Source organism: Lepus europaeus, chromosome 20, assembly GCF_033115175.1.
Source record: "Lepus europaeus isolate LE1 chromosome 20, mLepTim1.pri, whole genome shotgun sequence".
Lineage (NCBI taxonomy): Eukaryota > Metazoa > Chordata > Mammalia > Lagomorpha > Leporidae > Lepus > Lepus europaeus.
The window spans coordinates 30,203,134-30,275,222 of record NC_084846.1 but is presented as its reverse complement, the minus strand read 5'-3'; positions in this window follow the sequence as shown (position 1 = coordinate 30,275,222).

Genomic DNA, 72,089 nt, shown 5'->3' with positions numbered 1-72,089 from the left:
TTATAATGGGTACAGAGTTTCCATTTTGCAAAATGAAAAAGTCCTCAGGATTGGTGTGAACATATACCACTACTGAATGATGTTCTTAAAGTGGTTAAATGGCAGATTTTGGGATGATTTCTTTCTACAGTTAAAAAAAAATGAAAACCAAAAAAAAAAAAAAAAGCTCATTCTAGACACAGGCCGTGGCCATGGCTGCTGCCTGGTTGCCGGTCACCGGGAACAGCCTGACAAAGGACTCACCTTCCTTTCTGTGCCCAGTGAGGGGCACCACCATCCTTCCGGCCCTCTGAGCATGTGTGCTGGGCCTCCGAGACGTGTTGGTCTGCACTCTCCAGGACTCACCCGCTCTCCTCCGGTCAGGTCTCTGCCCACCCGAGTGGTCCAACTCCCAGCTCTTGTGATCTCCTACAGCTTCCATTTCAGATTTTTCTCCCTGTACTTTGGGGTGCTATAGCTCTGCACACAGAGGCGCTCAGCTCCCACACACCTGCAACACCAGGGCCGCCTCCTCCAGAGTGTCTTCCATGTGGCAGTGAAAGCCTGGCTGAGTGCACAGTGGGAGTCTTTTTAAAAACATGTCTTTAGCCCCAGATTTCACATGTGCCATGATGTTCCAAGGATATATGTGTTTGTTGCTATGGAAACTTATTTATGATAACTTAGTAGAAGCACATCACTACAATCCATTATTTTAATAATAGAAGACACAGAAAAAGTCTGGAATAGATACATTGTTGTTGAAAGAGCTGTTAGTTTTTTGTTGCTTTAAAATACCTGAGAGAGGCAACTTAGTGGGGCAGGTGTATTTCTGTTCACCGTTTGGAGGTTCTCAGTCCAAGACCGGGCAGCCTTGTGTGGTGTCTGCTGGAGGCTGATGATGGTGGAGCAAGTGTGGGGGGTGGATCACATGGCAAACCAGAAAGCAGAGGCTGGGGGTGCACTGGGCAGACATGGCCCTGTTGTGAGAGTTATCTGCTGAGGGCAACAGGCCATAATTAGATGAAGTCTCCACTGTAACTGTGACTCCACTGTAACCACTGTCACTGGTTACATCGGACTTTGGTCTTTAAATGTCTGCATGAGTCTGGGGCGCCAAATCCCGTCCAGTCTGTAACAGAGGACTTAGGGCCACATGGTGCACTTACGGTGCTGTAGCTTCTCCCGTCATTTCATCTGACAATATTTCCAAAAGATCAAAGTTTTCTTTTGTGTGTTTGTGATTTTGGCTTTGGAAACTCAACTAAGAAACACAGAAATGAAAGACTATGGCAAAGATATCTTTGATATTGCAAAGTGCATGACCAAGGATTAATATTCTGTGTAAAGGCCTCTTATAAAACGATAAGAAAAACAGCAGACATCCCAAGTGTGGTGCTAGCCAACGACGTGAACTGATAATTAGCACACACATAAAGTGCATGACCAGTGAAGATGGAAACAATCATTGTAGGCAGTGAAAGAAATACAAGTAAGCGGGTGTGATTTTAACCATCAGTTTGACAAAAACTAAAAAAGAGATAATGTGCAGTAGTAGACGGGTGCTTTTAATGCCATTGATGGAAGTATAAATCAATGCAATTTTCTAGAGTAGCATTACAAGAAATGCATGAAAATCGTAATCTAAATTAAGGCTTAATTTAGGTTAATTAATTAATTAATTAATGGCACAATTGCTGAACTGTCTGAGCAAATTAGCAAATCAAGTTAGCTAGGGCAAGGTTTTTCTCATCACTTCTGGTTTGGTTAGTTAAACTTTGCTTTAAAACATTTTTAAAATATTAAACTTAAACCATTTAATCCTGCAATGATACTTCTAACATTATTTGCAGAAATAATTGGACATCTATATAAAGAGCTATATAAAATAATGTTCACTGAAATGTCCTACTGTAAGAAGATAGATTAATAAAATCATGGAACTATCAGTAGAAATGATGAAGCAAATATTTACCTACTGATAATTTTATAGAAACGGTGTTATAAAGCCATGTATGCTTCATGCTATTGTAGAGTTGAACATATAGTTGCATAAGTAGACAAGTCTGAAGGATAGTGCACACAGTGTTTACAGTGAGTCTGGAGGGATGAGTGATAGTTTCTTATTTTTTCTTCTCATATATCTATGTACTTTCTTCCTATAATGGTATGTAGTGGATTTCTGTCCAGAAGTCAGTTTGTCGTATTCATAACACTTCATAAAGATAGACACAGTCAGCAGCAAAGCCAGAAGGCTGTCTGTCGTTCACCCAGTGAGGCAGGCACACCCACATATGCAGGATCCTTTCAGTTCCACAGATGGTTTCCTGGAAGGGACTGGTGGACTTAAGTCTTGGGATTTTCCTTACCTCTTACTCCATCAGTATCACCACTGTTCAGATTCTGCCCATCTGGCAAAGATAGTGCAAGTGGGATACAACCCCTCACGACATCATCTTCTACCTCTTCTCATTTATATGTTCCTACCTTGTATTATAGTCACGTAAGGACTGCTTTTCTCTTCCTTGTTAGATTATAAACCCGCTGAGGGGTGCTCTCCGCCTGGATTTGTACCTACCCCACAGCAAGTACGAGATGGATAACTGCCGAATGTATGGTGAACAAGTGAATGAGTGCATGAATTAACGGCATGATTGCTGAAATGTCTGAGCAAATCAAGTTAGCTAGGGCAAAATTTTTCTCATCGCAGGCCTGGTGTGTGGCATGGTGGGTTAAGCCACATGCTGGCATATTGGAATCCCATATATGCACTGGTTTGAGTTCTGGCTGCTCTACTTCCTATCCATGCTCCACTTTCTTTTTTTAAAAAATTTTTTTTTTTTATTTTTGACAGGCAGAGTGGACAGTAGAGAGAGACAGAGAGAAAGGTCTTCCTTTTTGCCGTTGGTTCACCCTCCAATGGCCGCCGCGGTAGGCGCGCTGTGGCAGGCGCACCGCGCTGTTCCGATGGCAGGAGCCAGGTGCTTCTCCTGGTCTCCCATGGGGTGCAGGGCCCAAGAACTTGGGCCATCCTCCACTGCACTCCCTGGCCACAGCAGAGAGCTGGCCTGGAAGAGGGGCAACCGGGACAGGATCGGTGCCCCCATGTTCCACTTTCTATCCAGCTCTCTGCTAATGCACCTCGGAAAGCAATAGAGAATGGCATGAGTGTTTAGGCCCCTTCTACCCACATGGGAGACTTGGATAGAGTTCCAGGCTGTTGGTTTCGACTTAATTAATTAAAATTTTTTCTCGTTAGTTCTGGGTTGGTTTGTATTTTATTGCAAATAGCAATCCTTAGCCTCGACCATTTTCTCAACACTTCAATTTATATTGCTGAAGCTTAGTGTGAACTACAGTAAATAGAATCACCATAAGGTTTGTGACTATGTCACTGACCTCAGTTCCGTATTTGAATAATATGAACCCAGTTTTATCTCAGTAAAGACAAATTTTTCATTACTTGGATTTGCTGCAACATGCTTATTCAAACTTTATATCCAAACAGGATAAGGACCTCATAAAATGGTTTTGTCCTCTTGTCTGCCTCCAACCTGCTGTCTATGGAGGTTTCAGGGGAGTCCTGAAAGCCTCTTTGTGCAAACACTTTTGACAAATCAAGTGACAGTTTGGATATCCCAGGAATATCACTGTTCCAGCGGAACTTTCCAGAAGGGTTTGCTTTAGAACCAACCTTACCAAGCAAGTTACTAGCCACCCCTTCTGTTGACTGCATTTTGCAGTATCAGATTTTCTCAAATAAAACATGGAGTTTTGTCTATCACTTCTGTCATTAGGTTAAAAAAAAAAAAAACCAGCCAAATACACACACAGTCTTTCCGTGTAGGGTAGGTGTAACTCAAACAACACAAAGCACTGGGATTGCAGCAGACAAAGCCCACACTGGCAGTGACCACGCTGCCTTCCTTGCTCCCATCGTCCTGCTGCTCCAGAGCAGACTCACCTGCAGAGTCCAGGCCCAGCACTGTGTCCTCCCAGGCCCCCACTGACCGCACTGCTGTGTTTCTCTTTCATTCAGGTTTTAGCTCCCCTGCACAGCGGGCCATGCATGCCTTTGTCAGCTAGGGCCCACTGCTGGCCTGGGCCCTGCCCTGCCTGCCCGCCTGCCTACCAGGAGGTCTGGCACTCAGTGTTCTGCACTGCAGAGGAGGTGCGATTTGCAGACAGGCGGGCACTGAAGGGCTTCCGATGGCAGATAGGCCCGTGCTGCAAACCTGGAGCTCCTCTGGGGTTGCTGTCAGGGACTCACACATGACATTCCTGTTATCTAGGCAGGAAGCGTGTTTGGGTTAAACTGCTGGCGCCACCGTGTCACTGAGTTCTCTGCCGAGCCCTAGACAGGCATTCACTATCAGTGTAAGCCACAGCACCTGCAGGGCCTCATGCTCAGCAGCCAGGGCCAGAATCAGCACTCTTCCTGGGTATGCAAGAAACACTGCTACTAAAGACACGCGTGGAGGGGCAGGCACGACAGGGTCCTGCGACTCCTGGGACGTCTCTTCCAGCAACATGCACTTGTGCTGTCATTAAAAGAGTGAAACTTGCGAACTAGACTTTGATGCAATATGTTGTTTCCATTCTTGGAAATACATTCACAAGGAGCTAATAAATAATCCATGAATGCTAATCTTTTTAAGTCATTTCAAAGGCATGAAGTCAGCCTGGAAAATTGTAAATGCAATGGCTCAACCTCAACTCCATTAAAATGTAAAGGTGCAAACTGATTAGAGACACTCAAGTGCTTTTGATAGAAGTCTTAAATTGAAATGCCACAGCATTTGTTCTTAGGAAAGGGAGTAATTACAATAATATTTTCTTCATTTTTAAGGTCAGATCTCTTAATTCCTACATGCTTGTGCCTGATTTAGATGCAGCCAGCATCGTTTTCTTTGCATTCATTAATTAAATGTGCATGTTGCTTAAAGGTAACATCTACTCTGATTTTCTCTGAAGGAGAAATAAATAAATATTCAGGTTGTCTAGCTGCGAGGTTGGGGGGGGGAGTGGTCCCATTATTTCATTTCAAATATTATTAATGAAACTGAAATTAACCTTATTTCCCACTCTAGTAACTCTATTCTTGCTGAGAAAAGGGAACTGTTGTGGGTAGCAAAGGTGTTTTCCTGTTCCCACAGTTTGCCGAGCCTATTGTGATCTTAATTCAAACAATTAAGAAAGGATTCATGCAATGATATACAAGCCAATAGTTCTTAACAGTCTTGTAGCTTTAGTGTGCAGAGCACAGTCTGCATATATTCATCTCTTTCGGATTTCATGCTATACTAACAAGTATGGGTTTTTCTAGGGTTTTGGTAAACACCTGCAAAGCTTCTTACAGGAGAAAACTGAGTAAGATTTTACTGTTTCCACTATATACGATTTTAGTATTAGACTTGGTGTGTTGAATGAGCCAGAAAATAAACTGATCTCTACTATAAATTAAAAGGTTTCCTTTTGACTCCTACCTGCCAGCTGCCAGGAGTTAAGCTCCAGCTGTCAGTCACTATGCGGAAGCTAAGTGATGGTGCAGGAAGTTGTCAATCCGTTTGTTTAGGCCGGGCAAGTCTGGTTATGGCTGGACCCCCAAACCTGCAGACACACCACTCCTCTGTGCCACTGAAGTATGTAAATTTTCTGCAAACACGCAGCTGTCAGCTCCTTTCCAAGCAAAAGGATTAGGGGCAGATCAACCACGCAGGATAATACTGCCCAGATCGTGCTGTTGACTCAACTGGCTTGGCCACTGCTCAGTGTGCCTGTCTGGCACACGTACAACGCTACTTCAAAAAGTTCTTGGAAAACTAGAAATAAAAGATAAGTGTACTTTGGTCAAAAAATTTTAGAAATCCATGCATATGAAGGAATCTTCAAAAAGCCCATGAAAATAGTATATACATATTTTAATTTTTTTCCACCAAAAAATCAGCTTATATTTTAAGAATTTTAAAAAAAATTATTTATCTAAAAAAGAGAGAATCTATGGATTCACTCCCCAAATGTCTTTCGGGCTAGGACTGAATCTGGGAGCCGAGAACTCAGGTCAGTTCTCTCGTTGAGTAGCAGGAGCCCAATCACTTGAGCCATCCCTGCTGCCTCCCAGGGTCTGCATTAGGAAAAAGGCTCTCCGATGTGGGATGCAGGCGTCCTAATTGGAGCTTGACCACTAGGCCAAACACCTGCTCCTAAACTTATCTTTTAATTCCATTCTTCAGGAGTTTTTGTAAATGCCCTTTTCTCTGTAAAGGTTCCAATTCCAGGGTCCACTGGGACCCAGTCTTTTGTCTTTATTTTTAAGATTTATTTATTTGAAAGAGTTACACAGAGAGAGAAGGAGAGGCAGAGAGAGAGAAAGAGAGAGAGAGAGAGAGAGGTCTTCCATTCGCTGGTTCACTCCCCAAATGGCCACAACAACGGCCAGAGCTGTGCCAATCCAAAGCCAGGAGCCAGGAGCTTCTTCTGGGTCTCCCACATGGGTGCAGGGGCCCAAGAACTTGAGCCATCTTCTACTGCTTTCCCAGGCCATAACAGGGAGCTGGATCGGAAGTGGAGCAGCTGGGACTCGAACCAGCACCCATATGGGATGCCGGCACTGGAGGGAGCCATGTAAAGCTGTGCCACAGTGCCAGCCCGACCCCACCAGTCATTTGTCCTTTGATGGTTCTTGGAGAACACCCCAGGGAGGAATTCTTTGTGTTTTCTATTTTACCGGCTTGTGTTTCAGACAGAAAGCAGAGGAGTGAGGGTGAGGACTGACTTGGAAATGTGCGACCCTGGTTAATAACGCTGGAATCTCCAAGGCAGGGCTCTAACAGATGCTGAAGCGGGACTGTGGCATGTCAGGACCTACAATTAAGTCCTGCCTGTCACAGATGGAAAGCCTGGACCCACAGTGTGTGTATGTTCTCCAAGACTTGGCTTTCTTGCCTGTAAAACGGGACAGTAAAACTCCCTCCTTCATAAATTAAATGAGGACCATTAAGTTCACACTCAGTGCATAGGTACTCAGTGACTGTTAGTCCTAGATCCATGGATATTCTGTAAGTGGTGCACGGGGCGGGAAACATCTCACGGGTCTTCTAATCCAGCATCTTGCACACATCGCATCAGACACGTGAGTTGGTTGGCTCATCCCAGTCATTAAGAAGAAATATTTAGAATACAGTTCAATGGGAGAGTTTGAGGGTGACCTTGACAAAGGATTTTGAATGTCACTGCAATCAGATTGGGAGTAAACTAAGGTAAAGCTTCCTTAGTGGCTGTTCTGCACCCCAAGTGTCAGTTTAGGTCCTGAAATAATGGCTGTGCATAGAACCCATGGAAGGGAGAGGTGATGGGAGTAGTCAAGTGATTTAGAGGCAGGGGTGTGAGGTTGGTGGCCTTGACTTGGGCTGGAGCGGGCAGAGGGGAGCAGCAGACTGCAAGATGAGACCAAGGGTGGGTCTGGTTTCAAGGCCTGGCTCTTCCTATCACACCCAGCACCCCGAGGCCTCATAAATCACACCTCCACCTGGCTCAGGGCCTGTGGACAGTGGTCTGGGCTGTGGCTCCTCTCCCAAGAGCAGTGCGGCAGGACCTGCTTTGAGCTTTGTGGTCCCTGCTTGCACCGTGTGTCAGGCAGGATGTGAGGTGTGGGCTGCTCACGTTACTAACCCAGCTTATCTGCCTGGGAGCAGAGGCTTCCGGCTCTGGGGCATGACTTGGCACATTTACAGTGACCACAATGGAGCCCCTGCCTTTGCCCAGAGCCACGCAGGCCAGGAGCCGGGGAGGAAACAGGATGGAGCGTGGTGCGGCAAAACCAGCTTCCCCCAGCTTCTCACCCACTTCTGTCTAGTGAAGCAGCTTGCTGTTTCTTTTGCTAGTTCTCCTACGAATTCAAGACTTCAAAAAGGAAAGCCAACGATTCTTTGCTCTCCCTTGCTTCCCCTCATTGTAAATGGCAGCTCTGGGCACAGCTGTCCATGGGCTTTTTGTCCACCAGGAGGGGCCGGATGACGGCGGGGGAAGGGAGCACGTGGCAGCCATCATCCCTTCTCCAGTCCCTAGCCTGGATTTCCCTCTGAGGAACCACGCCTCCACCCCGTCTTAGCCTGTGGACTTGGGGTGGGTGCACTGTCCAGGTTCAGGGGTGGCGCAGCTCCAGCCCACCAGAGTCTCACCTTGCGCTGACCACAGAGCAGGTTCAGGGCCAGTGGAAAGAACCTTTCCTAGGACTTCTCAGAAAAGTATCTCAAACTGCATGCAGTCAGGGAGCAAAGTGAAGGTTTCCACCTGTGTGTCCACATCTCCTGTGGACCACTGGCGCCCCCAAAGGTGCATGTCCACGCCCTTTTGAAAAGTGTGGCTGTACAGGTAAAAACCCAGACTCCTCTGCAGTCCCTGTGAGCTCTCCACTCTTCAAGTCCAGTTCTTGCCTTACTGAGTTTCTCACCATTCATGGGTTAAACCATGCTCTGTTTGTACTAGTTTTCCCCCTTGCCTGGAATGCCCTTTTTCTTGTAAATCTAGAAAATTCTACCCACATATCCTTCTAAAGCCACATCTAGAGTCATCTCAGGAAGCTTTTTCACTTCCCAGATTTTTATTTATTTATTTCCATTTTTATTTGAAAGGCTGAGAGAGAGAGAGAGAGAGAGAGAGAGAGAGAGATCTTCCATCTGCTGTTTAACTCCCCAAATATACACAACAGTCAGCCCTGGCCCAGGCCAGTGCCAGGAGCCGGGAACTCAGTCCAGGTCCCCATGTGGCAGTGACCAAACCACTGGAGCTGTCACTGGTTACCTCTCAGGGTAAGCATCAGCAGGAAGCTGGAATTGGAAACAGAGCTGGGACTGAAACCCAGTCACTCTGATGGGATGCAGGTGTCCCAAGTAGTGGCTTAAACCGCTGCACCAAATGCCCAACCCTACTTTCCCAGACCTGTTGGCTGCTCTCTCCTTGGTCAGAGCACATATATTGACCTTGATTTGTATTGTTTTTATTTTGTTGCTGTGCTATGAGAACCTCCTAAGTATATTGATATCCCTAAAAGATAACACAAGGATCAACTAATGATTTATTTGTCTGCCTGGACAGATGGATGGAGGGAGGAATCAATGGAGAGATGAATGTATGTATGTATGCGTGGATGGATGGATGGATGAGATGGATGGATGGGTGGATGAGTGGATGGCTGGATGGATGGCTGGCTGGGTGGACCACTGAATTTAGAAAAACCTGCTGTGTAACTGCTACAGCATCCTGCTGGCATCACTTTCACACCTCAGGAGTAGGAAATAATATTCAGGCCAGATGAGCATAATTCTGTGTATTAACTGTCAACCTGAGAACAATCAATATCACCGCCCATGCCCTTTAAGCTCTCAGATGCTTACTAAGGAATGGTGGGCCAGGTGCTCTGACTGCTTCCTGACATTAGCAGTGGAGGGAGGACTCAATCTTAGTGCCTCAGTGGAAACGGGCTCAATGCCTGCTGACCCCATCTCCCTTCCTTCTCGGACACATAGCCAGATGGCGTTTCCCAGCCTTCTTGCCCTAGGCGATGTGGCCATGTGACGGAATTCAGCCAATGCAACATAGACAAAGTCCAGCCTAACTCATCAAAACCACTCACAAGAGAACTTGGGTGCTCTTTCCACAACTTCTGGTCCTCTACAGGGTAATGGAGGTTCCAGATGGACTGAACCTGGGTCTACTGCCAAATACCCATTGGACTGGGTTATCAATGAGAAATCTCATTTCACACTCTTAAACCCAGTGGTGTGCTGGAGCTGGCTTATGTGACTAGTCTTCAAAAAGCTTGCGGAAAATGCATATTATGGAAAAACTGGAAAAACTGCAATGGTTTCAAGATTCTTTGCACTAAAATAAGCTTATCTTTTAATTCTGTTTCCATGAACTTTTGAAGTATCCCCATATTAATTTATGAGAGTAAATTGTCAAGTTTTGGGGAATTTTTAAAAAAAAGATTTATTTATTTTACTTATTTGAATGGCAGAGTGACACACACACACACACACACACACACACGGGGGTGGGGGAGAGATCTTCTATACACTGGTTCACTCCCTAAATGACTACCACAGCCTGGGTTGGGCCAGGCTGGTCAGGAACTAGGAACTCCATTCAGATCTCCCACATGGGGAACAGGGGCCCAAGTATTTGGACCATTTTTCTCTGTTTTCCCAGACACATTAGAAGGGAACTGGGTTGGAAGCAGAGCAGCCAGGACTCGAACCAACACTTCAATGTAGGATGCCAGCATCATAAGTGGTAGCTTAACCTGCTGCACCACAAGGCTGGCCCCTGAATTTTGAGGAGCTTTGCAAGTTATTTGTTAAATACAGTCATATGAAAAAATCAAACACCAACTTGGAATTAAATGCATTATACATTTAATAGACAATGAGTATTAAACACTCATCCCATCCTAATCATTTTACTATATTTAACTATTAAGTACTGCCCCTGAGGTTATTTTTATGGAAATACTACGTAATGGAGGTATTGGAAACATTTCTTGCTAAGTCTGCATTCGATAATGTCATGTTGGTAGTTCAAAATCAGTCTCAGTGGCAATACTTACACCATGGAAACTGGCAAACACTGCAAACTATGCTTTCTCCCGCTGGGAAAGGTCAAACATCCACCAGGGAAGCATTGTGGAGTTTACTTTTGTATAGAAGCCAATGCTCTCCTAACAACTTGAGTTTTCCACTCTAGGGAAAGAGAACACAGCAGATTAAATGCACCTCAGCTGAATGCAACTGGGCATGATGGGAAAGACTCCAGCAGCCCAGAGCCTGGCAGATGTAGGATCACATGGATGCTCCACATGCCCAAACTGGGTGTGACATCGCGTGCTAGAGATTCTTGCCCATTTCCAAAGCCTGAGCCCATTATGACAGAGGCACAGCAGTTGTCCTGGCCTGCTTTCACATGTCCTCGATAAGATAAAATGGAAATTTGGATGCTGGTTTATAGCCCAAGGCCCTTGCTAAAGAATACATAAGTGGAGACACCCTTGGTTCTGGCCTGGACTTAGGGAAATGAAATGTCTCCATGTTTTAACTCTTAGACTAAGCGTATGTTTTGGCATTGGTCTCTGCGGCAGACCTTTGCGGCGCTGAGAAGCAGAGAGGGTGGGAAGCCCATCGCCAAGGCCGGTCCTAGGCTGCAGGTGCATGGACCGCAGGGTTTGGGCCAGCGCCTGATCGACAGCGTTTGGAATTCACTGGCTTTGCACGTGGCAAAATGATCCAAATAATTATCCTTTGTGGAAGCCATCATATTTCACTTAGAGGAAGGCTGTGAGGTCCCCGGGCAGCTCGGCCTCCTCTGCGGGATACAAACTGCCGAAGCAGACCCCAGACTGCCGGGCCATTTGCGAGAGACATCACGCAATTCACAGGACATTCAGTGCAGACACTGAATGAACTAATTCTGCTAATAGAGTCTTTGATTTAATGGCACATTAAAGGGGAAAGGGGAGCGCCGAGCACATTCTTCAGCTCAGCAGCTGATGGGTTACTGCAGATACCGTAGGCAAAGGAGCCAAACCCCTCCTTCCTGCAGAACAAGGAGAGTCGCGGAACAGAGGAGGGGGTTTTGGTGTAGCAGCTTGGAGTAGAAATTGTCAAGTCCATGTAGTTGCTCTGTGCAGAGGTTGCAATGATTGGTGTACTGACTAACCCACGCCATGATGCGTCCCCTTACCTTTTTCCTAATAAGAAGTTGCTAGACCACGGCAGTGGAGAATAAGATAGAAACAGAGGCCACTTAGTGAAACATCACATTTCCTCTCTCAGTCGTGTTGCCCTTCGATTCGCTCTCCTTTTTGCTTCCAGTGTGCCAGGGTCTGTGCTAAGCTCTGTACATGCGTGTTCATGTGTGTTCATGGAGCTTGTTGAGTCATGCCGGGAGGATCTGCCATTGCCTTCCTGTTCTGCAGATCAAGAGTCTCGGGCACAGCCAGGCGAAGAAGCTTCCCCATGGCTGCAGAGGTACCTGGGGACAGAGCCATACTTCGCTGACCCAGGAGCTGTGCTCTTAATTCATCCTACAAAATATTGTCTTTTTCAACTGCAATCTGGGGGGCAGCAGGGCTCCTCAAAGACCATCACCCCCCAAAAGTCCAGGCCAAAAGTGATTTATCAGAGAATGAAGCACATATACAGGCGTGTGCATGTGTGCGTACGCGCATGTGTGTGTGAGTGTGTGCATATGTGTGTGTGTATTGCCAAGGACATATATATGCAGAGAAAGCCTTCTAATTTTGCGATTTCAAGTTCAGTTATTCAATTTCTTTTTAAAAAAGAAAGTGTTTGCCCCAAACAGCCCAATGGGAAATTAATGATAAGTTGGTTTTCAAGAATATTTCACCCTCTGTCTTCTTTTCTCTAAGGACCAAATCTGAATCCTACCTGGAAAAAGTGGCAAATTTTAACAGTTTGTTTATTCTGTAACTATTTATATTTATTGTGCTATCTGGCTGCCAGATGCCCTTTCTGCCATTGAATCTGATCTGAACAGTTCCTTCAAAGCGTTGTCCTATAAAACACGGCTGACGTCCCCAGCACGGCCTTTCCAAACCATCACTGGGCCAGCTCACGTCTCAGCCCATTTGTCCAGCTCTCCCTCAGACTTGCCGGGTAAGTGTTGGCCACAGGAGGCTCCTCGCACATGCTGCAGGACTTGGCACCATCTGCCTTCCCCGTTCATTGACTGGATGATTCAGAATCCCTGCTTCTTCAAAGTCAGCTGAGTGTCAGCGCCTCCGGCAAGTGCTGGCTCTGTCCAGCTGGGGGGCTGCTTCGCTTTGCTGCTGTCAGACACTTGTCTCACAGCATCATCCTGGGCCATGAGGATAGGGGTGAACTTCTGTGCACCATGGTATACTCAGTGCCCGGCCCAGTGATGCTACCTGGACTATAGGATGGAATCAACAAGAAGATCTGATTTCACTGGCCAGTGGTGGGGTAGCATTGAGAACCTCTGGCCTAACCAAGGGTCGCTGACCAACTGATGGGACGAAGGGATAAATGAATGAACATACCAAGCCTACAACCTGCTGCGCTGGCCAGCCTCCACCTGTCCTGGAGACTCACGACTCAGTCTTTCCGGAAGCACATGGAAGTTGTCTAACAAGGCTTCACAGTCACACCTGGGGTGGAAAGCTGTGACTTCAGACCCACAATGTTCAATGACTCCTTACTTGATGTGGACACCATGAATGAATGTGCACCTGGCCCAATACGCAAGATGGGAATGACAGTGCCTTCCACAAGGGCAGCCTGAACATGCTTCCTGGAGCCCGATGGCGGATGCTGTGAGAATCCCAGTTCTGACTCAAAATGTTCTCCCTTTCCTCCTTGACCAGCTCAGATGAGGAAGTTTGCTACCAACCCAGAATGCCTCGGGAGTAGGCAAGGGTGGTAACACTGCCCAGAGAGCACTGGTCACACTGTGTGCTGACACCAGCTGTCTCTGTTGCAGGTGTGTCCTCTTCCCTTCTTATAAGCCCTGTCCCTAAGACCATGGTGGAGCAAATCCCACCGTCACAGAAAAGTCTAGAGGCCAGCCTTGGAACCATCCAACCTCACTCTTCCAGTGCTGGCACAAAAATAGAGAGTCCCCTGGCTACCACCTCTTTGTCCTCGTTCCGAGGTGGGGAAAGTGCCAGAAGTCCTAGCAGGTTGAGCTCACCAAGGCCAGTCTCACACACTATAAAGTGGTTGGAGATCACTTGCATTTGAAAAATCACAGCTGCATGCTCTGCCTTCCAGCTCCGGGCAGGAGAAATGAGACAAACAAGCTCTGAAAATAAATCTGACTCTCTCGTGGCTCCAGATAGCCGACAAGTGTTCGTCCATCTGCCGCGAGCATTCACACTGTGAATTCATTGATTTGATAATACTCTCGCATAATTGATTGAGGACCAGACTGGCTCCTTGACTTGCCTCCATGTCTGCAATCTGATGTCTTCCCAGCATCTCCTCCCAACCCCCCACCAATTTATGCACGAGGAGCAAAAGGAGAAAGCAAAGATTCTTCAGGCATTTTCTGATGGGATGACACACACACTATTGGATTCCTGAGATGGTAGACTTTTTGAATTCTTTATAGCAGTAACTGCTAGTTGAGTGTTTCCTTCCGTTGAAATATTTCACTTGGTTTTCACAACAATGTGTCCATCCTCTCTGCCCTGGCTGTCCGATTATATTCACAGGTTGCTGGGGATAAGCCAGAGCAGGGCTGTTGATAACCTGATGTCTCTCCTTGGTGGAAGGGAACCTGGCAGCCACCATGGACTGAGACAGCACCACAAGGACCCAGGATTGTCATCTGAGATATTAGCCCAGGGGGTTACCCAACCCGACAGCAAGCCCCCCTTCCACAACTGCAACAACCCGCCCCGCCTCTCTGCAGTTGTGACCTTCAGATGTCACCACCATTTCATTAAATGGACTCAAAACAGCTGCGAGGATTGCTGTTTCATTTTATAGTGAAAAGTCATCATAACCTACTTTACAAAGCAGCTAGCAAGCATGGCTGAAAGGGAAAAGCTGATTGCCACAGGATGAACATGAAAGAGGCAGAAACCGCAGAACCATGTGGGGGCTGATAGAGTGGATTTACAGCCAGGAGCCCCTGGCTTGCTGACGGTGACTCAGGAGCACACGCTCCCATGGTCACGCACACTTGACTATGAATCACAGCCATGATGGTGTTTCCAAAAGTTCATGGAAAATGGATTTAAATGTAAGTTTATTTTTGACCTTCGGGGCCGGCGCCATGGCTCGCTTGGTTAATCCTCTGCCTGCGGCACTGGCATCCCATATGGGCGCTGGGTTCTAGTCCTGGCTGCTCCTCTTCCAGTCCAGCTCTCTTCTTTGGCCCGGGAAGGCAGCGGAGGATGGCCCAAGTGCTTGGGCCCCTGCACCCACGTGGAAGACCAAGAGGAAGCACCTGGCTCCAGGCTTCAGATTGGTGTAGCCCCGGCCGCCATTGCAGCCATTTTGGGGGGTGAACCAATGGAAGGAAGACCTTTCTCTCTGTCTCTCTCTCACTGTCTAACTCTATCTGTTAAATAAAAAAAAAAAAGAAGGGACCTTAGAGAAGTTTATGGGAAATACATATTATGAAAAATGTGTGCATTGATTTCATAAATGTTTGCACCAAAATATGTTTATCTTTTATTATTCCATGTTCCACCAACAAATTGAGTTTAGCATCCAGTAAACAAATAACATAAATAGTACTATTCAGTGCCACTTAAGACAGTTCCTTTTTTGGCCACTGGGAGAGGTAGAAGCTCAGTGTAACATTTCCCACTTCAGTCTCCTGCTGCCGGGCTCAGCTCCCAGCCTTGACTCAGTGGCCACCTCCCCAGAGCATAGTTTTGGCATCTTGGAAAGTATATCAGCTTCCTCAGCTGCTCAGCGCGGCCAGGGCTGTGTGGCTAAGTGGTTAAGCCATTGACTTTTTAAAAAAAGATTTATTTATTTATTTGAAAGAGTTAGACACAGGGAGAAGGAGAAACAGAGAGAGAGAGCGAGGTCCTCCATCCACTGGTTCACTCCCCAAATGACCGCAACGGCTGGAGCTGCACTGATCCGAAGCCAGGAGCCAGGAGCTTCCTCCAGGTCTTCCATGCGGGTGCAGGGGCCCAAGCACTTGGGCCATCCTCTACTGCTTTCCCAGGCCATAGCAGAGAGCTGGATGGGAAGAGGAGCAGTCAGGACTCAAACCGGCGCTCCTAAGGGATGCTGGCAGTGCAGGCAGCAGCTTTACCCACTACGCCACAGTGCCAGCCCCAAGCCATTGACTTTTAGGTGAAGCAGAGGCTGGGTTTGTCTTCTGCCTGTGCAAACTCATTAGCTGCCTATCGCTGGAAAATCTCCATTCACTCATCTGTAACATAAGGCAGCAGGCCTTATCAGTGCTCTGCCTTTAGCTTTGGCTTTATCACGTCCATTTGCATTTTTTGTCTTAAGTTTTCTTTCTGGTGTTCAGAGTCCATGTACTTTCTTCCCTGGCAGAATGGAAATACCAGAAAATTATGCCCCCCAGGAATATCTCTGCACTAGTGAAGATGGGAATTGGTTGTAAACATGTGGAGGAGCCCGCACTGTGGCACAGCATGTAAAGCCACCGCCTGCAGTGCCGTTATCCCATATGGGCATTGGTTTGTGTCCCAGCTGCTCTACTTCCAATCCAGCTCTCTGCTATGACCTGGGAAAGCAGTAGAGGATGGCCCAAGTGCTTGGGCCCCTGCACCCGCATAGGGAGACCCGGAGGAAGCTCCTGGCTCCTGGCTTCAGATCAGTGCAGCTCTGGCCGTTGCAGCCAACTGGGGAGTGAACCAGCAGATGGAAGACCTCTCTCTCTCTCTCTCTCTCTCTCTTTCTCTCTCTCTCTGCTTCTCCTTCTCTCTGTGTGTAACTCTTTTTTTTTTTTTTAAGATTTATTTTATTTTATTTGCTTGAAAGACAGAGTTACAGAGAGAGAGCAGAGATGTCTTCCATCTGCTAGTTCACATCCCAGATGGCCTCAATGGCTGGAGCTGCGTCGATCCGGAGCCGAAGCCAGGAGCATCCTCCAGGTCCCCCACATGGGTTCAGGGGCCCAAGGACCCGGGCCATCCTCCACTGCTATCCCAGACCACAGCAGAGAGCTGTATCGGAAGAGGAGCAGCCAGGACTAGAACCAGCGTCCATATGGGATGGCAGCGCTTCAGGTCAGGGCTTTAACCTACTGTGCCACAGCGCCGCCCGTAACTCTGACTTTCAAATAAATAAATAAATCTTTACAAACATGCCGAGGAGTATGCTCTCCTGCCCCTTGGATGGAATAACTCTAAGGCATGGGTTCTACATTGTCCTCAACAGTAGTAACTATGCATAACAAAGCCTGCATCAGCTGCCTGCCTTCTCTCTCACTTCCCCACTCACCTCCCTGGATTTTCTGCAGTCACCTCACCCTGTATCCTATGTGGACAACATGGTGGGGCTGTACTACACCTGTGAAGGTGAACACTTGCCCTTCCTCCAGGTCACAGTCCCGCCTCTCCAAGGACGGCACAGTGTTTACTTGGAAATGTTTCCACAGGGGCAAAAAATCCGTAAGTTTTCTTCCTTCAACCTGTGGAGTCTCAGAGAATTCAGGCATTCAAAATTGAGGAACTACACACCAAGGGTTTAGGGCTCCTTGGTAATGCTGCAGCTGGCGAATGAGCAGTTGTTAGCGGGAGCATTGACTCCAGAGCTTCTTAGCACATTTAGTTGGAGCAAAGGTGTTGATGAAAGTTGAGTTTGCATTTCTCATCAGGCCTAAATGAAACTGGGGAGAGGAGTCGGGGCCAGCTCATCTTCTGGGGGAAGAAAACAATTCAGAGCACACACCGTCTTGCTGGAGAGACAGTCACATAGATTAATAGTCCATGTTGTTAGGATTCCCTGTTGTTGTCATTCTGGCTTTTGGGTCAGGGTGCCTATGTCAAGGACCTAAACACCAGGAGTCGTATACAACTATATGGGCAGTCCTAGGCCACCATTTTCTGGACGGCAGTGCCAGTGTCGGCCCCCTCGCTGGAGCTGATGCCTCTCTGAGGAGCTATAATCTTTGGGAAGCCTAGTAACTCTGCTATGTGTCTCAGGGTAACACTCGCTTCAGTTCTCCTGTTTTAATCAGTTCAAAGTTAGACCCATTTCCGTGCTGATGGGCCAGCACCACCCTGGGGGACGACTCTTGATCCTTTCTGCTCACTTTAGGGATTTAGGAAGGCTTGGTAGGCAGCAGCTTATTGGAAGCAATGAGGCCCATACAAAGCTTAAGGGATGTTGACAAACCTGCTGTGGGCGGCCATGGAGCTTCTTCCTCTGCTGTCCTAGACAGACCTAAAAGTCATCCATGGAAAAGGCAGCTTCGAGGCATTGCTTCTCTCTGGTGGCAGCCCAGTACCACATCTGAGTCCTTGAGAGTCAAAGATATATAAATTTTAAAGCATATTTTGGGGGGCTGGTGCTGTGACATAGTAGGCTAAGCCTCTGCTGTATGGCATCAGTATTCCATATGGGCGCTGGTTCGAGTCCCAGCTGCTCCACTGCCAGTCTAGCTCCCTGCTAATGGCCTGGGAAGACAGTGGAAGATGGCCCAAGTGCTTAGTCCCCTGCACCAATGTGGGTGACCCAGAAGAAGCTCCTGGCTCCTGGCTTCGGATCAGCCGAGCTCCAGCCATTGCAGCCATTTGGGGAGAGAACCATTAGAAAGAAGACCTCTCTCTCTCTGTCTCTCCTTCTCTCTAATTCTACCTCTCAAATAAATAAACAAAATCTTTTTAAAAGATTTAGAAATCATATTTTAGTACAAAGTCTGAAAACTACCATCCCCTCCCCCAGTTTATTTGGCCACTCTCACCAAACAGAGACCTTGGGGCTGTCTGCTTCATGCCTATTTTGTTTTCCTATTCAATCCATTTCCACTGTAAAAGAGACATAACCAGTGAAGCCAATATAGTTTTATTGGATCCAATGCACTGCCACTAAAACAAATACATGTACACTCAGGCCAATACACTTTTATTAAAACAAATAGAATTTAATTCAAACCAGCATTCAATACGTTTTCTCAAAGCAATGAAATTAAGCTCTAGGAGGACTTCTGCTCAATATGTTTTCCCAATCAAATCCATTTGAACAAAGTGAAATATATTTATCATAGATAACACATTTTTATTAAAAACAAATTTGCTGAAACCAAGTTTCCCTTTGAAACAACAGATAGAAATCCTAACCAATTGTACAATTACATCATAGAAACTCGTATATTTTTACTTTAGCAAAAAGCTTTTCTATCCAGGTCCACTTTCAAATGTACTAATGAATAATAAAATCCTGCCAACAATGTCTCTAATGGAGAGTTTTTCCAAAAGTACCTCCTTTGGGTTGAAGAACAATCTAGGAAACAAGCAAGCAAAAACAAAATCCACTTAGGGAAAAAGAATAAAATTCTAATACACTCAGATATTTAATGATGAAACACTTATCCTAAGTTATGTATGCTTAGGAGTGAAGTTGTGGGATGTGTACAAATGCATAAAGCTATGACTAGGGGCATTTTCAAGTTGTGTTTGCTTCTCCAACACATTAACCAGAAAACTCCTTCCTTATCTGTCAGCTAGGGATCGCCATGCAGACAGAGAACTTGATGGAATGGGAGATCATGGGCTTGTGTGGTCCTTTGGAAGGGGTTGCAGTCTTGGTGCCTAGATCTCAGACCATGCTCAAGTCTTCTGAAGATCCACAGGGAAGGAGAAAGACTTCTGGTGATCACACAGCTGTCAGGGGGATAACAAACCCACCATGGGCAAGAGTCCAGATGCGTCCCAGCTGCACATAGGGCCATGGTGCTCCTGACAGCCAGGAGGACCCCAGCAAGGGTAGCAACCTAGAAAGTCAAGTCGACCCCGACCAGGAGCAGCAGGGCTCACCTCCGTGGCTGACATGAGCCCTTCTCAATTCTCTCCTCAACATCCCCCTCTCTGCCTTCTTTGCTTCAGTCCCTCCCCAAGGCTACAGCACCCAGGGAGAAAAACAAAGGACTCCACTCCCTTCACTCAGCAGCCTAGGAAGTAGTTTTTACACCAAGACCGTGGGTTCCCAAGACCATGCCTGCCAAAGTACAGATTATGCCCACAATTCACTGGGCAAATAATTTGATGACCTCTGGGCACCCTAGCCTTGAAGGATGAGCACCCCTGCAAACACAGCAGGTCATGGAGGATAGTTTGAGAACACTTAGCACAAGATGTTCATCACAGAATTGTTTAGCCAGGGGAAATGCCCTGGGGATTAAATGTGCTGTACCCACATCTTCCTGATATGTTCTACAGTTGTTGTTTTTTTTTTTCTTTTTTTTATTTGACAGATAGAGTGAGACAGTGAGAGAGAGAGAGAGAGAGACAGAGAGAAAGGTCTTCCTTCTGTTGGTTCACTCCCCAAATGGCTGCTACGGCCGGAGCTGTGCCTATCCGAAGCCAGGAACAGGTACTTCTTCCTGGTCTCCCACGCGGGTACAGGCGCCCAAGTACTTGGGCCATCTTCCACTGCCTTCTTGGGCCACAGCAGAGAGCTGGACTGGAAGAGGAGCAACCAGGACTAGAACCCAGCATCCATATGGGATGCTAGCACTGCAGGCGGAGGATTAACCAAGTGAGCCACGGTGCCGGGCCCTCTACAGTGTTAATATCAACACAAGCGTTCAAGAGTGACAATGGAGAGATAATCAGCTGAATGAGAACTATTAATAATATATTATCAAATGGGAAACTGTTTCAAAAATTCACGTTGGGGCCGGCGCTGTGGTGTATGGAGTTAAGCCACTGCCTGCAGTACTGGCATCCCACATGGGAGCCAGTTCAAGTCCCAGCTGCTCCACTTCCGATCCAGCTCTCTGCCATGGCTGAGGAAAGCAGTAGAAGATGGCCCAAGTCCTTGGACCCCTGCACACGCATTGGAGACCTGGAAGAAGCTCCTGGTTCCTGGCTTCGGATCGGCGCAGCTCCAGCCATTGCAGCCAATTGGGGAGTGAACCAGCGAATGGAAGACCTCTCTCTCTTTCTCTCTCTCTCAATCTCTCTCAGCAACTCTTTCAAATAAATAAATAAATCTTAAAAAAATTTGCATGTAGTAACTTTTATCTTTTTATTTTACAAATATATGTATGTCAGTGAGAGAAATGTTACTATGGTTACCCTAACTGACAAGGTTATAAATTTCTCTCTCTTTTTAAGTCTGTATTTTTCAGATCTCCGACAATGATCATACATTCCTTTAGATATAAAAAATGTATTTGGGGGCCAGTGTTGTGGCGGCGTCAGTAAAGCTGTCACCTGTGACACTGGCATCCTATATGGACGCCACTTCATATCCTGGCTGCTCCACTTCTGACCCAGCTCCCTGCTAATGGCCAGGGAAAGGCAGTGGAGGGTGTCCCAAGTACCTGACCCCTGCCACCCATATGGGAGACCCGGATGAAGCTCCGGTTCCTGGCTTCGATCTGGTCAGCCATGGCCATTGTGGCCACTTGGGGAGTGAACAAGTGAATGGAAGACATCTTTCTCTTTGTCTCTCTCTCTCTCACTTTGTATCTCTAACTTCCAAATAAATAAATAAATCTTTAAAGATATGTATTTATTTTTATTTAAAAAACAAAAGATGGTGGGGCCGACGCTGTAGTATAGTAGTTTAGGCCTGCTCTTACGGCATCAGCATACCATATGGGCACCAATTCAAGTCCCAGCTACTCCACTTCTGATCCAGCTCCCTGCTAATGACCCGGGAAAGCAGTGGAAGATGTCCCAAGTGCTTGGCCCCTGCACTCACGGGGGAGACCCAGAAGAAGCTCCTGGCTGCTAACTTTGGATAGGCCCAGCTCTAGCCATGCGGCCATTTGGGGAATGAACTAGCACATGGAAGACCTCTTTCTCTGTCTCCCTCTCTCCCTCTGTCTGTAATGTTGCCTCTCAAATAAATAAATAAAAGAGGTATATCTGTGAAATACATGAATTCTCTTCTCTTTAATAAAAATTTAAAAACAAAAACAGAAAAGATGATGTTAAGGCCATGATGTTAAGGCAGTGATCAAATATTGGGTTTGCCTCTGTAACCCGAGTTCTGCCATCTTTCAGAAAGCGTCAGTAGTCCATGTCCCGTTCCGACTTTCTGTAAGGCTGTGTTGGAAGGCTTTGTTCGACTGGTCGTCCACCATGCACTTAAACCAGAATCCAAGTAGTAAAATCCTCCTTGAACTTGTTCTAGGAGCACGTGTGGCCTGGCCTCAGAGACGTGCGTGCTTTGTGCTGTGGGATGGTGTGGGTCGGCTCCCCCTGGATCTCCCTTTCTGCCTCACTGCGGGGCCGTCCCCAGCTGCTGCAGTAGTCTCATTTCCAACGCCTAGAACAGCCAATTCCCCTGCTCCTCGTCAGTATTTTCAGTTCCACTCTCCATATCACTCTGGGTTTATTATGTCTACTTTTAAAAGAGATCCAGATTAATTTTGGATAGATTCGAATTACAAGAAAATCCTAGAGAAGCAATTCCTAAGCTAACACAAACCCTTGACTATGCTTATGTGAAGGAAGCTCCTGCTGCCTCTGGCATTTTCCCAGAGGCCCACCTCCTCCGGGTGGGCGACCCAGCAGGAGGAACCCCAAGGAGGACTGGAAAGGGAGAGGGTGCTTTTCCCTTGCTGTGAGCAACAGCCCCTTCCCTCTGCCCAGCACTGACAGGGACGGCGGGGCCACCTCCTGTGACCTGCGGGCCTCTAAGGGTGGCTGTCCTGCCTCCTTTCCTAGGAGCATCCGAGTGCCTTCTGGGAGAGTTTGCTCTGCTTTGTGCACAGTTTCTCATGATGCGTTCAGCCCTCAGTTCAACTGCACCCTTACCTGGCGTTTTCCCAGGCCCCGCTCTGAGAACGGAGAACGGGGCACTAGAGAAAGGGAGACACAGACAGAGCAGGAAGGGCAGAGTACACGGAGCAGGTTCACCTGGTGCTGACAGCTGCCCAGCCGCAGCTGAGACCTGGGGGGAGATAATGGTTGTGGACTGTTTGAGGTGAACACGGCAGAAGCACGTGGAACTGTCCAAGCCGTCAACCTTCTCATTTTCGAAGTAACGAAAGCCGTCAGCAAGGAGGAACAGGTTCAGAGGGTTCTTTGGCTTCCTCCAAGGACACAGCCCCGTTAAGCTTGGTCCCCAGGGATCTGCTGCTTGCTGTTTCTTCAATCCCTGGGGAAGGGTCGGCTAGGCCCCACCCCCAGCCCAGCCTTCTTCATGGACCCTGCTCTGCCCTGTCCTGCACCATCAAAGCACACAGCACACCAGTCCCCGTGCAACACCCTCTCCACAAGCTCTCTGCGTCTTGGCCAAGCTGAGCCACTCTCTGACCCTTTGAGGCAGACATCTTATCCCCATTTCCCAGAGAAGCTAAGGCTGGGCCACACAGCTCCTGTGTGAACTGCGAGACGGAGCTAAGCCTCAGGCCGGCCGGGCTGACTCCAGACCAGGTACACTGCCCTGCTCCTACTGTTCCCTGCAAAGTCTCAGGGATTGGCTGGCTTGGTCTGCACCTGGCGCAGGAGAGGACACGAGGGCCCTGGGATGCGCAGTGGCCCAAGGTCACTGCAGCTGTGCCAGTCGGCCCTGGGCTCTCTCCTGGCCACCACGTAGCACAGCTCATTATGTTCAGATACTTGAGTTAATACACAGATGCCAAAAACCTGCCGTGAAAAGTACTGCCAGCGTTTTCTGAGAGAAAGCAGCTTAGTTCCAACCTCTTTATCAACTTTTTCTAAAGCAGAGACCTAACAAACAGCACAGCTGCAGCTTTGTCTCATCTCCTTTCATTTCCTGCTCCCGGCCTCAGGTAGGAGGTGCCAGTGTGTGACCACATGGCTCTAAAACGGGCCAGCAGCAAAAGGACAAGGTACGAAAACTCAGCCTCTCTCTCTCTCTCTCTCTCTCTCTCTCTCTCTCTCTCTCTCTGAGTCTCCTCCACCCCTGCTTCCCACCCCAATGTCCTCCCCATGTCTCTGGGAATCCAAACTCAGTCTATTGGGCTTGGGAGCTGCCGAAAACCAAAGGCTGCTCCATGAGAGAAAGAGAAAATAGACATACCAGGAAGCCAAAAGTTAATTTTTTTCTTTAAAATATTTTAACTAGGCTGGTGCCATGGCTCACTTGGCTAATCCTCCGCCTGCGGCACCAGCACCCTGGGTTCTAGTCCCGGTCGGGGCGCCGGATTCTGTCCCGGTTGCTCCTCTTCCAGTCCAGCTCTCTGCTTTGGCACGGGAAGGCAGTGGAGGATGGCCCAGGTCCTTGGGCTCTACACCCGCATGGGAGACCAGGAGGAAGCACCTGGGTCCTGGCTTCAAATCGGTGCAGTGCGCCAGCCGTAGCGGCCATTTGGGGGGTGAACCAACGGAAAAGGAAGACCTTTGTCTCTCTCTCTCTCTCTCTCAGTCTAACTCTGCCTGTCAAATAAATAAATAAATAAATAAATATAAAAAATATTTTAACCAAAAAATTTAAACAGGGGCCAGCATTGTGACATAGCAGGTAAAGCCACTGCCTATGGTACCGACATCCCATACGGGTACTAGTTCATGTTCTAGCTGTTCCACTTTGCATCCAGCTCCCTGCTAATGTGCCTGGGAAGAGCAGCTGAGGATGGCACAAGTGCTTGGGCCCCTGCCACCCATGTGGGAGACCCAGATGAAACTTCTGGCTCCTTGCTTCGGCCTGACCCAGCCCTGGTAGCTGTAGCCATTGGGGAGTGAACCAGCAGATGGTCCACTCTCTGTGTGTGTGTGTGTGTGTGTCTCCCTCTCTCTCTGTAACTCTTTCAAATAAATAAATAAACCTCTTAAAGAATTTAAACAGCCATAACGGATTGTACATTGTTATTATGGATGAGAGGTACTTTGGAGCCCACTGCACCTGCCATGGTGCAGCTTCTCCTGTGTCTCTCAGATTCATTAACTCTTTCACAGACAGAGAGCTCCCTGAGATACTTACTATTGCTTGCAACCTGGAGGTTTAACAGTTGATTAAGGCACACGGGGAGGTAGAAAGAGCATGGATTGAAAATTAGATGAATTTTGCATCACTTGGGGCAGGGCTTCTGACTTACCACCCTGTCAGTGATCTTGGGGAAGTTCTGTACGTTTCCACCTCTCTTATCTGCAGAATGGGTCACCAGCACGCAGTGTGCTCTCAATGCATATGTGCCGAATTAAAGTAAGAGTGAGAGTTCAACAGTAAGAGGACATTTCCTGAGACTGGAACCTATAACCCAGTGCTTATCCATGTGGAATTCAGTTGTCCAGCTTGGAGTTTCAAAGGCGGAGTACCACGGGGGTAATCCTAACCTTTAGTAGGAGATCCGCAAGCTCCAGGATGGCTGTGTGCTGGAGACAACACACAGTGCTCAGAGACCTCCCGAGGGTTGGTTAACACTGGAGTTTGCCTCAGCACTTACTTACGAGTGATGTTGTGTGAACCTGCACGGGTGTGTATATGTGTGTATGCACACTTGTGCATCCAGCCGTAGAACCCACACAATGATAAAGGAAGGACTGTCAACCAAAACAGCTCGTACTGAGCTTAACAATGAGTCTGAGTTTTCTCCCCAATATCTCAAGAGGCCAAAAGACCCACGGGCATCTAAGTCACACACTCAGGACCCAAACACTCGCATATATCACACCGACATGCAGAAGCATTCTGTCCAGAAGCCAAAGAACTGATTAGAGAGAAAAAGTGGCACCTCGTGGCTCTTCCACCACCGGACGACCTCCACAGCGCCATGCCTGTCCTTGCCTTGTCCCTGACGGCCCAGTCGGCAGAAGTGAGTGCACTGGGAGAGAGTTCAGTTCCCAGAGGCCTCCTCACATCACTGGGGCGAGTCGGCTTCCGTGGCTGCACGGGGTGGTGCAGCCACGAGAAAGTTCTTTCCCTGTCAGAAGCTCCGACAGCCCGCGGCCACAGCGCAACCTCAGGAACCTTGTTACATTTTTCTTGATTTCTTTAAGAGTGGACATTAGACATATTAAGAACAACAACCCAATCATTAAGGCCTGCGAGCTTCTGCTAGGAGCCAGCTCTATTGCTTTAATCGGATTATGGACAACTCATTCTCCTCCCAGCCATTCATCTTCTTGGTTTGCGTGCACACCAGTGGCATTCTTCTTGGCATCAAAAAACAGCCGTCAAAACCGAGAGCAGCAAAAGACCTTGCATGAGTCCCGGTGCTAAGTCACATCTATTGGCCCTCATTAGCTTCTAGACAACACAGTACCCCAATCCTGGTGCTAAGTCACATCTACTGGCCCTCATTAGCTTCTAGACAACACAGTACCCCACTTCTGATTACGCTGCACTTGGGAATTATATGCGGGTCTGGGGTGGTTTTGTCTACAATAAATAATTACTTAAAGGGGAAGACGAGCTACAGTCAGAGGTCTCCAGGCCTTGGGTGGTCCCTGTGCGATGCCCAGCTGGGAGCTCCCAGACTGGGATGGCAGAGGTAGATGTGAGCTTGACACTGAAAGTTTTTTTGGCCAGCACCGCAGCTCAATAGGCTAATCCTCTGCCTTGCGGTGCCGGCACACCGGATTCAAGTCCCGGTCGGGGCGCCGGATTCTGTCCCAGTTGCTCCTCTTCCAGTCCAGCTCTCTGCTATGGCCTAGGAAGGCAGTGGAGGATGGCCCAAGTACTTGGGCCCTGCACCCGCATGGGAGACCAGGAGAAGCACCTGGCTCCTGGCTTCGGATCAGCACGGTGCGCCGGCCGCAGCGGCCATTGGAGGGTGAACCAATGGCAAAGGAAGACCTTTCTGTCTCTCTCTCTCACTGTCTACTCAGCCTGTCAAAAAAAAAAAAGAGAAAGTTTTTTTGGCTTTGTTTTGCTTTCCATCCCTCAGCTTTATCGCCCGTTTTATGGGCTGGAGCTCCATGGCAGCACAATGCAGTTTGAGCTCTTACTGCTTGGCGCTAACAGCCGTGATGAGCCATAATTAGAAGTAAAACCGCCACATAAATAACATGGCAGGGAATCGGCCATTCGCAGGAGCCAGGCGTGGGCGCAGGGGAACTTGAGCGGGTCCCGCGGATCCGTCATCCTTAAGGGGCGCCGCATGTGGGAGCCCATATTTAATTTCACTAAAGCCAAAATGGGAGCCATTTAGACTTTCAAATAAGCTTTTAAAACGAGGGAATGCAGGTTTAAACAGACTGTCTGTGGCTAAGTGTGATGCAGCAACCCATGGCCTGCAAACCTGGGAGAGGCAGCCCGGGGAACCCAGACTCCAGGGAGGGGAGGAGGCCTGGCCCTCCCGCACTGAACAAGTCTGGAAAAACATCACCCCAAAGCCTGAGGATCCCTGTGCACCATCACGCAGTGGCTCCCCTGCCCAGGGGGAACCATGAGCAAGAGGGCGTCTTGCAGAGCTTACTGGTCAACCCTCAGTAATGCGGGGAGGCAAACCTCTCTGAGCACTTACTGTCAGCAAGGCGTTTTATGTCAACTTAAAGAAAATTCTCCTAACAGCCTTGGGAAGCCAAGGAAAAGCAAGAGAAGATTCACTGTGTTTTGGGCCTGAAAAGGACCTTGAACAAGTAAAGGACTGACAGCTGACTGTCTGCACCTGGGCAGCAGCCCTAAGGACTGAGCCTGCTCAGTGGATGCCCAGAAACTTAGGTACTTCCTTTTCCCAAAGAGCCCAGGGAATAAACTTGCAATGGAAGGGGTACGCTTTGTAGTGGGGGCATTTTTCAAAGCCTGCATCATTTAGAAAATTGAGTTAAGTATATCCATTTGCTTTTTTGAAATCCGTCATATGTATTTGTCTACCAATCAGCCAGAATAAAATTTGATCTTCATGTGGAATGAAATGGAACATTCCATTAGATATTCTCAAAATCCACTTTTGTTTAAAGGCTGTTTGCTTTTTTTGTTCCTTCCCTTGGAAAACCAAACAACTAAACAAAAATTTTAAAAAATTCATTACAATGCCACATTGAGAAGTTGTGTTTTTTTTAAAAAAATATGTGCCATTAAGCAGTGCATTTAGTGAAATGGCTTCACACTTAAATAGGTAACACAGCTCCAGTTCACATGTGGATTTAGTCTGCGTGACACGGGCCATTTTTTTAATTAAGATATGAAGTTCTCTGTGTGTGTGTGTGCACCTGCTGTATTCTAACAAATTTACTACACGTCTCAGAAAACACATAGCTTTGCCAAAGTTGGTGAGCAGCCCAGCATGGTTTATCTGCAGCCCACAGCTCTTTCCCTGAATTCAATACTGCAGGCACAATTTAATGCAAACCCAATTTATGACTTAATGCTCTAGGGACCATAGTGGGAGATTGTTACATTATTCTTTTCTAATCCTATTTGTGTTTTAATTTGCTAAGTCTGTAATGAGGTGCATGCCTTGAATAGATTCAAGATCTTTCACATTGCTTTTGACTTTGTTTAATATAATAGATTTTACAGTTTGCATTAAATACCCAGGTGCTGCGGTCAGTATTATCTCTTTATTTTCTCAACTAGAGTGACTAAAATTACACCGTGAAAGTAATTGTGTACATGTTTCCTTGTTTATTGTAATGGTTTATTTCCTATTATAATTCTTGATTCAAATTACATCTAGTTCTCCCAAAGCCAATTCTCCGTGGGCTCTTACTTCTCCTTTCCATGCAATTGTTGGCCTCTGAAGAGAATGTCTTCTTGGCTGACAATTGATTAGTTGCATAATAATTGAATAAGTTCTCCAGTCTGGTGTATGATACTTCAAGTAAAAAAAAGAAAAGGAGAAGAGGAGGGAGGGAAGATTAAAAAAAGGAGGAGGGAGGGACGGAGGGAGGAAGGAAGGAAAGAAGGAGGGAAGAGAGGGAGGCAGGTATGGGGGGGGAGGCAGGAAAGAGGGCAAGCAGGAAGGAGGGAGGGAGAGGGAGAGGGGAGGGGAGGGGAGGAAGGTACTGTACCACGCCATCCGTGCCACCATTTCATTTCTGCTGTTTGGCCGAAATGTACCATCCCTAATCAGAGCTGCCATATCGCCCAACTCCACAGTGTGTCATTTGCTGTCCATAACTGTGTTACAGCCAATTACAGCTAAATTCTCTGTTCTGTATGCACAATCAAAGGGCGTCTGGAATGCATTTTGCTATTTTCTGAATCCTATTATTGCAGACATGTTTATTACATTCAGAAGATGGCTTTCTGAAATTACACTGGAATTGCACAACCCACCTGCCATTGACAAACAAAAAGACCTAAACATTGCTTAATGAGGAGAAAGTTCATTTCGCTCTTTCCTGGTAACTTTTCCAGTGTGATTTTCTTTTTAACTCTTCTCCTAAGAATCATCGCCAAAGCCTCTATCGACTTATAAAAATACCTAAACTCACCAGCTAATGTTTATTTTTAAATTAATAAAACTGCAGGCCAAAAAGGAATTGCAAAGCCGATTTTGACTCCTGTCATGGACGAGGGCTATAGTTGTCATTGTGAAATTTTGCTCAAACTATGAATAAAGAGATTGTAAAATGGATCCCAGATGACAACTGGTTGATAGCCCTGACATAGCTCCTTTAGGTTGCCTGTCAAAAGGGAAGAAAATTTCAAGTTATGTCTTTAAAATTTCATTGGAGGACATTTTAAGAGGAAAGAGGGCAGAAGTAGAAAGACACACAATATCTATTTGAAAACGTAGCATCTCATCATTAATTATTAAGACAGAAATGAAAGTGTTTCTGAGCCAAACGGTTTCCCTTTCTCTCCTACTGAAGTTTATACTCTTAAAATCTGCCCCCATCCCAAGCTTACTTTATTACTGGCATTGGCCTTGCGGAGCCTGGGGATATTACTACCTTTTTATTTGCTATTTTTACAGGACCCAACAAAGTGCTTTTAAAATATAGAACCACTTAATTCAAGTCAAGCATCTTCAATACTCCTTTCATTCAAGCCCTTTCTAATTTGTTTTCCTCCAGCCAGGAGCCTGGAGAAGACACTGTGATTTATGTTTTCATTTATTTATTTTATTTGGGCTTTTCATTTAAGAAAAGAAATTCTGCACAACCCCCAGCGTCCTCAATTCTACAGCATCTCAGCTCGCCGCCGCATCTCTCTGCGTTTGGACGGGAAGACTTCCTCAAGGCCGGGCTCCGAGAGCCTGAGGCTGCTCTCCTGCCTCGGGGGAGGCCTGGCCAGGGCTACCTTACCCCAGCAGCTGGGCGCCAACCCTGGGCGGCCACCTCATATTTTCTCTCCCCCCTCACTTTCCACGCTACCTGGCACAGAGTGTGGAGGAATCTGCCTGGCCCCACAGACAAGAGCTCCTTCGCCTCTGGGCTTGGGTTTCCACAAGGGTCTGGTTACAGCTCACTGCCGCAAGGCAGGAAGGACATTAGCGTCTCAGTGGAGGTAGTGTCTTTGTTGGGGAGCTGGGGTGGGGAGGGTAGGCAGGACATTCAAAGGCCAGAGTCCAGCAGCCATGGACTTGGCTGAGTCTGTTAGTCCTTTCTAGACTGACTCCTTGGTCCAATCAGTCTGTTAGCACTTGTCAGGCACCTACTGCATGTCAGACACTGAGCAAGTAAAAGGTATCGACATAGACATGGTTCCTGTTTGCACAGCGCTAGTGGGACAGACAGACAGACAAGCATTTACATGAAGTGTGACAGGTGTGGTAGTGGGGGAAGCCAGGGAAGCCTTCCCAAAGCAGGTGGCAATGAGTGACAGGAGATGGGTTTCCCAAGTGTATCCCAGGGGACCCTACAATCTCAGCCTCATGGGGTCCCTGGGAGCCCAAGTGAGATGATGTGCAACTAGGACTTTGCATTGCTGATGGCACAAAAACTGTAGAAGTTGTCATTATGAAATGTACGAGGTGTGCATTCCTTAGATAAAAGGCTTCTGAGGCAAAATCAATAAACAAAACAAAAGAAAAATCAGCAAAGCGACTGTGATCATTATTGCTAAGTATGATCCCATGATTCCTAAAGAAATTAATATTACAGAATTGTCACATTTCACCTGCAAGAAGACGTGAGCTTTACCCTGTGGTTCTAATTCTTGTTGATGAAGAGAACTAAGCAATAATGTTGTCTGTAGAACATGAAAGTAAATTTGAAGACAAATGAGCTAAAATTAATAGAGAATCTCAGGAAATCACAAACAACTGAGTTTTTAATCAAGCACCAGCTTCTTTAGGGCAGAAATAAATCAAACTCAGGTCTCCCCGCTCCAAAAGAGCCCTCATCTTCCCCCACTGAATCTGGGCATCCAGAAGAATGCCTCTCCCAAAGCATTCTTACGTGCTAATTACAAGTAAGCAGCATGTCTAAAATGAAGATTCATGCATTGGGTACTATACTGCTTAAGGTATAGGATAAAGTTTTATTTACAATCTTAGAAAGATTTATTTATTTGAAAGGCAGAACAACAGAAAGAGAAAATAAGATCTTCTAGCTATTACTTCACTCCTTGATTGGATTCAACAGCTAGGTCAAAACCAGGAGCCAGGAACTCCATCCAAGTCTCCCACAGGGGTGGCAGGGCCCCAGGCCCTTGGGGCATCTTCCGCTGCCCTCCCAGACACATTAGCTCCAAGGATTGGAAGCGGAGCAGCCGGGACTTGAACAAGTGCTATGGTATTAGATGCCAGTGTTGTAAGCAGAGGCTTAACCAGCACCTGCCTCTGGAATTGTATTTGCTCTCTGTGTCTTGAGAAAGGCGTTCTCATAGAAAGAGACATTGGCACCCCCTTAGGGGACCACGGCTCACTCCAGGAAGTGCAGTGCCTTGTTCAACGTGGTGTGAGTGCAACCAAGGGCTCTAGGCGCGAGGACGCACAGGAAGAGGGGCAGAGAATCCGACGCGGTTTACTGGCTTGAGACGGTTTTTCAGAGCATGTTCTGGAAAGCTCTTCCCACAACGTTGTCCTCGGAGGGCCCAGACCACCAGCCAGCCAAGAAAACCTGTGAGAGGCCAGTGCAAGCCCAAGTTTGGAACACTCGCTGTAGGGAGGTGTGGGCTGCTTGAGCAGGAAGAACCTCCTGCACCCCGTTTCCTACAGCCTAGACTCTTCCCTAATGCTTCTTATAAGAGTCCTGGCAGACAGCTTCGGGGAGGGAACTCTACCTTCCCCGTCTCCTTCACTTGTCGCAAGTAAATCCAGCTTCCCTCTGAGCACCTCCCACTGGAGTCGGATCATTCGACACCACCTAAGGCAAACAGATCCCCGTGTCCACTAACATGGGCAAAGGAGTTCCCCACTCCAACTCCTGAAAACAGCAAGACCATCAAGTGTTAATGCACCTTCGGCTTGCATGCTTGCATAAATGTTAAAATTCTCTGGGGCAAGCAGTCTGTTGGTTGAGCTGTGGCAGAACGCCCCCTGGGGAGAGAAATGCCTCCACTTCGGCAGGTCCTTAGACGGACCATTTGGACAGCTTTCAGCTGGGATCCAACAAGAAGGAGGTAATTTGTTCTGCATAATAACCCTGTTTGGGGAGCAGTGAGAAGCAGAGGTAAGGGAGGACTGTTTTGTTATCAAGCGCCAGAGCACCTAGCCATTGGACGGAGCTGTTTGCGAGGCGAGCTGACGGAGAGGTTTTTCTCGGGGTGGGCATGATAGAGGAACCGTTATGAAAGGTGATGTCCAATCTCAATTGTTAGCGGTTATGTATTTGACAGTCTAGATTGCAAGGTAACACATGCTACACATCAGACGGATCATGATTGGAGGCCCTCAAGGAAATAGGCAATGTCTTGGTGACCATGTGGCAAAGGAGAGAGAGTGGCCTTGGGAGTTCCAGAAGAATCCAGAGGTCAGCAGGAACATGAGACGGGAGGCATGAGAACATGAGCCTCTAGGAAGTCACAGAAATTCCGGTCCAGACAGTGAGACTCCACAGGTTCATGGACAAGAGAGCCTGAGTCAGTTTCCCACGGCGCCACAGTCTTCCATTGACAATTCCTACTAAGTCAAGTTTCCCTGAAGGTTTAAGCAGCCACACCGATGAGCCCTCGCAGAAGAGTTTGGATTAACTGACAAATTCAAAAGACCATAGAGGTGCCTCTTCAGACTTTGAGACATGCCAGCAGGTGTTCATTTGCTTTCTAGAGGTACTGTCCCTTTAAATGGGAAAGCCCCCCTCATTAATGAGTGGCTGCTGATCTAATGACTAATTGATGGCAAAGAGTCTTTAATGACCTAATAGCTCATTAGGGTTGACTGAGCCAGCAGGGGTCTTTGAAAATGTTTTTAATTCCCTCAGAAGCTCTGAGAGTTTTCCTGCACATATACCAGACCACTGCCTAGTTATTAAAGCTACAAGTACAAGACCACAATGAGAATCGGGCGGACCTATCCAAATAGAACTTGGAGATGTAAAGGAAGGTATGGAATCCACATGACGGAGACACATCACTCTGCCAAAATCCTATTATGAGACGATCAAGTGGGACCTGCTGGGAATCAGAGAGGTTCCCAATACGTAGCAACTTATGCCAAGAACTGAGTTGTCACAAGCTATTGTGGAAACAGATTCAGAATGGATAAATCCGCCACTCATCCATCATTTAATAAGTCAGTGTTTATTAAATACCTGCTCCCCATATGGTTGTGCTTCCTCTACAACATATCAATTTATACAATTGCCATTATCATTCACGTAGGAGAAAATGGCCTCTGGCCAGTTAGGGCCGAAGTTCTGTGGTGTGTACTTTCTGCACCGCACCAGCAGGAAGAACGTGTCTGTAACTCAAATCCACACCTCCACACTGGCTGCTTATTTTCCAGCCATAGTGGAGTTCAAACGAATCAAGTGGCTTATTTTTCCAAAAACATCATTTGGCTCTAAAGGGATAAGGAAAAGTGATTCCTGTTGGTGTCCATTCGAAAAGAAAGCGCCAGTTCCAAATTTGATGGCCAAAATAGCATCAAGGCTTAAAATCTTCCAACAGCACCAGTTTGACTGTGTTGAAGGATTCTCCCTCGGCGCTTCTTCCTGACACCGAGTAGGACAACACTGGGCTGTACCCGGATGCAGTGTGCGATGGGTGGAGGAGTCTCCTCCTTGGCAACCACTCCCACCCACTGATGAAGCCAGAACTGCCAAGAAACAGAGAGCAAGCAGAGAGACAGAAACCCTGGAAGACTCACCCTGGTGTGGAAGCATCTTGTTAAAATCGAGAAGACATTGCTAATACATTTTTTCAGCTTGTATTCAACCAAACTAAAATTTTAACTGAAAACCATCATCAGAGAAGCAGCCAGGGTACCAAGAGCACAGCCGAAGGACAGATTTCGAGACCAAGAGACAGCCACACATTTGGCCAAGATATTCTCCAGCTCCCATTGCCATGGCGGGGGGGCTGCTTCCAGGGACATGAACTCCTTGGCTGACTGGTGTAGCTGCTCGGGCGCTCAAGAAGGAGCAGGGACGCATGGGCAGACTCCGAAAGTGCCTGCTACACCTGCTTGCTTTCTAGAACAGCTCCCAAGCCCTCACCCGTCCATGAACATGCGGAATGGAACCATACTTTGACCGTAGTACCGTCATCAGTACACCCTACCCAGTACCATGAGAGTGTAGAATACTGACATAAACGTTCTAAACTATGTCAGGATATGGAGAAACAGCTGCTCACCTCTCTTTTGAGGGATTCAAGCAATGCTGGCTGACCTCTATTAAAGAACTGGCATATATTAGCTGAAATAATACTTTAACAGTTTTTTAGTACCCAACTATATGTTCTGTTATAAGGAATAGCAAATGTTTAATCATAAATATTTTAATGGCTTCAGGGATTCATGGTATTCAATGACCGTGTTAAATGATAATAATCACATCTGGTTTATTACTATAGTAATTCAGAAGCTTCTCTTCAGCAGTTATTTTTTATTATATGTGCTGTGCTACTGTCATGGTCATTTATAGCAGTAATATTTTAAAGTGGCTCATTTGTTTGTTTAAGGACAGTCTCACAATATATTTCTGTATTAATATACATTTTGTACTATTATTTCCAAGCTGCCACTGGAAAATTGATCCTGGCCTGTTATGACTGGAGAGGTTGGGAGACGTGCGAGAGGTCCGAGCAGAGATGGAGTGGGGACCAGATGGGACCGCCCTGGCACCCACAGGCTGTGACAACTGCCATCGAGCCTTAGCCATAACGAAGAAGTGCATTAAGGAGGAGTCAAGGAAGAATAAAGGGCAGCCCACAGGCCAAATACTATCCCAGAGGCGAAGACATCTGGGAGGAACCCCAAGACACGTGGTTTGCAAAGCCCAACGGAGGTGATCATCGGGCCTCAGCAACATCTCCGTTTCAATGGCAAGGTGATGGTAAGCAGGTGAAGAGTGAAAAAATGTAAACTCGCAGGAGTGAGGAGGGACAGACCAAGGTCAGCTGCTAGGAGGTTCCAGACGCTGCTCCGGGTGGGCCCTGGGAGTCTGTTGCCGAGGCGTGGGCTAGCAGCACCTTCCCCACATCTCTTTGGTCGAATGGTTCAGAGCTGCAGCTGTCACACTGGGTTCTGCACCTCCACGTGCATCCTAAGGTGTAGCTTGTGATGGGGAAAATCTTAGCCTAAAACCCTGTATTGCTCCTTGGTGGGGAGGGGGAAGGGAAGGCGCTCTTTGTAAGCCAGGGAAGTTAATTTTCTGTGACACCCTGCTGACCCAGGCGGTGGAAATTGAGAGACATCCGAAGAAAATGGCCAGACCCCGGCTCTGCTTGCTCTTGCCCAGATCCAGATTGGTGGAGGGACAGAGGGCAACCGGCGTTTATGGCGATGAATGATGTATGACCGTAAAACGGTCTGTAACCAGAAGTGCCAACTGCCATGCCTGCTGATTTAACGGACACCCAGGGTTATGTTTGTGGAGACGCTTAGATAAACACGTGCTAAGTTTGAGGCCGTTTACTAAGCAATCATTTCTCTCACTCTTCCCTTCCATTTTATTTTACTTCATCATAAAAACGAGGGTGGTGAGGCCCTGGCTCCCTTTTATATACTAATGCCGATTTACTCAGTGCAGTGGCAGCTCCCCTCTGTGCTGCCTGAATCTTCACCCCTCGTTCCAGCTGCAGGGGTTGCTGTGACGGACTTGCGGCAGGTAGGGGTCAGGCAGGGCTGGGAAGCATGGCCCCCTTGCGAAGGTTGTCCAGGTGCGTTTGTGTTTTGCTGAATTAGGAACAAAAAGCCCTGAGGTCGCAGTTAGCTCCATGGGATAGAAGATGTCTGTTCAGCTCGAAATCTGCCGTCTTCCGAGACGAGGAAGAGGACTTTCTCCGCATGGGCCCCCTGGGATGCATCCAGGAGCTCACGACCTTCTGTAACCTTGGGCTGCTCTGATGCACCTGCCACACCCATAGCTGTGATGACGGATGCAAAGCTACAGCTGGGCCTGGGAGCTTCATCTGGACGATTTTCATATGGCTGCTGAATGAATGTCCACCAGAGCAATTTTACTGAATATGGGAATTTTCACAAATCAATTGCTCGGAAATCCAGGAGACATCACAGAGCAGTTCTGTGGAAATTCCCACATAAGATCATTTAACTGTACAGTCCAGGCTGAGTCAGGAAGGACAGACGAATCCCCAGCCTCTCCCCCGGACATCACCTGCGCCCCAGCACTTTGCTTTGTAAGAAAATAAATTCATAGAACTTTTTGTCCTTTTCTATTGCCTTCTATTGTCCTTTTCTATTGTCTTTTCTGGATTTTTTTTTTTTTTTGGAAACTAGTGGGATTATCTGTTTTTTTTTTTTTTAAGAGTATGCAAACCTATGAGCCCATGTGATTCCGGTGCCTTATTCAGTGGGAAATCTTTTGTCAATTTTCTCTTACAGTAATTGGCCTCCTCAGGTTTTCATTTCTTCTTGGATCAATTTTGGCAATGTTTTCTCAGAAATAGTTTGTCTTAGATTTCAAATTTATTGCCAGAGACCTGGATGTAGCATTCTCTTACATTTTTTTCTTTCCTGCATCCATAGTTATACCTCTTTTCTCGTTATCAATCTTGTGTACTTTCACTCGCTCCTTATTCTTAGTCGAACATCAAAGGGTTTCTCTATTTTTTGTTCTTGATGGCCAACTTTTGGATTCATTCATTCGTTTTGTTTTCTATCCATTTATCTCAACTTTTGACTTTATTAACTTCCTTTTATCATTTCATTTTTGTAAATATTTTTATTTTATTTATTTGACAGGTAGAGTTATAGACAGTGAGAGGGAGAGACAGAGAGAAAGATCTTCCATCCGCTGGTTCACTCCCCAAATGGTGGCGACGGCAGGAGCTGGACCGATCAGGAGCCAGGAGCTTCTTCCAGATCTCCCACATGGGTACAGGGGCCCAAGGACTTGGGCCATCTTCTACTACCTTCCTGGGCCATCAGCAGAGAGCTGGATCAGAAGTGGAGCAACCGGGACTCAAACCTGCGCCCATATGGGATGCTGGCACTGCAGGCAGAGGATTAACCACAGTACTGGCCCCTATAATTTTTTTTTAAGATTTATTTTATTTATTTGAAAGTCAGAGTTACACAGAGAGAGGAGAGGCAGAGAGAGAGAGAGAGAGAGAGGCCCTCCATCCGTTGGTTCACTCCCCAGATGGCTGCAACTGCCAGAGCTGCGCCGATCCGAAGCCAGGAGCCAGGAGCTTCTTCCGGGTCTCCCACGTGGGTGCAGGGGCCCAAGGACTTGGGCCATCCTCCACTGCTATCCCAGGCCATAGCAGAGAGCTGGATCGGAAGTGGAGCAACCAGGACTAGAACCGGCGCCTATATGGGATGCTGGCGCTTCAGGCCAGGGCTTTAACCCACTGTGCCACAGTGCTGGCGCCGCCCCTATAATTTTATTTTTGTGTGTGTTTGTATGTGTGGTGTTGTCATGGTTGTATAATTTCTTAAGAATAGTATTTAGATTATTTTTTTAGTTGACCATTTTTAATAACAGAAGCAGGGATTGGCAAAATATTACACACAAGCCAAAACAGAACCATAGCAAACCAGTTGTTTGTATACAATCTGAGAGCTAAGAATGATTTTTCCATTTTTAAATGGTTGTAAATCAAACCAAACAAAAAGACTCTTCATTAGAGACCATATGACCCCCAAAGCTCTCGAACCTTACAGGAAAAGTTTGCCGACCCTGGATACAAGCATTCAAGGCTACACTTTTCCCTGTGAGTGCAGCTTTCACCCTGTCCTATGGATTCATATCTGCTCTACTTTCCCTTGCTTCCTAGATACAATTTACCTTTTAATTTTGTTTCTTTTTTTACTAGCAGGTTGTTCAAAAGCACATCTTATAATGTCCAAGTATATTTTGCCCTTATTTTTATTATTTTCGTCTAGTCTCATCTGCTTATGATAAGAGAATATGGCCAATCTCTCTTCCTCAGCTTGATACTGTGCCTTCCAATCCTGCCATATGACTGACTTCCTATCTGGTCTTGAAGGCAATTGAGTTTACCCCCAATTGTGTTTTTAAATGTAGTATTTTTTAACCTTTGTAAACCCAGGCCCTCCTTCCCTTGAATGCTTTTGATGAAATAAAATCTAATATCTCTCTTTTAATAATAATTAGCATTTGATCTAATTTAAATATTGAGGCTAAAATAAATCAAAGCAGTGGTCAAAATAATGTTCTTTTCAAGGTGCACACTCCTGAGATTTTGGTTCCATCCCAGGCTTATTGTTCGCTTTCTGTAGAAATTGATCTAGTCCTGCACATTGTGTTTCTGGCCTGGTGGGACTCCATAGACCCCTTATTCACTGGGCTGCCTCCATTAGAATCCAGATGACGGAGCTCCTTGGTGGCATATTTAAAGATGTATTTGAACCCAGGCACTGGTATGCCTGCTGGCTTAGTAAAATAAAGATATCTAAGAATTCAGGCCATGAAGGAAGAAGTAACACTTAGGATTCAGATACCATCAGCACACACAGTTGGCTCAGTGGAAGAAATGTCTTAACTTCCTGGGCTTCTAAGGAAGAAACTGTCAGTGTCCATGAGCTAGTTGACTATTTTTTAATGCCCATAATGAACGACACAGGGTATGGCCCAGAAAGACCACCTGGCCACTCAGTCTGAAGGTAGCATTCACCTTAAAAAGTACACCTGCCCAGATGTGGGCCTCAGTTCTGTAGAAACATCATTTCCTCTATCTGCAAAATGATTGTCTTCAGGGACGCTGTTTCGCACCAGTACATCTCAGAGAGAACAGTGTTGTAACTCAGATGCCCGCCTATTTATATACAATGAGAGACACAACTGTCAGGGCAGGTGTTTGGCCCAGATGTGAAGTCGCCACGTGGAGCACCCACGTCCCATATCAGAGTGCTTGGTTTGAGTTCCGCTTGCTCTGCTTCCATTCCAGCTTCCTGCTAGTGCACACCTTGCACACGCTGCATCTGTGATTGTAAGACACTTTTTTCTCAGCCAGGTTTCCCATCTGTGAAGTAGGGATTACAATGCTTTCCTCACAAGATATTGTGGGAATTAAATTATCTAACACACATAAAGAGCCCAGAACATAATGGGCATTCTATAAATGGTGGGTTTCTCTTCCTCCTCTACCGCAACATGAAAAAAAAATTAAAGAACACAGAAAATGACTATAAATCATCAAAATCAAATGAGCCAGTTGCTCTAATTTGGCTACAATTAGTGTGGGACTCACAAACCAAGGGTCTAAACTCGAGGGAGGCAAACCCACTGCTGTGCAGCCTGGCTGGCGTCTCCTCCCACCCACAAATGGCAACCTCTCCCGATTCCAGGAGAACCAAGTCCTGCTCACTCTCTAGATACCCCTCACGGCCAAGTGTAAGAAATGAAGCCCATAAAAAGAGAGCTAACCTCAGAGTCAGTTTGCTTCAAACACAAACACAGGGGCAGCTGCTGAAACCCAGCATGCAATTTGAGTGCCAGGTCGAGTTCCAGCTGTCCCAGATTTGATCCAGCTCCCTTCTAAAGATGCATAGTTGTCTGGTTAATCCAAGGCAACCTAACACACATTGCCATGTTGAGAGAGATAGAGAGAGAGAGAGAGATAGAGAGAGAGAGAACATGCCTCTCACCCCGTGGCTGTGCAGATGGTGGGAGAGAAGCCAAGGACCTGGGAAATGCTGTACACACAGCTTGGGGGAAACACATGGGTGGAAATGGCCCCAGAGCTATTAGCGGCCTGGGCAGCCCCACACCCAGGCCAAAAACTATTGATCATCTGTGCCTTCATCTGGAGGCAGGAACGGAGCTCTCTTTACCCAGAGGACAAAGTTTCCACTCCATTTAAAGGGCCCTCCTCCCCTCCCCTGGTGGACACTGCCTCCCACCCAGCCTGGGCCATTCCCCTCCTGTCTCCTGCTTCCAGCAGTTGCAAAGCATGCAGGAGGAAGTGACAGCAGCTTTCTTCTGAAGACGCCTAAGGTGCAGCTGGGGACAGGCCCCCAACGGGTGAGCAAAGTGCCCAAGTTAACAGAGCCGGAAAGAGAGAGACGAAAGGGCCAGAGGCCAGGGCTCCACCCGCTCCTTGTGTCTGGAATGTTCTATCTGCTCCTCTGCGGCAGGCACCTGAGGACCTGCTCTCGCTCCTCCACGGTGCATCCTGGCCTCAGCGCTGGACGGCTCCGCCCTGACATTTCTCAGCACCTCCCCACCCTGCCTGCTCCCAGGGCTCACAGTAGCACATTCCCGTCCACCAAGCCACTCACTCAGGCTTGGCACTTGATATGTGCTCCGTCAATACGCTCACGAAATGAAGTCTAAGGGCCACCGCCTCTGATGCTGGCGTCCCATAGGAGCATGGGTCCAGCTCCCTGCTAATGGCCTGGGAAAGCAGTGGAAGATGGCCCAAGTGCTTGGGTCCCTTCCCCCAGTGTGGGAGACCCAGGTGGAGTTCCTGACTCCTGGCTTTAGCCTGGCCCATTCCCCATCAGTAGAGCCATTTAGGGAGTGATCCAGTGGACCACAGATCTCTGTCTGTCTCTCTCTCCCTCTCCCTGTCACTCTGCTTTTTAAATAAATAAAATAAGTCTTAAAAAAAAGTAGAAGTTTGGACTTTTAAATTATTGCAGGGAATGTGAAGGGAAACTTTCTGTAAGGCTGGGAGAGATGGAGCTGAACAGACAGACAGACAGTGAGACACGGAGCCGAGAGCTTTTCCTGACACAGGAGATGGGGAGGAGCCCAGTGTTACTCAGAATGTAAAGGAAAGAAAAAGCTGATTTGTAGACCTTCCCGGGAAAAACCATGAGACTAGAAATGTGGACATAATGTATGTGTCACCAAGGGAGAGGTGGTGGAGAGATGGAACATGTGGGCAATGTGGGCGACTCGGGGACTTTAAAGGAACTACGGTGCGGAGAGACACTGGGTACCAGGAGCTTCCAGAACATTCTCTGCATTTCTCTGGGTGAAACACGGGGTGTTCACCATCAGGATGAAGTGATTTCCAGAAAGGCACTGTCACCCTGGGGTCAGGGGCACCAGAAGCCAGCAGATAGGAACACAGGAAGCTGTGGAAAAGCCCGTGCTGGAGTGGGGTTATGGGAAGAAAGGAGATTTAGGGAAGTGAAGGGTGACTAAAATGGTTGGTTCATAGCGTTTATTAACTTTGGCCAAGATAAAAAAAAAAATGGACGAGGTGGGACAAGGTGGCCATGTCTTATCCTCTGACAAAAGTCCTGCACTGCAGACAGAGTTTGAGTCCCAAATGTCAACCACGGGTTCTGAGAAGGAAAAGTGACAGCAGGCCAGGACAGTATAGCACCTGCAGAAACCACTCACTCCATCCGCCCCCTCACTCATTCAGGGAGCACAGTTTTTTCAGTAGCGACTGTGTGCAAGGTGTTCTGTTGGCTGCTTGAGCCCCGAAGCTCGATTCTGCACTCAGACCCTCAGAGCTTACGGCTAAAGAGGGGAGACCTAGCACCCTGTGTTCCCTGTGCTGCGAGGTAAGGGAGAAAACCACGCGTCCCGGCCTTGAGTGCAGAGGAGGGCAGAGCTGCTTCCAGGAGGAGGCTCTGGAACGGTCTCAGGGGAGCAGCACCCTTTGGCCTGGGCTTGGAAAGCTTCGGTAGCACCTTGCACATGGTAAGAGTAACATGGGGGTTTGCTTAATATTATTATAAGTAATTCTTCTTCTTCTTCTTCTTCTTCTTCTTCTTCTTTTTTTTTTTTTTTTTTTTTTGACAGGCAGAGTGGACAGTGAGAGAGACAGAGAGAAAGGTCTTCCTTTGCCGTTGGTTCACCCTCCAATGGCTGCTGCAGCCAGTGCACTGTGGCCAGCGCACCACGCTGATCCGAAGCCAGGAGCCAGGTGCTTCTCCTGGTCTCCCATGAGAGTGCAGGGCCCAAGCACTTGGGCCATCCTCCACTGCACTCCCAGGCCATAGCAGAGAGCTGGCCTGGAAGAGGAGCAACTGGGACAGAATCTGGTGCCCCAACCAGGACTAGAACCCGGTGTGCCGGCGCTGCAGGCGGAGGACTAGCCTATTGAGCCGCGGCGCCGGCCATAAGTAATTATCCTTATTAATATTAGAATCCAAGTCCAGATGCTTGTGATGCCTTCCTTTACAATAATGCTTCTACCCAGAGTGCACTTCTTCCGCCAGCTCCTTACTCTCTGGGCAACTCCCTGTTCGTGTCCCAAGATCATCCACACTCTGCAAACACAGCCCTGACCCCAGGACCCTGCCCTCGTCCTGCCGCGCCCTACACCCTGCACACACCCCTGTATTCCGCTCCCCACCCAATCAAGGCTCGTAGGCGGCTCCTGCATTGACTATGCGTGACCAGAGGGCCCTGCCTGGGTTGGATTCCCCTTCCCAGGCTCAAGGCCAGGCCAGAGCAGACCCGGGAAGGACCGAGATGCGGAATGAGGCCATGGGGTGGAAGATACTGCCAAGCACTAAGAACAGAGGCGAGCACCAAGGACAGAGCTTTGGAAATCGCCTTTGTTTTGAAGAAAACTTTCACAGAGAGAAGCCTTGCTCGCCCAGGCAGTGAGCCTAGAAAGTGACCTTGAGTGCCGGGGAGCTCCCCTTACTCATGATTCCACCCAAGAGCCCCCTTGTTCTCCTGGGGATCTCTGGCTAGGAGCAGCACTCCCCTGCAAGCACCCCACCACCACCACACACAGGCAGACGCTCCCACCCCCGTTCATAACCAGTCATGCCGGGGCACTGGGGCCATCCCACAGGCCATGCACCATCTGCAGGGGTAACGGCTGCCTGCTGTGGGACCCTGAGGGTCCCCTGAGAAGAGTGTATAGCACCAGTGAACATACCCTGGTGTCCACACGGGAGCCCAGGTAGGGGGTGGGGGCTCCTGTGCTCAGGGAACTGACAAAGAAAGAATCACATCTCTTGCTTCACTATTTGTTTTTAAGATTTATTTATTTGAAGGGCAGGGTGGCACCGAGAGAGAGCACACCTGCCATCAGCTGGTTCATTCCCCCAGAGAGCCTCAAGGGCTGGGCTGGGCTACGTCTAAGCCAGAAGTCTGGAACTCCATCCGGGTCTCCCGTGTGTGTATGGGGGCCAAGCACATGGGCCATCTTCCACTGCTTTCCCAGGCACACTAGCAGGGAGCTGGACTGGACGGAGCAGCTGGGACTCGAACCAAACCACTGCTCTGATACGGGCGCCAGGGTCCCAGGCAGCAGCCTACTCCACTGTGCAGCATCAGCCCCCTGCTGCTTCACAGCCTAGGACATCAGGGGACGGGGACACAGGGTTTGTTGTTTGCCTCTCTGTCCCTTCACATGTGGGTCACGGAAGAGACCATTCTCTTTGAAAACCAGAACCAAAAATTCACCTCTGCCAACTTTCAGGTTCCTAAAAGTCCACACGGTTGGATTTCACTGTTAATTCCTTCCCTTTCAGCCCCTGTGGACTCCTCCTCCAGGGAGCCCTCGGAGCACACAGTTTTTCTTTTCCATGTGAGTCACAGACACCCCTCCCACAGCACGAAGGCACTTTCTTCTAGCCCTTTGTCCAAATACCATTTCAGAGCCTTGTTTATAACAGATGTCAGCAGCCTGCGTTATAAAATACACACTATTTGTCAATGAAATATAAAGCTCAAAGAAAAAAAATAGTCTGTTTGCTTATAAACTCTTCGCTGTTTCGCCAGACAATAAAATAGGTTGACTCTTCAGCAGACGTTTTTGTTAAGTCCCTGTGGGGATTCCTTTCTCCTCTCCTGTTCTAGGTAAAGGCCAGTGTGATCTGTGTTCTGGACCTCCTGGAACCCCTGAGAAGGAGAGGGCAGCTGAGAACCCAGGATTTATGCAGCTGTGGGATTAAGAAGAAAAACGGCCAATGTCTCCCGGGCATCTGGGCAGGAAAACCCCTGCTGCATCAGTAGGAAAGCAGCGATCCCCTCAAAGACTGGATGGAGCTCCCATCCCCATCACCCTCCGTGCTCGGGTGACGGATGTATCCTTGCTTCCCAAAGCCAGGGCTCGCAGGGAGAACACGGTCAAGATGTGGACTTTTTCTTATTGGTAACACTTTTCTGTCTTATTTCATGAGAACATTTGCTTTAGGAATTAGCCCATGCATCTTGAACCCCTGATAAAAATCAAATGGTATTTTTAGGTTTTATTACTTTTTGCTTGTTTGATGTTTGTTTTTTAAAATGTTGAAGTTTTATTTATTTTCATTCACTTGAAAGAGAGAGAGAGCAAGAGCTCTCCCATTGGCTGATTTATTACCCAAATGCCCACAATAGCCAGAGCTGATCCAAGCTGAAAGCAGGAATCTGGACCTCCATCCAGGTCTCCCATGTCGGGAGCAGGGACCCAAGCACTTGGGCCATCACCTACCTCTTCCCAGGATGCAACAGCAGGAAGCTGGACAGGAATCAAAACAGCCAGGACTCAGAACAGCTCTCCTGTATGTGTCTAAAAGCATTGCCAAGTGGAGGTTTAGCCTGCCACACTGCAGTGCCTCCGCTTAATTTCTCTTTTTGAATCGATTTTACGGGGGTCTAATTACGCTCAAAATGCCTCCATGGTAAGCACACAGGTCCATCAGTTTTGACCATTGTGAACTCCTGTCATGTAGCTAAACCATCACCAAGAGGTTCTCCTTACGTTTGCAATCGGCATTCCCACTCCCAACCTCTGGGAACCACTGCTCCACTTTCTGCCTCTGTAGATTCATTTTGCCTTTTCTACGAATCCACATCCATGAAAGCCTGCATCAGGTAGCCTCTGGTATGTGGCTTCTGTCACTCAGTGTGTTTGTTTCACAAATCACTAGCTCTGTCCTTTCGGGGTGGACCAGTACTGCGTTGTGTGGATATCCTTCAACTCATGCCTCCAACTTGATAGCTGTCCATCTGGGTTGTTTCCACTTTGTAACTATTACAAATAAAGTTACTAGGGACACTCATGCAAATTCTTGTGTGGCTATGTGTTTCTATTTATCTTGGTTAACTAGCAAGAACCACAGCGGAATGGTTGAGTAATAAGCTAAGAGTGTGTTTAACTTTGCAAGAAATTGCCAAACTGTTTCCCAAAGCAATTGGGCCCTTTCGCACCCCTATCAACAACGCTGAGAGTTCTGGTTGCTCCACGGTCTCACCAGCACTTGGTGTTGTCGGTCTCCAAGATTCAGCCACTGTCAAGGGTAAGCTGAGAATATAGCACTAGCTCATTGTGATGTTCATTACCATTTGTTTGACAGTGAGCGATGTTGAACATCTTTTCGTGTGCTTTTTGGCCACTTAGGTATTTTCTTTTGTAAAGCTACTGTTCATATTTTTGTCCATTTAAAAACTGAGTTTTTCTTATTATTGGATTATAAGAGTTCTTCCTGTATTCTGGATATTGCTTGTGTCATACATGCATTTTGTGAGCAGAATCCTTGTTTGTCGATTCACATTCTTCTAGAGTCTTTCAAGGAATCGGTTTTTTCTTTTAATTGTTATCAGATCAAATGGACCTTTTTAAAATGGTGAGTGCATTTTATACAAACTTCACCTAAGGCAAGGGCATAGATTTTTTCTCCTATCTTTTCTTCTACCCCCAGTCCTTGGCGAGCTGAGACGGTGTGGCTCCCAGTGCACGTTCATTGAATAAACAAAGGATAAATGAAAGAATGAATGAGGTGAGTTTTGAATGCTGATATCATTAAAAGAAACAGAGCTTTGTGAATATGAGTACCTTCCTGAGAAGGGCTATGTATTTCCAGAACTTTCTTCACGCTCGGCACAGTCACCAAGCACCCCTTCCTGTAGAAGAAACAGGCAACTTGGAGTCGAACCAGAAGGTTCCCCCTGCCTTTCAAGACGGGCAGAATCTCAGCAGGGGGGGGCGGCTCTCCAGCCTGAGTCCCCTCTGGCTCCTCGCCCTTAACTCTCAGTGCCTCAGTTTCCCGATCCGTATTTTCTAAGCATTTCTGTGAGGAAGCCCTGGACTCTGTGCCTCCACAGTTTAGAGGTGCCAGAAATAACTCTCCTATGACTCAGCTCACTTGCTGACTGTCCGCTTGTCCAGGAAGACGGGACAGAACAGGTGCAGCTGACGTATCATCCTCACTCTCACAAGTGCTGTACATGCACAGGGGGTCCCCACTGTTGCTCAAATGGGGCATCTGGGCCTGGCTGCTCGGCCTCAGACTCACTCTGGGGGCTTGGGTCTCAGTGAGGTCTCCCCAGGCACCTGCCACTCTGGGGTGTGGAAGGCACAGGCAGGACCTGGCTAGGTGGGCGGAGGCAAGGTCCAGTGCCCTGGGACCACAAGGCACTGGAGAGCAGCTGGCCTAGCCTGGGAGGGACACCCCTGTGGCTTCCTGCTTCTCCCAACACTTGCTCTGGGCCCTGTGTCCTCGACCCTTAACTTCATCAGCCCCACTGAGCAGCTCGGCCCAACTGAGGAGATGCTGGAGAGGAAAGACAGGAGGAGAAGGGGAAATATGGGGTTTTCCAGAAGTTCCTGGAGAAATGGTGCATGGATTTCAACATGTTTTGCACTAAAATTAACTCATCTTTTAATTTTTTTTTTTTTTTTTGACAGGCAGAGTGGATAGTGAGAGAGAGACAGAGAGAAAGGTCTTCCTTTTTGCCGTTGGTTCACCCTCCAATGGCTGCTGCGGCCGGCACATCGTGCTGATGCGAAGCCAGGAGCCAGGCGCTTCTCCCGGTCTCCCATGCGGGTGCAGAGAGCTGGCCTGGAAGAGGGGCAACCGGGATAGAATCCGGCGCCCCAACCGGGACTAGAACCCGGTGTGCTGGCACCGCAAGGTGGAGGATTGGCCTGTTAAGCCATGGCGCCGGCCCCATCTTTTAAAAATTTTTTATTTATTTACTTTATTTGACAGGCATAGAGAGAGAGAGTGAAAGATCTTCGATCTACTGGTTCACTTTCCCCTGAGAAAGCCAGGGTTGGCCCAGACCAAAGCCAGGAACCTGGAAATCAACCCAGGTCTCCCATGGAGGTGGCAGGGGCCCTAGTACTGGAGCCATCATTTGTTGTTCTAGGGTGTGCCTTAGGAAGCTGGGACTCGAACCCAGGCCCTCCAATATGAGATGCAGTCGTCCCAAGAAGTGTCTGAGCCACTGTGCCCAACATCCACCCTTGAACTTACCTTGTATTCCATTTTTCCATGAAATGTTTGAAGACCCCTCACATCAGGGGCCGAAAGAACAAAGGGTCTCAGTGAGATAAGGGGTCGGGAAGGCAGCCTGCGATGACGTCATGTAAGCTGTTCCTGTGATTGCTATTTTCATCACTGGGGGACTCAGAGAGTGAGGACCCCAGTGTGGGACGGGATCAGGAGGAATCCTCACCGCCAGGGCTGGGTGGGAGGCCGCCTTCCTCCCACTCTGCTCAGCAGGGAACGCCCGCCAGTTTTCAGCCCACGTGACCAGACTTCCATCCAAGACAATCTGAATTAATGTTGTGCATAACATTTGCAGGGATGCAGTGCCAAATGTTTAATTGAAATCAAGTTGCAAAGTTTCCTCCGTCTACAGGTTTTGTAAATCCCGTCAAAAACAAAATCGAAGCCGTTAGACGTGTCTGGCCACATTTGTCCTTTATGTACCGCGGTACTCGTGGCTTCCGGCCCCTCACTCTGTAGCCCTCCTGCCCGCTGGTATTCCTTCTGGCACTTGCTGGTCCCTGGGCAGGCCCAGCATGCTGTCAGCGCTCTGACTTTGCCAAGTCTAAGATCCCTTTTAGGGACTCGTTTTATTTAAAGAGCACCCCATTAATGGGTTTAATGGCCTTTCAATCACTTAGTGTGCATTGTCAATGAAGGCAAATCGATTTTCTGAGAATTCCTGCTCTGGGAGGAAAACAAACAGCCCTTCCTTCCCGCTGCCGTGCGGCCAATGAGCAGAGGGTACAGAGCTGGGCTTCTCCCAGCTGCTGGCCCTCCCCTCGCAGTGGGCCTGCGGGGTGGCTTTCCCGGCGCCGCAGGGAGGAAGACACCTCCTTCTTCCTCCCTCTCCCTTGGGACTGTAACTCCCTGGCTCAGGGGACACCATGGGCTTGGCATGAGCTTTACTGTCGCTCTCACGAGAGTTAGGCACTCTCACATTTGTGCCACCCTCGTTGGTAAAGCGTCAAGCCATTCACCATAGAGAGTGACCAGGTCCTCTGGGGTCACAGAAAAGGAAGGCACAGAATGGCAGGTGTCTTGTGTCCAGGGTTCCCCAGGCACCACTCCCCGTCTGTGCGGAGTCCGGGGTGTACCCCCTTCCCCAGGGCAGCCCCTGACCCCGTCAGTATCCGTCAATGACCTTCTGTCTCTCAGACGTTCTGCTTGGCACCATGGGAAATACAAGGGGTCTTCAACAAGTTCATGGAAAAGAAAACCACACACAGATTTCAAAATCTTTGCACCAAAATAAACTTAACTTTCAGCTCCATGTCCAGGAACTTTTGTTCACACAGGCCCATACAGCAGTCACAGCCCACACTCCGGTTTCTTGCTGAGTTAAGGTCTCCCTTAGGTGCAGTTATGTGAAACTCCCTCCTCCCTCTTCCCACCCCCTCCCTCTTCCCCGTTCTCCCCTCTTCCTCCCTCTCTTAAGCCTTTGCCCAAGAATCACACACTAAACCCCCACATTCTCAATAACCACAGCTACCTTTATTTATTCATTTATTTGTTTGTTTTTATTTATTTATTTGAGAAGTAGAGTTATAGATAGAGAGGGAGAAACAGAGAAAGGTCCCACCCGCTGGTTCACTCCCCAAATGATCGCAATGCCCGGAGCTGTGCATATTTGAAGCCAGGAGCCAGGAGCTTCTTCCGGGTCTCCCACGTGGGTGCAGGGGCCCAAGGACTTGGGCCATCTTCCACTGCTTTCCCAGGCCATAGCAGAGAGCTGGATTGGAAGAAGAGCAGCCGGGACATGAACCGCTGCCCATATGGGATGCCGGCACTGCAGGCGGCGGCTTTACCCCCTACACCACCACGCCAGCCCCCACAGCTACCTTTTGTGAAGAGGGGCAATGTGCGGGAGTCCCCTCCTCTGCGTTCTGCTCGCACAGCAGCCCTCACCAGCAGTCTAGCTATGCAAATGCTATTTCCACAACCTTCCCAGCAGGGGGCTAGATCCAACTGACATGAAAATCTTGCCCCGAAGCCCTCGTGCTCACCTGGTCTTGTCTTGCTCTTTATGGTGCTGTCTTCCCCAGAGAGTCCTAACTGACCAAGGCACTGGGGGTATAGTGGCCAGCAGAGTGGCCTTCTCCATGGAATCCTAACAGAAGTGAAACAGGCCTACTGACGTCTAGCTAGTTAGAATACCATTACTACTACTACTACTACTACTAGTAGTAGTAGTAGTAACAGCAGCTTCCAACTACAAAAGCCCATCCTGTGCTAAACACTTCATGAGTCTGCTTAATCCTCACGAACCAACCTCAGGAATTGAAGGAAAGGACACCATGATGTTAAGTGACTTGCCCACCGTCTCAGAGTTGTCCAGTGGCAATCGTGGGGACATCTCTGTCACTGATGCAGCCTTCTGTGCTGCCAAGCGCTGGGTGGAGGGTTATCTGTACTTTTTAAAGTCCTAACAAGGCAAATCTTAGTATGCATAGTGACAGATGACGACAGTGAGGTCTGAGATTCGAAGCTCGCCTGCCCAAGGTTCCCCAGCCTGTGATGCGGATGCTGGCTGCTGAGACCAGGGGAGATCTGGTGCCTGCGCTCGTCACAACAACGCCATGGTCACGTCTCAAAGCCCCTGTTCTTCGCTTTGCACCAAAGCTGCTTCCGTCCCCTGCTAAAGCCCTTGGAACGGGGCCCATAAGTTTCCCTGAAACAATAGTTGGAGAACCCGAGAGACGCCAGGGCTCCTGGCAGGGCTGTCTCCCGCCCTGAGCTGGAATCTCATTTGCATTTGTCCTTCTGCAGTAGTTCCAATTCCCAAGCAGAACACAATTTAACTGTAAAATTTGCCTTAACTAGGCAGCTGTCTGCAGCAGTCAGGCAGCGGGCTCAGGTGCGACTCCCAGTGGGCCCCCCGAAGCTGCGTGCCAGCCCCTGTACAGCAATATAAAGTCACCTCCGAGAAATGAGATGCCACTTGGAAGAGGCATATGCTGGCGCGCCCGCTTCTCTTCAGCTCGCAGTGGCCCAGGGGGTGCCAATCATGACTCAATTACTCCCAGACTCCTCTCCTACAGGCTGCCCTGTCACGAGAACCAGCGCAGGCCCCACTGCCACATGTCCAGGGCCAGGAGTGTCGCTGGGGCAGTAGGTTGGCAGGGAGGGGTATTGGGTTTCATTGACTTTCCTTCACCACACTGTCGCCTGGCCACCAGATGAGCAATCCCAACATCCATTGGGAAGACACTGCTTCCCCTCCCAAGAAACATCCTCTGCGCCTCTACTGTGTCTAGGGCGTGATGCTGAGGGCCCCAGCGTGTAGACAGGTGCAGGGAGCGCCAAGGAGCGTAGGATCAGCTGCCCTCCGAAAGGTACAGCCAAGAAACTCAAAGACCTCTGCTTAGAGCGTTAGCTGGGATGGAGGAAGCAGATGAGGTTATTGGAGGAAAGGCCAAGGAAAAGCGCCCAGGTGGGGACTCCTGCAGGGGCCTCCGTGTATGGGGCAGCGGGGACGGCAACGATGTCCTGGAAAGGGAGAAAAAGCACAGAAGCCCAGGAAGCCCAGGGTGACAAGTGCGGGGGACGAGTCCACAGGGTCCCATGAGACAGAGATGATGGCAGGAGAGGAGGCCAGGGACCCCCAGGGCCTGGGGCGGGGGAGGGGGTGCTGCCGACAGTGCTCAGAGAACAGTGTCAGGAAAGGGTGCCCGGCATTCCCCCAAGTACTTGGCCGCAATAATCAGAAATGGTCTCCGGAGACGGACTACCCCTCACGATGGTGCGGGGTCGCCTTTGGGAGGAGGAGCCGAGAGGAGACGCACACAGACTCGCAGCCTCCACCTGCGTCACGCTTCCATCTCGTTCTTTCTCGTTGCTGTTTGAAAAAGTACATTTGGAATGGGGGTAGGCAGTTCTTCACCCTGCCCCGTGTTCGCCCCTCTCCAGGGGATCCTATGACCTGGGTTTCCTTCCTCCCATCTGCTCCAGAGTCCACAGAGACAAAGAGATGACGCGAGTCATTCTCTTCCTCCCCACAGACACCAGTGCTCACCTCCCCCACCCCCCACCCCCACCACCAAATACGGGCAGCAGAAGCGTGCAAAGCGACAGATCGGACCATGTCATTTTATTACTCGTCTGGGGATCTGGCCAAATATCTGGAAGCTATTGGCTCAAACGACACTGGAGGTTATCTGAGGGCCCCAGTTCTTTCACTACCCCTGAGTGGAGCCGTCACCCAGAATTAGGACAAAACCTAAAAAGGATGGAAATGTCTAGGTGAGGAGTCCTGAGCGAAGGGGCCCCCGGGAGAGGTCTAAGTGAACACGGCTTAGCTAGAGCATCTCCTTGCCCTTGGCATTGAGTCTTGCATCAGAGCTGTCTGATCTGGGCTCTAGATTGCAGCATTTTCAGACTGGAAGCACTGGGAGTTAGCGCAGCCGGTATCAGCAGGTGGATGCTTCCCCCAGGCCCTGTGACGTGGTTCTCAGTAGATTCACCAGCTTCACACGCAGCCTGTCTTGGTGACAGCTGAGCTCAGGACATGGTCAGATGATGTGGTGGTTTCTATTGACTTCTTATTGAGTTTTGAGGGGGGTGAATTTTGCAAGAGCTCCAAAGAGAGGGCCAGCATGGTGGCACAACAGCTTTAACCTAAGCCACCTGTGACACTGGCATCCTATAAGAGCACTGGATCCAGCTGCTCCGCTTCCAATCCAGCTCCCTGCTAACGTGCAGGAATACAGCATGGGATGGCCTGCGTGCCTAAGCCCCTTCACTCACATAGGAGATGCGAATGAAGCTCCTCACTCCTGGCTTTGGCCTGGCCCAGTCCTGGCCATTGTGGCCAGGTGAGGTGTGAACCAGCAGGTGGAAGCACTCTCTCTCTCTCTCTCTCTTTCTCTCCTTCTCCCTCTCTCTCTCTCTCCCTCTCTCTGTCACTCTGCATTTCAAATAAATAAATACCTCTTTTTTTAAAGGTATGATTGTAAAAGGCACCTGCAGAAGGGGAAGTGGGGGGTATTCTCAGTGGTATAGAGCTTCAGTTTTACAAGATGAAAAAGTTCTGGAAAGCTATTGTACAATAATGTAAATATGTGGAACACACTGACCTGTACACTCAGAAAGCATTAAGATGGCAAATTATGTCATTTATCACTTACCACAATGAAAAAACATCTTTAAAAATATATTTTTAAAAGACTTCAAGCCCTTCCTACCAGCAAAAGAGTGAAAACCCAATGATTGTCACATATTCAATATGGCCACTAAGGTGGCTAAAATTAAAAGGCTGACAATGCCAAGTGTTGGCATGGATGTGGAGAAAATGGAGCTCTCATGTGCTACTGGTGGATCACAGCTACTTGGAAAAACAACTTGGAAATTTTTTATGAAATTCAATGTATACTTGCAGATATCTTCTCAAGAGAATGGAAAATATGTGTCCCAAAAGGGACTTGAACTTGGCACCTTTATTCAAAAGAGCCAAAACTAGAAAGAGCCCAAATGGCAGTCAACTGGCAAGTAAACATGTGGTGGTTTGTACAGTGAAATACTGCTGGGCAATAAAACGATTAACACCACTGGACACCGTCAAAGAATGAATTCCAAACGGTGGTGCTGAGTGGGAGAATTTAGACACAAGAGGATACACTGTGCAATCCCACTTATTTCCATTATTTATTTATTCAAGATGCAGAGGGAGAGAGAAGAGGGGGGAGAGAGAGATCAAGAGAGAGAGAGCGAGAGAGCAAGCACTCTCAGCTGTTGGTTCTTTGCCCAAATGCCTGCAACAGCAGGAGATGGACTGAAGCCCCAAGCCGAGAACTCAGTCCAGGTCTCCCTGGGATGTGTGAGTGTCAGGAAACCAGTTACTTGAGCCGTCACCACTGCCTCCCAGGGTCTGCATCAGTAGGAAGCTGGAATCTGAAGCTAGAGACAGAATTGAACCTAAGCCCTCCAGCGTGGGACTGGGTATTTTGATCTGGGACTTAACCACTAGGCTACTACTCACCAAATGAGTCTATATAACAGAAATCAAAGTGTATCGTCTTGAAAAAAAAAAAGAAGCTCCCAAGAACCTCTAACTAGATCAGGAAAACAAAATCAGGCCTGGCTGTGACTTTTTATACTCCAGTGTTTAACTTCCCAATCGTAAATGCATCTGCCACAATGAACAGGTACCCTGAGGCAGCAGGCTCCGGCAGCCAGTAGAGGGAGCTCTTTCTCACACAGAGGATCCATCACTGATAACCTGTCGGGTTCGTCTAGAAGCTGTGAAGGTGTCTCATTGTCTCCACCGCTGCAGCCCCGCAGCCCCAAGCGGACGGAGCTCAGACTACCCAGCTGACGCCCACTGTGTTCCCACTGAGGGGTGGGCAAGGAGGAGCTCCGGGCTGCACGCTGGTGCCTCAGCAGCCATGTTTCTACCGCGGTCCCACTCGGATCTTGGAGATGAGGCTGGGGATTGTTAAGGATGCTTATAAACAAAGCCTTCTGTCCTTCCCCAGCCCCTACCATCAGACCTCTGCCATGATGCTTGGGTCAGCGCCTCATCTCAGGTGCACGAGAGTGGCGTCCTGACTTGTCTGCCAGTTGTTCTGGAACCTGGGAGCCCCACGTTCCCTAATGCCATGAGCATTGCTTGGGCTGCTTAAAGCAGGGTTCCCATGATGCACTGCTCTGCCCATTCACAGAACCAAACACAAGACCTCCAGCTTTCCGCCCCCTGCCCCCCAAGAACTCCTGGAATCAGCTTTGCTCCGCTCTGTTCCTCCATGCACCTCATGCACCTGTGTCTCCAATCATGGAACTATAGGTTCAGAAGGGCTTCAGGCTCCATCGGCTCAAAGCACCTGCCTTAGTGGGCATGGCTAAGGGGACACTTCCCGGAGCAGGTACCTGTTACTCCCCAAGGCTGCCATTATTAAGCCGATGTGACTGCTGAAATCTTTACGTGGACTTCAGATTGACCTCCGTGGATATCCACCTCCATCTTGGTTTCCGCTCCTCATGAGGAACACGGAATTCTGTCTTCTGCACAACTGCACTTTAATTGGGTTCAAAGTCAGCAGCTGTGTGGTCCTCGCCCTGTTCTGTCCCACGTTCCTCTTCTGGCTCAGGATAATATCAACTTGGGCCAGCTTGTGGTGCAACAGGTTAAGCCACCGCCTGCGACTCAGGCATCCCATATCAGAGCACAGGTTCAAATCCCAGTTGCTCTGCTTCCGGTCCCTGCTATCCATGTGGGAGACCAGGATGGAGTTCCTGGCTCCTGGCTCTTGGCTTCTGGCTTTGGCCTGGCCCAGCCCAAGCCTTTGCAACCATTTGGAGAGTGAACGAGAAGATGGAAAGTCTCCCTCTGTCTCTCCCCCTCTCTCTGTAACTGCCTTTCAAATAAATAAAAGTGAATCTTGGCTGGCGCCGTGGCTCAACAGGCTAATCCTCCGCCTTGCGGCGCCGGCACACCGGGTTCTAGTCCCGGTCGGGGCACCGATCCTGTCCTGGTTGCCCCTTTCCAGGCCAGCTCTCTGCTGTGGCCAGGGAGTGCAGTGGAGGATGGCCCAAGTGCTTGGGCCCTGCACCCCATGGGAGACCAGGATAAGCACCTGGCTCCTGCCATCAGAACAGCGTGGTGCGCCGGCCGCAGCGCACCTACCGCGGCGGCCATTGGAGGGTGAACCAACAACAAAAAGGAAGACCTTTCTCTCTGTCTCCCTCTACTGTCCACTCTGCCTGTCAAAAAAAAAAGTGAATCTTTCCAAGAAGTCAACTCAGTTCAATCCAGTTGCTACTCAGTTCTAGGCAGCATCATGAGTGCTTGGGATGCAAAGGTGGGTAATGGTTCCCACCCTCAAAGAGCTTATAGGGAGGAAGAGATTAGCTGAGCGCTGGATGTCTACTCAGAAGAGATAGCAACGCTGGGCAGAAACAAGGCCTGGTGACAGTACATGCAAAGACCCAGTGGCATTGCTGGGGTGGCTGGTGGGGGGTGAGAGGGCAGGGTGGGAGTGTAATAAAAGATCATGCTGGGAGGAATGCCAGAAGCAGATCGGGAATAGCATTTGTACGTCATGCCAAAGTGCTTTAAGCAGGGGAGTGATGTACTGCTATTTCAGTGTTAGAAAGATTTTCTTGACTGCTGTGTGTGGAAGTGACTTGAGAGGGACAAGAGGGAAGAAAGCGACATCGTGAGAAGCAGGGGAGAGATGCCCACGGCCTTACCCAAGGTGGTAGCAGTGGGGATGGTCAGACATGGACTCACTGAAGAGGTGCTAAGACATCAAATCCTTAGACTCAGATGTGGGAGAGCGGACAGGGGAGAGGGAAATTCCACCCTGTTTTCTGGCTTGCCTGGATCCCATGACTCAGAAGACAGACAGCAAACCAGGAAAGCAGGCGTGGAGAGGGAGTCGGGGAGGGCCGCTGTGCGCATGCTGGGAGCAGGTGGCGGCAGCTCGGGAGAGATCAGGGTGGAGACAGGGCTGCTGTAAGAGGTCATTGCAGACACGGGTATGCATGGAGTCAGCTGGCCGATGTGCAAAGCGTGACCAGGGAGGGGGACTGAGAGCCAAGGCCTGGCCAGCAGACTTGGGGAAGGGCACGGAACAGGAAAAATGAGGAGAGGCAGATGCAGCGGCAGCAAAATCAAGTTTCCAAACACTTGGCCATCCTGGCCCTTCGCCCTTTAATGAGAGTCTTGAACGGACACAAAGTTCCAGAGGCAGTAGAGTGGAACCACCTCCCATGTTCGGGATGCTCCATTTCCAAAAACACAGGCAAGGGCGGGTACTTGGCCTGGTGGTCAAGATGCCAGTTGGGATGCCCATGGCCCGTATCAGGGTATCTGAGATCTAGTCCCAGGTCCACTTCAGTTCTAGCGTCCTGCGAATGTGCACCTTGCGAGGCAGCCAGTAATGGCTCAAGTCCTTGAGTCTTTGCCTCCCACTTGGGAGAGCTGGATGGAGTTTTAGGCTCCTGGCTTTGGCCTGGCCCAGCTTTGGCTGTTGGGAGCATTTGGGCAGCAAACTGGTGGATGGCAATGCTCTCTTTCTCGCTCTCTCTCTCAGTCTGTATGTCCCTGTCTCTCTGCCTCTCAAATCAATATAAATAAATAAATAATTTTGAGATGCAGGCAGCATGCCCTGCTGGCTCATATCGACTCTGAATCCAAAAGCGTCACTGGCCATCAGGGTGGTTACTGAGCCTGGCTATGCTGAGAGCTTTCCGTGCCGGGAAACACAGCCACTACTGACCCCTGGGAGCGCACACTGACTTGAGCAGAGTGGAGACAGACAAGCGCACTCTGATGGCAACACAAAACCCTGCCGCGCCCAGGACCCGGCCGCAGCCTCTCCCACCTTCCCGCCTCTGCACCTTCCCAAGCTCCCACAGTCTGTTGCCTCTCAGCTCCACGTGCATCCTTTTGTCTTCTCTGCAAAAGTGGAGCTGGGCCCTTTAGTGATTTCTTCTCTTCGCTGGCAGGGATGAAGGTGAGGGTGCTGGGGGGATATGGCTGGAGGAAAAGAGGTTTGCCCCCTGGCTCCCCAGGGCTTGCCCAGCTTCCAACTGGAGCGGCTTCTCCAGTGCCCACTGCAGGGCCAGTGCCAGGCAGCCAGCAGCTTCCCCTGCCATCCCTCGCTTGGGGGAGTTCCAGGGTAAGTGCCTCCTGTGAGATCCCCTCCTGTGAACAGCTTTCTCCAGCACTCAGGGTGGAGCAGTTTCTGGCAAGTTCCAGGTGGCAAATTTCCAGAAGGTTCTACTGGCCCAGGGCCATAACACTGCTAGTCAGTGAGCCGCGGCCATGACACACCCCTCCAACAATATCTGGGTTCCAGCCCTGCATGCATGGCTGCTCCTTGCATTTGCTAGCCTTGCGTTCTTCAGAGTTCTTTTTACTCACCAGTGCCTTGTTTCTCAAACCCCCGATGTAGTTACGAATTCTTCATAGTGAGTCTTCCCTTCCCCAATTACAGTGTGGTTGGACCTAGACTCATACCCCTTGCTTGCCCGCCTGACGTCCACTTATGCCCTGAGGCTGGCCTTGGGCGTCCTTGCTGTGCTGTGCCTGGCAGAGAGGCCAGCAGAGCAGGCTGCCCGTGCCTGGCCGGGTGCACATGTACAGGATGTGGCCAACTACTGCCTGGAAGTTATTAGGACTTAGCTCTTACCTGACTAATGACCAGGATCCAGGGAGGCCACAGTCAGGAGACCTCAGATCTGGTGACTTGGGGACAGAGCTTGGCCTCCTTGGAGTCTGCTGTTCAGGCTGACTGTTGTCATCGTCTCGGGCAAGGACCCTGTAACCGTGGCTGCCTCCCTACACCGACACCTCTGACTTCTCGTTTGCTTGGCAGATACTGTGAAACACGGGCTTCATCCCCAAACAGGCCTCTCTGGCCTAATCTCATAGCACAAAGATGTGAGTGGCAGGCAGATTTCCCTAAGATATTTATCCTGGAGTAGTTCTGAAAGCAAATGCTTTTTAAAATCAATTTCTCAAAACAAAGGGTCTTTATTTTGTTTTAAAATAGTATTTATTTATTTCAGAGGGAGCGATCACTCATCTGCTGTTTCATTCCCCAATACCCACAATGGCCAGGACTGGGCCGAGTGAGAGCCAGGAGCCAGGAATTCCATCTGTGTAGGTGGCAGGGACCCAATCACCTGAGCCATGGCCGCTGCCTCCCAGGGTCTGCACGGGCAGGAAGCTGGAGTCAGGAGCCAGAGCTGGGACTAGAACCCAAGCCCTCCACTGAGGCATGTGGACAGCCTAACTGTTAGGCTAAACACAAGCTCAGAGTCAATTTTGATATCAACCGGGTAAGTATTTAGCTGAAGAATTCCAAAATCCTGGTTTCACCATAATTGGGTGTTTCTAGTTACCTAAAAAGGTTTTCATAAAACTCACAAGAAGATCCCAATGGGCGGTCTTAATGTAGTTTATCTTAAAATTTAAATCTGTGATCTGTATCACTTTCAGGAGACATGAAGTAGGAGTGGAAATATGTTAAAAAGAAAATAATGACAAGGCAGGAAAATTTCAAAATATGGAAATTAAGGAAAAATACACAAATTAATTCACACTATCGTTATATGTGCCACCCCTAAAACAAGGGTGTTAAAACATTAATCCACGGGGTCAGCATCATGGAACATCAGATTAAGCTGTTGCCTGCAATGTCAGCATCCCATATAAGCACCGGTTTGAGTTCTGACCGCTTGGCTTCTGATCCAGCTCCCTGATAATGACCCTAGGAAAGCAGCAGAAGATGCGCTAGTTCTGGCTAGGACTTCTCCTAGTTCTAGGAGTTTCTGACTCCTCACTTCAGCCTGACTCAGCCCTGACCGTTGCAACCGTTTGGGGAGTGAACCAGTGGATGGAAGATCTCTTTCTGTCTCTCCCTCTCTCTCTCTCCCTGTCACTCTGTCTTTCAAATAAATAAATAAATACATCTTTAAAAAAAAAAGAAAGAAAGAAAGAAAAACACCTTTACCCAAACACATACTCACATCCATACGTCTGTTTACTTTCCTTGATCTTGCCCTCATACATTGTATACACAAATAAATAATACAATATACACACAAATACTTGTCTGTGTTAACAAGCCTGGTTTTCTTATGGTGTTATTCATCAGATTATGTGCTTGCCTGTTTGTTATCCCTTCATTTCTACATCCTTGCTTCAGGTTCTCTCATCCGCCGATTGTATTATATTGTATTGTATTGTATTATATTATATTGTATTATATTGTATTGTATTGTATTATATTATATTGTATTATATTGTATTATAAGGATCGACAAAATTAGCACCTGTCAAGTTGTTGGTGTAGTGACAAGCATGAATCAAGCATCATTTTAGTGTAAAAAAAATTAAATAGGAATAAATTTAACCAGGGAGGCAGAAGACTTGTTCATTGAAAACTATAAAACATTGCTAAAGGAAATTAAAATACATAGAGAGAAATAGGTATTTCAGGCTCACAGGTTGGAAATTTCATATTGTTACAATGTCCACGCTGCTCAAAGTAATCTACAGATCCAATGAACTCCCCATCAAAACCCAATGATATTTTTTGCAGCAATGGGAAAGCCCATCATAAAATTCGTATGGACTCCCCAGATCCGCCAGCAGCCGCAGCAGTCCTGTAAAACAGGACAGAGTGGGAGACGCACTTCCTGACTCTGAACTAACTACAAAGCTACAGCCACGGAAACAGCGGTGCTGGCAAAGAGTCAGACGCACAGATCAATAAAGTGGACCGAAGAACCCAGACATGCATCTCCTCGTGTACAAATGATTTTTGACAAAGGTACCAAGCATGGTCTTTTTCAATAAACGGTGCTGAGAAAATTGCATATCCACATGCAAAAGGATGAAACGTTCTTAGCACTGTCTAAAGCAATGAATAAAAATGAATCAGAGAACTAAACACAGGAGCTAAAACAGCAAAACCCATAGAAGAAAACAAGGGAGCGTGCCATGATGTTAGATTGGCAGTGATGTCTTGGACGCACCACCACAAGCCCCGTGAACAGTAACAGCCCCTCTGGCTGCTCACCACACATCCTCCCCGCTGGCTAACAGGGAGTGACATCTGTGTTTGGGTGGGCAACCCTCAGGAAGGAGGGGTGCAGGCCAGGCCTCCTGCCAGCTCCTGGCCATCAAGCAGCCCTGGATTCAGAACTTGCCCACAGCTGGACAGACCAGCTGTGCCCTTCTCCTGCCCTTCACTGCTGGTGGCAGAGCAGCGGTGAGGTGTTACCACCCCCAGATGTTGAGGCCCCCCGAAGATCATTATCACGGCCAAGTGACCCATGAGTGGACAGGTCTCTTTAAGCAGTCTCAAGAAAGCACTGGTGGAAGCACGTGCCCTTTCAAGTTGTCTGGCGCTTGCTTGGTCACTCATTCAGCTACAAAGCCTTTGATGTTAAAAAAGAAATGGAATAACCAAAGCTGTGGGTGAATCATTCACTAAAACCCCCGTGCAGTCTAGTTCTGGGGAGGAATTCTTGGACTGGAGATTTCAAAATGTTAATGTTTTACCAAGGTGTATGCTGGTCTTCAAAGTATTATAAATTAGTTATGTCCTGGTTTTTAATATAACAGCATATAATTATGGTAGATCTTATTCATTCGTAGTATTATGGTTTTCAAGATATTACTGTATTTTTCATTTCTGTACTCCCACGCTCTCTCCCTGGCTGTAAAGGGATGGGGCCATGAGGAAGATGTTGAATTACGCTAATGTTTATTGAAAGCTGGCTACGTGTGAGCCCTTTTACCTGGACTGTAGAATTCTTACAACACCACCACTTGATAGCTATGAAAACACATGGAGGTTAATTAACCTGCCCAGTGTCACACAGCCAGCACTGTTACACGGAGAACACGGGTCACCCCACAGACAGGCCAGATCCTTCCTATACACTCGCCATGACCCCAGGAAATCCAGTCCACACTCTGGGGGATCCGTTTCCCTCATCTGAAGCAACAGAGGGGAGCCAGGAGATGGCGAAGATTTGTTCCCAGCTCAAACTCATCTATTAATCCTTGTTCCTGTGTGCCAATGACCCCTCACTCTTCCGAGCTGGTGCCACCGGCACTTCCCCAGACAACAGGTGCTGTCCACGCTGGAGGCGGGGAAGGGGAGCTGGACTCCCTGAGCCCACGGTGCCCCCGAGCTGCTTACCATTCTTTCGTCCTGCCCCAACCAGCCTTGGATCTTCAGCCGCCTCACCCTCCAGCTACCGAGCTATCTCCATGATCTTAATTAAGTCCACCCAGACTCTGAAATAACCCAACGAAAGAAAGCAGCAGACAGGATTCAAGCCCAGCCGGGGAAGAGAGCAGGTTCTGAGTTAATATTTCTCCTTGAGTTACAGGATTTCTTCCCTCTTGGGAGTTTCCTAACAATCGTGGGCAGTGGAATGTGGAAAATACTTAACATCCAGTTCCAGGAAAACGAAAAGCCCCTGCTCTGAAACATTTTCCGAGTTCTGTAATTTCGATATTCCCATCAGCACTGATTTCAAACTACGAACGCAAAGTCACTGAACACAAAGTTGGAAAGAAAAGGGAGCCGGTGAGAGCTGGTGCCAGCACAGCTATGGCTGGGTCAGGTACTATTCATCTGTAAGCCTGCGCCCGAGGTGTTGTCCATGCCTTCGTCCAATGAGCTTAAAATATGCAGGAATATGGACAAGTCATCCACAAAAGAGTTCAGTATTACAGTCAAAGCCCTATTGAGCTTATTGCAAAATATTTTTCCAGGACTTCCCCAGATGTTTGTTGGAACAAGACAGGTAGAAGGATCTTTTCCATTGGCAAATAATGGACTTACCCATATCTCAGGATACAACCGCTTCCCTCGGATGAGCAATTCTTGTGGGTGTTCTAAGCACAGGAGAAAGGGCATACCAATAGCCTTGAACAAGGCCAGTGCTTAGCTTACGGTGTCCACAGCCCACATGAAGATCACTGGGTTCAGTTCCCGGCTCTCTCTTGATGCCAGTTGCCTGGCGGTGTGTACCCTGGGAGGCAGCAGGTGATGGTTCAAGTAGCTGGGCGTCTTCCTCCCACATGGGAGTCCTGGACTGAGTCCCTAGCTTCAGACCGTTGATGAGTCCAAATCCCAGTCATTGTGGGTATTTGGGGAATGGACCAGTGGATGGGAGCTCCTTCTCTCTCTCTCTCTCTCTCTCTCTCTCTTTCTCTCTCTCTCTCAAAAAGACAGAGAGAGAAAGAGAGGGAGAAAATACATCTTCCATAGATACAAGCCCCCAAACTGCTTTGTTGTTGAAAGTTTATAAAACAAAATGCAAAAATAAGTGGAAAAAAAATCACCACTACAAAATGCTAGTGTGGGATGTGAAGGGCATGGGGTTTGAAACCTCACTTCCTGAATTTAAATCGCATTTCCGCCACTTGTTTGCTATGGGATCCTGGGCGAAGGACCTACCCTCCCTGTGCTTTGGTTTTCACACTGTAGACTAGAGTTCCCACAGTAAAAGTAGCTGTTGTGAGAGTTGAATGACTCTACCCACAAGGCTCGGAACAGCACGCAGGGAGTTCCGTCTCACCGCCGGAGATCATCAAACACAAGCAGGCTTTCGTGCGTGGTGTGCAGGCACTGAGAACAGGACGGCGCAGCCCTCAACAGGGCCCCCGGGAGCTGTGACCTTCATTCTCATGGACCAAACAAATTGGGTCAGTGATGGGTTCTATGAAATAGATTAGGGTGACTCAAACATCCTGGCGACAAAGCCCGCGGTCTGTCATCAGTGTCCGGGGCATGCCTTATGTCTCCATAGCCCCATTGGAAGCTAGGGAAGGTATCCAAGCATCTGAACACGGGGCATTCTGGCGTAGCTGTTAGCATGCACTCATGTTTGGGAATGTTTATTTTATATAAGCAAGAAAAAATGAGAGCAGCCTCAGTGTTCGCCAAGGGAGGACGTGTTGATTACGGTGCAACCACCAGATATTTACATTCTCAGGAAGTGTTTATTAACATGAAAAAATGCCCTAATTGTAGTCAATGGAAAGGCAGCATAGGAAATTAGATAAACAATATAATACCAATGTTTGTTTTCTTTAAAATGTGCTTGCATGGAAACAGTAATAAAGAGACTCACAAGAAATATATCAAAAATCAAACCACTACCTCTGGGGGGGGGGGGCTTTGGGATGATTTTTAAAAGATTTTTCTTCTTGCTATATTTCTGTATTTTCCAGTTTTTCTAAAAGTGATGAGAAGAATTGCCACTAAATAAAATAGAGAGAGAATAGCCAGGGTTGTGGTGCAGTGGGTTAAGATGCCAGCTGCAACACCCACATCCTGTATGAGCACCAGTTTGAGTCCCGGCTGCTCCACTTCTCATCCAGCTCCCTGCTAATGCACCTGGGAAAGCAGCAGAAGATGGCCCAAGTGCTTGGGTCCCTGCCACCAACATGAGAGACTGGGATTGAAGTTCCTGGGTCTGTTGTGACCATCTGGGGAGCGATCCAGTGGATAGAAGAGCTTTCTCTTTCTTCCTCCCTAATTGTAACTCTACCATCCAAATAAATAAATAAATTTTAAAATAAAATAAAACAGAGCCAGGCTATCAACCTTGGACCTGGTGTCTCAGAAACAAAACCGTGCACTCCTACGTGTAGTCCCAGCACCACTCACCTCTGAGGATGTGCTGCAGTAGGGGATCCACCCAGTCTGATGTTCACCACCACCTTACCCATCCCAGTCCCAGCCCCCTAAAATGTCCCTAGCCTGACATGACGGCGTCATCTGTGTGCTGTGAATGTGACACCAGCACCCAGTATTTGGAAGTATCAATGATTTCTTATTTTTCACATTCCTCTCTGATATCTGGCATTGGGTAAATACAGCCAACCTCACGTAGACATATTTCCAGCTATTAAAAACCAAGCACATTGGTGTTATCTCCTGCCCTTGAGGTGCCTGATACAAGGGAAGCATGATTGAGTACCTAAGTGATAAGACCAGAACAAATATGTCTTTTGAAATAGGCTACAGGAAAACTCAGATTGGAGATGTGTGATATCCATGAGAATCTAGCTAACTTTGAGTAAAAGGTCTCAATTTACTGCAGGGTGAATACTAGAATATTTGTTTAGGAAAAGCTATTTTATTACTCTCCAGTCTAAATGGACTTGAAGCACCGTGTTGTAAGTTTAAAGTGGGGTTAGCAGGCACGCAACAGGCTTTTAGCAATAGGCTAGAATTATTTATAACCAGCCTACCAGTCGAGTATGATTTGGTCTCTCTGATTTGTTTAAAAACAAATCACTCAAGAAAATTTTAAAAAGCAACTTATTCCATTACGCAGTGTAATTTTTTGCAATCTTATTTTTATTCTTAATTTGTTTACCTACCCATTCCTCAGGGCAACCTCGGGCCAAAGCTTATCTAAAGTACCATAAATTTCCAACAGCTGAGCTGAATCAATAAGGTTTTATTGCTGTACACCTTAAAAGAAAAACAGGAAGAAAAGGCATCGCTGGATGGAATGTAGCCGGTGAACACCCGGAAGTCACTCCTTCACTGTGGGTGGTGACTCCAAGCCGGAGTGTTCTATTTCCATTCACAAGGGAAATCTCAAAACTTTGGGCACATTGTGGGACGGGATCAGCCCCGTAAGAAGACACTGGAGACAGCTTGGCAGTTTCTGCCAATACATCAAGGGGAGAAATTGCAAGTGCCATGGGATATTTTACCGTGAACCAAAATATGTTTTCTCTGTTGATGACCCGGTGACTTACTGGAATAACTTATCTACATATTGGTCAAGCACACTCTGCCTTTTCTGCTTCATTCTTCTCCATGGCATGTTACATACTTCATTGCTTTTCTTTCGTTGCTTTCTCCCAATTAGAATGGAAGCCCGTGAAGGAATGGCATGTTATCTTGTTTTTTGCTGTACACCTGTAGAATGTACCAGTGCAACGGAGGTGGCCAAAAAGAACTGTCAAATGAATGGAGCTTCTTCGTAGTCAAGGCGAAGTAGCAAGAGCACCAGAATCAGAGTCCAAAGCAGCAAACTGTTTGGCTCAAAGCAAACATTCAGTGACCATGTTTTGGTAGCAAGATGGACAGACGGATGGTTGAGTGGACAGATGAGTGGACAATGGATGCATAGGACAGTGGTGTCTCACCTGTAAACTGGGGTAATAAATTATTAAGGAAACAATGTGAGAGCAGTTGTGGCTTCTTAATTACTCATTATCTTGTTTTCCCTTGCAGCTGATTTAGAGAAGGTGGGAACAGGGTGGCGAGAATCCCAGCCATAGGAAAAAACAACGGAATAGCTTCCTGTGTAAGCGAGAGGAAACAGGGGTCGGGCGGCAGCGAGCGTTTCAGTGCTGCAGAGCTGCCACGTCTAGAGATCGTTTAAGCAGAAATGCGGGTGGAGGCAGGGCGTGGAGCAGGTGGACAGCACCCGCATCCCATGAGAGAGACCTGCGCGGAAGCCACCTTCCCACTCCACGCCAGCGGCCTCCTTGATCTGAGAGGACTTCCACTGGCAGCCCAGGTGACAGAAGTCCTCAGCAGTCTCACTGGTCTCAGGGATCTGGGTTCTGCTCATCAAGGCTCAAGGGTTTTCCAGTCCCGGCCTGCTGACTCTTAAATTCCCTCCTCCCGCTGCGGGAGATAAAGCCCTCAGCTGAGCAGGCTGCCTGTCCGGCTGTTCGCAGAGCTGGCAGAGCTGCAGTGGGGGTGGCTCGCTCAGTGGAAGCCTTAGCTTCTGAGTACAGCTGGGGTGGGGGCTGGGGCAGGCCAGGACCCCCCTCCCGGGAGGGGCAGATGCTCGGCAGGTGCAGAAGGCTTCGGTCCCTGATGCTCTTGGAGCTATCGCTGGTACAGGAGAGAAGAAGCCAAGGGAGATCACTAAGTAGAGTTGAAGTGGGGGACGTTGGCTGCAGATTGGCCACTCCCCTTCCTGGTGGTTGTGTCCTGGGAGGCCAGGCTTGGGTGGAAGAAAAGAAGAAAGCCACAGGCCAGCAGTGGATGGCACCAGGGCCCCTTCGCTAGTAGCAGGTGAGACATGGCTTCTCCTGAGCAAATGTGAGATACTCATTGGTAGGCATTTGGGATGAACTGGCTGAGAGCAAGTTTGCTCTCTGAAGTTACTGCCTTGGGTCTGGGGTGTCTCCAAAGCCATTAACTAAGGCTATGATGTGCTCAAGAGAATCCTCTTGTCTGGGGACCTCAACTCCTTCTGCATTTGTAAGTGGTTCTAGAGGTAAATTCTCTTTCTACCCATAAGAGGCCATGGGCACCAGCCACTATCATTGTCATTATCAGTTGCTAGAAATCTTCTGTTGTCACAGGGCTGTGGGAGGTAAACTGTAGGCAACCTTGGAATCCAACTCTTGGCACCAGGAGCTGCTGGGAAACCCCCAACAGCTCTCTTTCCCGGAGCTCCACTACCACCAGTTCTCCTGTATTGGGAGAGATGTTGTCTCTGTCCATAGAAACAGCAACACTGCACAGATGTCCTAAAATGCAGACAGACCTGGGGAACAGCACTTGTTGTTGGCTTCTTTCCCACCTGTAACTGACATGGGACCTACACTTCTTAATTTCCAACCAGCAGAACAACTCCCTGTGGCTCCAAGTGTATTCCTCTCCCCCTTACGCTTTTGTGGTCATTACTCCAAGGATTAGTCCATGGAAATGGGGGTGCCTCCCTAACTCCCACAGGGTCTCCTCTGTCCTTGAGTCTCGGCTGTTAGAACCTTAACCAGCAAGAGCTGTGGCTGGCTCTGCAGCAAATCAGACCAGGCAATGGAGGGAAAACTGCTCTCAAGGGAAGTACACACAGGACTCGATGCCGAACTCAATCCGTTGCTCTGCTGACAGCACCAGGACTTAGAACAGGGACAGAAGGAGGTCCAGAGCGGGTTCTGGGGAGCAGGCAGCTGGGGCCAGGCTGAGCGGGGAGCAGGACTGAGGGATGTGTTGGCCACGTCCCTGGATGCCCCCACCCCATGAGAGGAGAGGAGAGGAGAGGAGAGGAGACCAAAGCACCAGACTCAACTGGGAGAGTTTTTCATTCCAGAGTCCTAGTGCCATTGTCCTAGGGACAGAGGCGTCTCTTGGGGTATAGACAACAACATGGTGCTCACTCCAGGTTTCCATAAAAGTACAGTATTGTGGTCACGTCGCAAGCTCAGCCCTGCTTTTCTGCCCACCTCACAGGGGCTGACTGGGTCCCCTAACAAGGGCCACCCTTCATGGATGTGGCCCAAGTGCCAGCAGCAATGCCCAGCACATACTAGGTGCTTACTGGGAACCTGCTGGCCGAGCGCATTTGTGGAACCCTTCCTAGGTGCCGGTCCCTGTGCCCAGAGCTCTACAACGCTGGCCTTCGTGCTCCGCCACGACCTCGCGAAGGAAGGATCCCCAGCCCGGTTTTCGGATGAGAAACTTGAGGCTGGGCGATAGGAGCAGGTTAATGAAGACGCCCCGGGGGAAGGGGCAGGTCTGCTGTGCCCAGCTTCCACAGCTGAGCTCCAGGCAGTGTCCCCCTCCTGCCCGGCCCCCTCCCTCACTGGGGGCGGAAACCGGAACCAGAACTCACACAGGGAGGAGAGAAGGACGGTGAACTGGGTTTTTTCAGCCCCAGCCCTTGGCAGTGGCCTCTTGGAGCCGGACCCGAGCCCAGGGGCCCAGAGGAGGTGAGGGACCTGCCAGTCCCCAGCTGAGCCGTCTATTTCCTCAAGAATCTGCCCTTCAGGGTGCTCCCTCCCCTCCTCCTGGCCTCATCTTTCAGAAGAGTGAGTTGTGTTCTCTGGTGGAAGATAAGGCCCTGGACCATGCCGTACTATTTAATCTGCAAGTTTATTTTTCACCCAGGTCCACACACAGGGCTGCCTTCACAGCTGGGTCACAAAGCCTTCTGGTATGGTGAACGTGTATTTGTGTGTATGTGTATGTCCATGTGTGTATGTGTATGTCCATGTGCGTATGTGTATGTCCATGTGTGTATGTGTATGTACATGTGTGTATGTGTATGTACATGTGCGTATGTGTATATATGTGTGTGCATGTGCACCTGCATATTGTGTGTATGTGTCTATGTGTCTATGTGTGCCTATGTGTCTGTATGTGCATGTGTGTATGTGTATTGTGTGTATGCATGTATATGTATGTGTGTATGTGTATTGTGTGTATGTACATGTGTATGCATTTGTACATGTGTGTTGTGTGTATGTGTATGTGTGTATGTGAATGTGTATATGTATGTGCATATGTGTCTGTATGTGCATGTGTGTGCATGTGTATATGTGTGTTGTGTGTGTATGTATATGTATATATGCATATATGTGTGTGATATGTGTATATGTGCGTGTATATTGTGTGCATGTACATGTGTGTGTATGTGTGTGTGTGTTTTCCTGTGGGATAAATTAGCTGAAACTGTCCACTCAGACAGCAGAGCTCTTACAAATCTCTCCCAGTGGAGTAAGTTGCTGCAGCATCTACCCGGAGACACCTGGGCGAGAATGTTCTGCAAGGGGAAGATGCCACACCCCTCCTGGTACTTTCCTGCGTGAGGCTCCAATAAATCAGGCTCTGCCTCCGTCTTCCAGGAAAGAAAGCTCCTGATCCAGTTTGAGGCACTTCATGGGCTGGATGACCCAAAAAAGGTACGGATGAGCAGGGAACTGGGACAGGAGCAGCCCTGGGAGCCGTGCCATTAGGCAAGCAGCTGGCTATGGTGGACGTCCCCAAGGTGGTTTGGGAAGATGTGCTCTGGAGAGTAGAATGGAAGTGTAAGACTCTGACCTCCAGGCCCTTTGTAACCAGTTAGGGAGACAACCGTGACATCTAGGGAGCCGCCGAGACACAGAGCGGTGTCAGACATGAGAAACAGGGTGTGGGCTGCGGGGGAGAGCTTGGGGAGAGGAGGCGGGAACCATCCCAGGCCTGGCCCGTTGGGTGGCTTAGAGGGGTGGACTGTGTGTGCACCTGTGACATGTGAACATGCTCTTATCTCTTGGTCACCTGACCCAAATGACGGAGCCATGTCCCTGGCTCTGATCTGGCAACCACGGCAGGGCACCCGGAGCGTGCAGACATTCCTCCTGGCATCCCGTGGCATCGGACACCTGAGCAGCCACATTGGCAGCTGAGTTACAGCTTTCAGATCTACTCCTGTCTTGTACTACGCATTAACTCCCCGCTCAGCTTTGTGAAGAATTTGGGGGCTATTTCCAACCCCTCACGTGGCACCTTTGTGATCGAAACCTCAATCCGCTTTGCCTCCAGTCTTCAAGACCCCAAACCTCCTGGCACCAGGATTCTCCCTTCTCTGGGTTTCCCGGATTCACATTCTCTTCCACAGTTCATCAGCCGCTGCCTTACTCCAAGCGTCACCACCTCCAGAGCCTTTGAGCTGGCCCCAGCTGGTCTTTATCATAACTCACTCACTCCAAGTTTTGAACGTGTGCACATTGTTTGCTCCATTCATTCCATTTCTCAAAATTTGCCACTGACTTTTTCTTCTATTGGTTCTTTGTTTGCTCATCCAGCACATACCAGAGGTGTTGCTAAATGTGATGATAAACAAGCGAGAAACTTGTGGGCCTGCCTGGGGCCTATAGTTTAGATCATTTGTGAGTTTTCCCCCCTGAATTTATACCTTTTCCCCCTGACTTCTTAGGCAAGATATGTCTGTAGTACTATCAGAAAGAGTATACAGTGACGGTGTTATACCATAAAATAACTTCCGTCAACCATGATATATAAAAAATGACTGTCGAGGGAGAGGATAAAAAAGAAACTTGTTCCAGATCAGAGGTTTTGCAAACAGTGCCTGGCACCTGCCAGCCTCAGGGGTGGGGTGGGATGGGGTTGGGTGGGGTAAAGGTGCCCAGCAAGGAGTGGAAGGGACAGTTTATCGTCCCTGTATAGCATGAGGACCCCCAGGCACCCAGCACCCCCACCATGCACTTCTCTGTGACTTTCTCCATGCAACCTTGGGCTTTCCTAGTAAGAATCTTTTTTAACAGAATGTTCTGTGACTGAAACAGTTTGAAAACCAAATTTCAAGTTTCTTAAAGTGCCTCTGTATTGAGTTTGGAAATCTTCTAGTCTGGGGGATTTTTTTTTCCAAAAATTCCCTTTAAATCTTGTAGGTTTTTTAGGCTTAACTAATAAGCTCCAACGATATCTGATACATACTGAGAGTGTTAGTACCTCAAAAAACGACCACAAAAATGCAAGCAGTTTTAAAAACTTGGCATGAATTCTAGGTGGTGTCATCTGGTATTTTATTGAATATTTGCTATTTGAATATCTGAATAACAACCTCTAATTATCAATAGTACCATGGCCCAACAGATTTAATGCCTAAACTTTCACCACTGGGGAAGCTAGTTAGCCAGGCAGTTAAGACCTCCGCATCCCACACTGGAGTGCCTGGGTTCAATTCCCAGCTCCGGCTCCTGACTCCAGACCTTCTGCCAAGCAGACCCTGGGGGGCAGCGGTAATGGCTCAAGTGATAAGTTCCCTGCCACCCATTAGGAGCTCCTGGCTCCTGGATTTACCCTGGTCCAGGCCTGACTATTGTGGACATTTGGGAAGTGAACCAATGGATGCAAATTCTCTCTCTCCCCCTCTCTCTCTGCTTCTCAAATAAATTAATAAATAAAAGGCAAAAACCTCTCATCATTTATAGACCACTGTTGTGATCTGCAGGCCACTTATGCCACTAAATATTCTATTAGAATAGATCTATTTTTTATTCATATAAATGCATTTAAAAAAAAAAAGCCCTTTATAGCACCACCTATAAACAGAAGACCAGAAACACTTGTCACAGTAGAAAGCAACTATGTCAGTAAATTTGTGAGGAAGAAAATCCCCTATTGTCCCACCAGGGGAATGGACACCTTTTGGGAGGCGGTGTCATAGCTCACACCATCACAGCCCTCAGCTGAGAAACGAGCAGGTGCACATAGCTGTCTTTGCTTCCGCCGCCTCTCCCCGCCTGCTCCTCCTCCTCCCCACCCACTCTCATACCCCACTCCCTCACTCTGAGCTAGCTGACAACCAATAACCGGTTTTAGCCTCCTATTTTTGTATATCGATAAGAGAGCATTTGCTTTTCCAAACTCAAATATCAGGCTCTTTCTTGGAACTTGAGACATAAGGCAAGAAATAACCACTTCACCGAAATTCTATGCAGTAAAGGATCTACTCCCCACCACAGCCCCTCCCACCACACGCTTGTGTTGCCATTTCTCCAAACGTGGAAATCGGCCCCAGCGTTTACTAAAGGCTCTAGGATTTGCTGGACAGCAACTTTCAAACTTTGATGACCAAAGGAACATGGACCGACCACCGCGACAGCCTCCCTGTTTCTGTCCTCAGGCCTGCAGCTTTGTAGGAAACAGGGAGGGGTGGGCCTGGGGTCTGGGTGCTGGATTTGCATCCACGGTGATGGCTGTCACTGTATCACTCTCCCTCTCACGTTCAGGAAGTCTTCCTCCCTTGCCGCTTGCAGGGGCTCCCTGGTCCCAAGGGACTCTGGGAGAGCAGTCACAGGTGAGGTTTTCCCAGAAGCAGACTCAGAGGAGATCGTGTGCGAGGGGTTCACCAGGAAGCACACCTGTGTCTGGAGGAGGGCGGCAGGCCTGCGCTGCAGACGCCACGGAAGCCTCAAGGGGGCAGGGGGCTGACCCTTCCACACCCGCACATTGAGTGCCAGTCATCGGGGGTTCTGATCTTAAGCAAGGCCTCTCTGGCTCAAGGCAGTCCTCTCCTAGGCCAGAAGGAGGGGCTAGGGAGTGCCCCAGAGCACGCACCTCAAGAGCAAACCCACTAGCGCCCTGCAACCCAGCCCCCGCCAGCAGTGATAACACCAGGCAGCTCCTCGCAGTGATAGAGGATGGCTCAGTAGGCCTGCAGGCTGCAAGAGAAGACAGCTAGTGTGCATGTGTGTATGTGTGTGCATATGTGTATGCCTGTGTGTGCATGTGTGTGCCTGTGTGTGCGTCCGTGTGTGTGTACGCCTGTGTGTGTCCGTGTGTGTATGTGTGTGTGCTTGTGTGTGCATCCGTGTGTACGCCTGTGTGTGTCCGTGTGTGTATGTGTGTGTATGCCTGTGTGTGCATCCGTGTGTGTGTACGCCTGTGTGTGCATGTGTGTGTGCATGTGTGTATGCCTGTGTGTGTCCGTGTGTGTATGTGTGTGTGCGCCTGTGTGCACGTGTGTATGCCTTGTGCGTCCATGTGTGTGTATGTGTGTGTATGCCTGTGTGTACATCCGTGTGTGTGTGTATGCGTTTGTGTACATGCGTGCATTTTGGGGCGAGGAGCACCCCCAGCCCCCCGCCACGGGCTTTCATAGTCCCCTTCACTCCCCAGAATTCGTCCCTGAAAAGTCCT